At 47.0% G+C, this 68891-nt stretch overlaps 16 protein-coding genes across 16 annotated transcripts; 8 read left to right on the top strand and 8 right to left on the bottom strand.

Annotated features, from left to right (window-relative positions):
• Positions 1-58: 58 nt before the first annotated feature.
• Positions 59-1257, bottom strand: ipi1 (Pre-rRNA-processing protein; the record flags this gene model as incomplete). The annotated part of the gene is made up of 3 exons (XM_031145181.1): positions 59-966; positions 1087-1159; positions 1210-1257. 3 exons carry the CDS (start codon positions 1255-1257, stop codon positions 59-61), a joined length of 1029 nt encoding a protein of 342 aa, XP_031009792.1.
• Positions 1258-1589: 332 nt separating this feature from the next.
• Positions 1590-2092, top strand: Dynlrb2 (Dynein light chain roadblock-type 2; the record flags this gene model as incomplete). Its single annotated transcript, XM_031145180.1, has 3 exons — positions 1590-1604; positions 1639-1929; positions 1970-2092. 3 exons carry the CDS (start codon positions 1590-1592, stop codon positions 2090-2092), a joined length of 429 nt encoding a protein of 142 aa, XP_031009793.1.
• Positions 2093-3034: 942 nt separating this feature from the next.
• LHYA1_G000185 (uncharacterized protein) lies at positions 3035-6294 on the top strand (the record flags this gene model as incomplete). Its single annotated transcript, XM_031145179.1, has 5 exons — positions 3035-3181; positions 3305-5104; positions 5258-5288; positions 5375-5839; positions 5897-6294. The coding sequence occupies 5 exons, from the start codon at positions 3035-3037 to the stop codon at positions 6292-6294; spliced, it is 2841 nt and encodes a 946-aa protein (XP_031009790.1).
• Positions 6295-14879: 8585 nt separating this feature from the next.
• On the top strand, positions 14880-17549 carry pop1 (Ribonucleases P/MRP protein subunit pop1; the record flags this gene model as incomplete). The annotated part of the gene is made up of 1 exon (XM_031145178.1): positions 14880-17549. One exon carries the CDS (start codon positions 14880-14882, stop codon positions 17547-17549), a length of 2670 nt encoding a protein of 889 aa, XP_031009791.1.
• A 1278-nt stretch (positions 17550-18827) lies between these two features.
• rpr2 (Ribonuclease P protein subunit rpr2) lies at positions 18828-19376 on the bottom strand (the record flags this gene model as incomplete). The annotated part of the gene is made up of 1 exon (XM_031145177.1): positions 18828-19376. One exon carries the CDS (start codon positions 19374-19376, stop codon positions 18828-18830), a length of 549 nt encoding a protein of 182 aa, XP_031009788.1.
• A 501-nt stretch (positions 19377-19877) lies between these two features.
• On the top strand, positions 19878-20540 carry SUB2_1 (ATP-dependent RNA helicase; the record flags this gene model as incomplete). Its single annotated transcript, XM_031145176.1, has 2 exons — positions 19878-20121; positions 20206-20540. The coding sequence occupies 2 exons, from the start codon at positions 19878-19880 to the stop codon at positions 20538-20540; spliced, it is 579 nt and encodes a 192-aa protein (XP_031009789.1).
• Positions 20541-20789: 249 nt separating this feature from the next.
• Positions 20790-21874, top strand: SUB2_0 (ATP-dependent RNA helicase; the record flags this gene model as incomplete). The annotated part of the gene is made up of 4 exons (XM_031145175.1): positions 20790-21057; positions 21108-21468; positions 21520-21777; positions 21826-21874. 4 exons carry the CDS (start codon positions 20790-20792, stop codon positions 21872-21874), a joined length of 936 nt encoding a protein of 311 aa, XP_031009786.1.
• A 6611-nt stretch (positions 21875-28485) lies between these two features.
• Positions 28486-31132, top strand: mug72 (Meiotically up-regulated protein; the record flags this gene model as incomplete). Its single annotated transcript, XM_031145174.1, has 5 exons — positions 28486-28522; positions 28584-28833; positions 28897-28937; positions 28995-29427; positions 29488-31132. 5 exons carry the CDS (start codon positions 28486-28488, stop codon positions 31130-31132), a joined length of 2406 nt encoding a protein of 801 aa, XP_031009787.1.
• A 2707-nt stretch (positions 31133-33839) lies between these two features.
• Positions 33840-34795, bottom strand: saf1 (the record flags this gene model as incomplete). The annotated part of the gene is made up of 2 exons (XM_031145173.1): positions 33840-34669; positions 34723-34795. The coding sequence occupies 2 exons, from the start codon at positions 34793-34795 to the stop codon at positions 33840-33842; spliced, it is 903 nt and encodes a 300-aa protein (XP_031009732.1).
• Positions 34796-37924: 3129 nt separating this feature from the next.
• Positions 37925-39444, bottom strand: RRD1 (Serine/threonine-protein phosphatase 2A activator; the record flags this gene model as incomplete). The annotated part of the gene is made up of 3 exons (XM_031145172.1): positions 37925-38335; positions 38382-38733; positions 38786-39444. 3 exons carry the CDS (start codon positions 39442-39444, stop codon positions 37925-37927), a joined length of 1422 nt encoding a protein of 473 aa, XP_031009731.1.
• A 2896-nt stretch (positions 39445-42340) lies between these two features.
• On the bottom strand, positions 42341-44712 carry pgdA_0 (Peptidoglycan deacetylase; the record flags this gene model as incomplete). Its single annotated transcript, XM_031145171.1, has 3 exons — positions 42341-42645; positions 42693-44180; positions 44625-44712. 3 exons carry the CDS (start codon positions 44710-44712, stop codon positions 42341-42343), a joined length of 1881 nt encoding a protein of 626 aa, XP_031009736.1.
• A 389-nt stretch (positions 44713-45101) lies between these two features.
• dom34 lies at positions 45102-46298 on the bottom strand (the record flags this gene model as incomplete). The annotated part of the gene is made up of 1 exon (XM_031145170.1): positions 45102-46298. One exon carries the CDS (start codon positions 46296-46298, stop codon positions 45102-45104), a length of 1197 nt encoding a protein of 398 aa, XP_031009735.1.
• Positions 46299-47107: 809 nt separating this feature from the next.
• LHYA1_G000175 (putative oxidoreductase) lies at positions 47108-48560 on the top strand (the record flags this gene model as incomplete). Its single annotated transcript, XM_031145169.1, has 7 exons — positions 47108-47179; positions 47304-47314; positions 47360-47417; positions 47465-47579; positions 47907-47982; positions 48059-48137; positions 48303-48560. 7 exons carry the CDS (start codon positions 47108-47110, stop codon positions 48558-48560), a joined length of 669 nt encoding a protein of 222 aa, XP_031009734.1.
• Positions 48561-51820: 3260 nt separating this feature from the next.
• Positions 51821-60734, bottom strand: Nf1 (Neurofibromin; the record flags this gene model as incomplete). The annotated part of the gene is made up of 16 exons (XM_031145168.1): positions 51821-52100; positions 52153-53992; positions 54043-54719; positions 54770-54942; positions 54996-55082; positions 55136-55507; positions 55558-55845; positions 55898-56187; positions 56238-56397; positions 56444-57022; positions 57133-57675; positions 58069-58189; positions 58434-58777; positions 58824-59407; positions 59610-60603; positions 60681-60734. The coding sequence occupies 16 exons, from the start codon at positions 60732-60734 to the stop codon at positions 51821-51823; spliced, it is 7386 nt and encodes a 2461-aa protein (XP_031009733.1).
• Positions 60735-61662: 928 nt separating this feature from the next.
• Positions 61663-64801, bottom strand: rat1 (5'-3' exoribonuclease; the record flags this gene model as incomplete). Its single annotated transcript, XM_031145167.1, has 4 exons — positions 61663-62233; positions 62289-63414; positions 63485-64684; positions 64741-64801. 4 exons carry the CDS (start codon positions 64799-64801, stop codon positions 61663-61665), a joined length of 2958 nt encoding a protein of 985 aa, XP_031009738.1.
• A 529-nt stretch (positions 64802-65330) lies between these two features.
• On the top strand, positions 65331-68376 carry USO1 (Intracellular protein transport protein; the record flags this gene model as incomplete). Its single annotated transcript, XM_031145166.1, has 4 exons — positions 65331-65535; positions 65619-66394; positions 66446-67966; positions 68017-68376. The coding sequence occupies 4 exons, from the start codon at positions 65331-65333 to the stop codon at positions 68374-68376; spliced, it is 2862 nt and encodes a 953-aa protein (XP_031009737.1).
• Between the last annotated feature and the right edge of the window lie 515 nt (positions 68377-68891).

Raw genomic sequence — 68891 nt, 5'->3', positions numbered from 1 at the left:
CAAAATGACATAAATCTTAAAACCAAATTATTACTCCTTAACTCCTCTTTGAGGTATTTTATAGGGTATCATCAACGCCACCACTGTAATCTGCCATGCCTTCAACAAGAACCTTATTCAGAACAGCAGCAGCTCTCCCAGCCTCACCAGCCTCCTTCCTAGCATTCTCCATCCCCACTTGTACAGCAGCCTGAAACCTTTTTTGAAAAACTCTCTGTCGGTCTTCCCTATCAATATACATTTCTCCCTCCTCATCTCTTGAAGACCCAAACAAATTCAAATGCGCAAAAGCATTTGACCTAGTCGGAATCATATGCTTCTCCACATCAACCAGTGGGAACGAACTTACGCTTAGGCGCAAGGACGCTTCAGCTCCTGACTCTACTAATCCTGCTTTTAAGAACTGCGCCAGAACAAGAAGCTGTCTCGGAAATGCCTTCCCCGCTTTCCCAAAGGATGCTTTGCTTGCGGATGTCCATTTCGACGTCCCACTGGTCGTTGCCCAGCCCATCATTGTCATGAAGCTCTTTAGAGTCTTCACCCATCCACCGGGACATATGACAATGTCCTCTTTAGCGACTTCTAGGAGCCATTCTAAGATAGCGAGGGCGTCGACTCGTATCTCGGCGGCGAGGTGCGTCATGCCTGCTCGGGTATAGAGCAATGCTTGCTCGGCACGGTCGCCAACATCTGCTGCTGGCAACAGGCGTAAGAATTTGAGAAGCTGTGACCTTACCGAAGAAGAACCATCCAGGATTAGGGGGAGCAGTTTCGGGAGCAGGATAGCTGTGGGGAGCGGGATTGGGGCGTTGACTGGTTGAGATGAAAGTTGGGTAGTGAGATAGGAGAGAGCATCTCGTCTTTGAGAGTCTGACTTGGAGGAGGAAGCAAGTGAGAGGTAATGAGCGAACTGTGAAGAAGACGATGGCGCTACAGTTGTAAGAGACTGTTGGTTGACAACGATTGCTATAGATTGTAAGCTTCTGAGATCATGTGAGATGCGGTTTATGGCAAGGGGAAAATATATGCAAAAGTATAATTATAAAGAGCATTTATTCGCAAGAACACGAAATTTCCCATACTTACACCTGGCTTTAAAGCTGGTATCTGTGAAGTTATCTGCTTTGGGTTTTGTCTTGCCGACTTTTAATTTTGGTTTCTGTTGAAAGGTTAGGTCAGCGTCGGAAAATGGGATACAAATAGCCTCACCTGAAAGTCCTTCCGCTTGTCTTTTTTCTTGCGAGCACTGGAACCCATTGTCTCGCGATTTCGTAGACAAACTGATCTACAGCAGCGCAACAGGATGGAATACCTAGGTAGTAGGGCTGAAATATCTTTTCTCATGCCTATGCGGCGTTACCTTAGTAATACCCCGAAGTTTAGGCGAGTTATGGCCTGAGAACCTGACTTGGTGCCTTGAACTTCTTGTGCTGGGCTGGCTGGGCAGGTATTGCGGGGTTCACCTCCTCCTGAACTTTATACCGTAACGCGTCTCACGGCACAAAAATCAATTCCTGCGAGACTGATCGTTCACGGGCTTTAAGGCAATTTCTCGCAGACACAACTTACCGACCTGTGCCTTCGTGACAATGGAATCCCAGGCTGTAGGTTACTCTCACACCTATCAAGAATATCTAGCTAACTGGAATCAAGAGCAATGCGCCTCCGTCCAACGTCTCCGATACCATGGCGCGTTTATCTGGAAAGGCGGGCGTGAAGGCAACCATGATGCTTGATCGATCTCTCAATACGGTACTTCAGACTAGTGGATCCTTCTCATCCTTTCGCTCTCTCGATAACAGTCGAAATACTGCCTCTACATCTGCGGAGAATGGCGCTGTAAAGGAAGAAGGAGTGGAAGAGTTTGCAGCCATGATATGGAATTTCGTGAACTCAGCCGGCGGGCTTGTACATGATCTCGACGCAGAGGTATGATAGACAGGGCCGGAGTTGTAGGTATAGCTTTCAGGCTGACGGGCTTGAACAGGACGATGTGAAACTCCTCCGACTCCGAACGAAGAAACATGAACTGGTCATTGTGCCGGATGCAAAGTATATTTTCATTGTGGTACACGATACGCCTCCAGCATAAGAGGACGTGGTTTTTAGATGGCGTCTGGTTTTCTATTACGAAGTACAATTCTACGATACCCATGCATAGGTCAGGAGTTTGAGCGATGGCTATAGAACCCAATTAAAAAGTTATCTTGCAAGTTATATTGCCGGTCTGTTTCAAGATTCCTGTCTTGTTTCGCTGGACTGGTGGAATGCAAAGCCTGGACTGAAATTGATCTTGAAGGTGGCCAATGATTCAGCTGCCATGCTTCCTCCCGGACTCGTGGCAGATAAGGCATATAGTTGTAAACACTTCTTTTGTTTCCATCGTCTTACCAGGCGTATAGCGGGAGCATGGCCTTTAAATATGGCGTTCAATTATTCTACCGAATTGGTGAAACCTTTCGAACGAGGATCATAATTCCACCCTAAGGTAGGTAAGGTATCTCGGATAGATCTAAAAGAGCGGGTTCTTCCGCCAAGCATGTCCCTTCTACCTAGGCTAGCTGGCTAGGTACCTACACAGCCATCATCCTTCGCTGATAAGGAACTTACGGAGTACAAACTGAAATCCAATTCAAGGATTCTAATAATACCGTATCCGGCAACCGTGGACAAGGCAAGCCAACCCAACCCAACTTGCCAGATTGCCCAGGATAAAAGGTGAAGCCGAAGGGTCCGCAAAATGGGGGCAAGGGCAAGCAAGCAAATAATGCATTGTGGAAACGCCATAGGCAGATAGCTAGCTGTTCACCAAACCTGCTTTCCATACCAGCCCCGACACGGGTCAGCCAAGACTGCCATTACACCGTTCACTGCTGTTATACAAGCAAGCTATGGTGCCTTTTGTTTGTCAAGCTGCCAACAGGTCTGGGCTTATTCTCTGATGCTTGCTTTCTCCCCATTTCTTTATTCTGCGTTTGATCGAATTACCCCTCTGCGACCTCCATTTTCACATGTTTAAAGGTTGTACTGCGAGATGCCATCAATTTCCTTCCTGAAGAGCCCCAAAAGGGAGAGCCAATCGATTGCTAGAAATGGACCCGGCAGTCTCGACCATGACAGCACAGAGAAGGCACCAGGGAGGCACTCAAAACGTGGTTACTTCCGCAGCCTGATTAAGAAAGTAAGCGTCGCGACAGAATCCAAGTCACACAGATCGCGGGGCAGCCAGCATCTTTTGGTATGAGCGAAACAACTCTTCCTGTTATCATAAAAACCTCATTAGCTTTTGCTGACTAGAGTCCAGAAGAAACCCAATCCCAACGGGTCAGAGTTGCTGGCATCACCAGAGGCCCCTCCCATCTTAATGTCTACGAACAAGCCCTTGCCCCGCCGTCCCACAGCTGGCACATCGCAATCCGACTCCCCTCCCAACCCTACGAAGAAACTCGAAAGGATCATCTCTCCCATTGCCCTCGATGATCTCTACAAACTGTTCTCGGGTGCCCCTCAGTTCTTTGTCCGCTCCGAAGGTCACCATACAGGAGCTCCGCATCCGTCAGTTGCGTTTCCTTGGGATGTGAGCTTACAAATACGAGACTTGTGCGACCATGTCCACATCCGGGATGAGGCCTGGGGATGTGTTACGGCCTGGCGGCACATAACGTTACAGGCAAGCCAGAACCCGGATGCTGCAAAAGAACCCCATAAAAATCAAAGGGCATGTTTCGTTCCTCGATGTAGAGAACGGCCAAATATGCTCAGTATGCAGGGCATCGAGAGAGGAACAATCGGATACGAAGCTGCTTTGGAAATGGGAGTTGCGGATGCCTCGCAAGAAGAAGTATCAGATGAAACCCCAGAATCCATTTCGGAACGTAGAAGGAAGCTCCTCATTGACAAGGACGGCTTAAGACCACTTACAGATTCAATTCTCATAGATCGACTAATGAGTGTCAGCGATACTTACTACAAAGATTCTAACAAACACCGGCTTACGGTTGAGCTGTACAGTGAACTTTTTACCCAGTTTCTATACCCACCCACGAGAGTCACCGATTCTCAGGATCCTTACAGTCTCCAAGTGCAAATTGAGGCTCTCATTAATGTGTTAGCTGTTCCGCACGTATGGGTAAACTTTAGTTTGGTGGAATGGAGGATTCGACTCGGCCAGATTCTCTGGGGCTTCTCCCCTGGGCCGGATGTACTAGACGAGGTTACTGTCAATAATGAGCATACATACGAACCTGATACTGAAAAGTACTGGCTCCTGCTTCAAATATTATTGTCTTGCGAGCTCTTGCTCCGACTTGACGCTATATCCAAGAACATCGATGACGGCTTAGAAGAACCAAAGCCACCTGAAATTCTTCGCTTCGAGAAGGAGGCAAAAACGAGCGTGAAATGGTCGCTCATTCTAGCACGCCAGTGGCTTGAAAATATAAAGATCGTAAAGATGGATCAAGAGGTAGCAATCCCCACCAAAGCAGCCCCGGGGTGGCTTGCTACATTGACAGGCACTTACGATGAGACCACGCCATTTGAACGCATTGATGTCATCAAATTCCACGGACGGAATCAGACCCGCCAACTCTATGGGCTTCTTCATTTTGCCCGCATCTTGAAATGGCCCAATCTGGCAGCAATTACCGCCAAAGTATCATCGAACGGAATCAATATATCTGATAATTCTGAGACTACATCAGCAGCTGGAACACCTTTGTCATTGTCTACTCAACGCTCCTCGTCCTATTTTCCAAGACAAAGACCCGGTGCACATCGAAGACTTTCAACCCAAAAGATCAAATCTGCCATTATTCATCCTGCAGGTTGGCTTTCTAACTCTTACCTCAGTGGCTTAGTCTTGCCGGGCGAAGGATTAAGTCACTTCCTAATATCAACATTACTGGAGCACGACGAAGCGGCTGTAGACAAGCTTGGTGACGAAGCGAATTTATATGGTGGGTTCGTCTATGCTGGAAGAAGCTTTTGGTCGACGGCGTGTATTATCGGTCGTGTGCTAGCTGCTGGCAAGGGGGCATCAGAATGTATGGGTTGGGTATCGTCTGATGTTATCCCAGAAGGCAGCGATGGCGACCGTTGGGTGGTAGGCTTATTCTCATACAAAAAATAATGTTTTCCTCTATGGGGGCTGGGTAGCTGGGGGCTAGAAGCTCATATGCCGCCTCCCGAGACCACTCCCAGACTCCTCGATTCTCCTTACGCACTTGACTTTTACTATGCTAATTCGTTCGGACAGGACATCGAGGTTGACACTTCTTTGCAAGATGGTAAGTCATTCTATGTGGCCCCGAACATCTCTCATTTCTAAATAAAGGTTTCTTTTTCTTCAGAACGTTGGACTGACGTTCGGAAGACTTAGATAAGCAGACAAGAAAACCCCGCATCTGGTGCAAAAAAGAAATCGAGGCACACGGGAATTTAATTGGAGGAGCTGATGCATCGTCTGTTCTTCCAGGAGACTTCGTTTTCCCATCTGATGAATCGCTTCAACAACCCCTGGCTGTCAATCTTGAATGCCTTCATTTAATCCCAATAGTCGACTCTGTCCGGACATCAACAGATGAAACACCAACCCCAATGACTGGAAACACATATTCTCCCAGAATCGAAACATATTCAGCCATGATCAACTTCATCATTGAAGTTGATGGAGAGAAGAAAGATGTCAACCTGACTCTCATTCATGACGCCTGCTTTGTCACCGCACATCCGTGTATTCCTTCTACCAAAATAGATTTATTGAAATCTCCGACCACTCCATCACGTAATAATTCTTATGAGAGCTCAGCAGGATATCCGGAGTCTCCATCTTTGAGTGGTATGATTTTCCTTGCTTTTTGGTCTTGGGGCTTCAATTTGGCTAACCATGTTTTAGCTGGTCATCCTCTTCACAAGGCCTTCACTTACACTCGCATCCCGATCCTCGACATTCTGAATATGTCTTCATCACTTCCGTTCTCGTCACTTCTCTCACCCCCCCAATCACCAGATCCCGGTTACTCCAGTGCACATACAACCTCTAGCACAATACCCAAAGTTTTGGTCGTAGACTGTACTGATTCGACGACTATTAACTTCCCAACACGTTCGATTACTTCGCCAGAAATTCATCATGATCATAATCATGGCAGCGACTTGGAGATATTAGCTCGAGCTCTATGCGCAGAAAGGGGATGGAATGCGCTCATTAGCCGACGAGGACGAGGATGTGTTGCTTGTTCGGTGAGGGAGGCAGGTGCTCTTGGATTCAGGGTTGTGCTCAGGTTGGCGTAAGGAGAAACGAACGATGCATCCATTCACGGTTTTATTTTGAACGACGAGATACCCGCAATAGGCAAAGAACTATGGATTTTAAGACTCAAATATCAACTCTCGCTTGCTGAAAAGGAGTAAGATTACATAGAAAAAGGGGCGTGGCGTGCCTCCTAGAACAGCTAGTCCACACGTGATTCACGCTTTGACCTCGTCTAGTGTTTTCTTCAACCGCATCCCAACATCGGGCTCTTGGTGCCTTCCAGATTCTTGTGGACTTAAGGATCGAACATTTTATCCTCTACCATTCTAACATTGCTGATCTTCTAAATACAGGAACAGTTTTCAGATCCCAAAGGACGGCCACGACTAGCGGTCAAGCAAGCGTCAACATCATGAAATCCTCGATTCCGACCTATTCCTATACCGAACTCGCAGACGTAAACTTTTGCTACATCCTGCCATTGACGAAAGACGATAACCTTTTCCAATGCGACCTTCTAGAAGCAAGTTGGCTCTATAAAGTAGAGGCACCGCTTCCACCTTGACTCCCTTGACTCATCTTGCTTCCCAAAATTGCAACAAGAATAGCAGCGAATCTGTTGCAACTCATTAGCCTCCGAAGCAGATGATATCTCGAACGAAAGCCTACCCAACAACGCAAAGGAAGAGCTCATGTTCTGGAACGTCGACCCCCGCGGCTATCAGTAATATGAAGACGACACTGGACCCTGTCACTATTGAAGCCATGACCGGCCGATCTACGTCTATTAAGAACATTAAGAATACCGGAACAAAGACTACGGTGATTGCAAAAAATGCCAAGGCCGCTCTACCCAAGAATCCACGAGTCCTAGCTGAGGTATAGTCTACCAGGTCATCTGCTGTCTTACTGTTCCTGTTCGAATCTCGAGTCAATGCCTGGCCAAGTACGTAAGGTGTTAGTTCCGTAGCCCTTCAAAGTTCTCATCAACTTCAGAAGTAGAATCTGGACAGACATACATTGAACCAGCCGTACGGAGACCACGCACGCAGAGACTCGATCAAGTCTTCAAAGATATTTCCATACTGGACATTCCCACCGCGACCGACTTTCGCGAATGCCAGGTCTTCAAGTACTTTGATATAAGCATCCTGCCCTTTGCTTAATGGTTTTTTGGCGACAATCCAATTTTGGACACTGCGTTGGTCACGCAGTGACACGTCGGTAAGAGCTTGGATGGCAGTGTATTTTCTGACAAAATCATCTATTCCTTGTCAAAAAAACAATGCTCGTGAAACTTAGCTGGTTTCTCCTCTACTCACAGTATGCTGTTATCTTGATCTCAAGCTTATCTAGCACTTTGGCTTTCTCGGGATCGCTGTCAGAATCCTCGATGGAATGCAGCCTGTGGTTCAGACTCTCGTCTGCGTCATTTTTCAGGTCGAGCCTGTGTAACTCTTCTTGTAGTTCAAGGATCTCCATCATTTTTCGAAGAATAATTCGAAACGCGATAGGGCCGAATCTGCGGACCATGCGAAAGCTATCGACGCTATCGTGTAGCTTCGCGAGTCGCGGAATACCGCGAACAAAATCCTCTACTGTGGATGAGAGATTAATGGTTACTCTGATGTTTTGTTCTCTGCAAACACTTACTATTTTCATATTTGATATCGTCGTAGCCCCACTCCTTGTCTAGCCGAGCCTGGTCTTGCTTTGTGCTCCTAGAAAAGGGGTGTCGAAAAAATCTAGCGAGGCTATGGACTCTGTCTGAGATCGGCAAGCGAGCTGTTGCGTTTAACGTCAACCACCAGAATAGTAAGTGAACTCTTGAACTACCTCTTATTTCTTCCTGTTCAACAGTCGAGCTGGCATTTGGTGCGGCAGATGAATGACTCGAGCTTGCCACGGTTTCATCTCCAGGAATGTCAGATGAGCCATGATTTCGTGGATTCCTCCATCCAACCTGCATCTCTATGTCGTCCAAAAAAGTAGCTTGGTGTCTCTCAGAGCTGCCGAGACTATGGGCGTAGGCATCGCTTCGTCGCAGTGGGGACAGTGGGCCAATAGGGGCGCTTGATGGTCTTGGAATATCCATATTGATCGTGATGTCTCGCTGGAGGTCTTGTTGCATTTGCAGCGGACTCCATCGCAGCCTTTCCGTACAACACAACACACCACCCCCGATGATGACTAGGAAGTCGATGCCTGATATTGTCAAGGTGTCAAGGCTGAATGTCTGCCAACGCTGTACATGACCAACATTGGGGCAGCACACCTTCTTCGACACCCCTACCGGTAAGCGCCAATGAACGAAGAACTTTGTATTACTTGTTGATGCAACAACACTGTTCTGGAAGGCTGTGAATGATCAACGACGTCGAAATTTCCTTCGTTGGAAATGAAGGTCGATTGTATTCAATGGCCAAATATTTTAGCAGGGAACGGGCGCTGAGAAGAGTACAGAATGGCCGGGGCTCTGCACTCTCTTATATACCTGAGGATGCAGCACACTGCACGTCTCGTAGCTGCCGTCTGATTGCTCTGTTTCGCTGAGAATCAATCACGAGACCATAGCAACGGTGAAGTTCCGTTTGTGAAGGAGCGTGTATATATCAGTCTACCGGTATGTTCTTGTAGTCTTAGAGCCTATATAGTTTATAAACAACCTAGGAGCTACATTCCGTCTATTTTCATCAAGTAGTAAATGCCCACAAATGGAACTGAAGCTGTAGAATGTAACATCCAAATCGACAAATTGGCCAGCACGACCTACCACCATTCCAACCCCGCCTAGCTCATATTTGTCTCACGGTCATGTAGAAGGGATATAAATGTAGTTCCTCCAGAATTGTTAATGGTGTGGATATTATTTGTTGTGAATTCCAAATTTGAACATGTCGTTGCCTTTGGTGGCTGCGATGGCTGGGTTTGCTGTGCCGGTCTAGCAGGCCTTGATGGGGGATACTGATTCTAGATTAGTCTAGGAGATCAGACATGTTCATATCAATTACTCACATGTGGCGGTGGGCCTTGCGGACGGTTGATATGAGCGAGTATACTACAGTCCCCCTGCTTGTATTCCGGGCAAAAGGTCTTGGATCCTTCGGGAAATCGGAGATGGGACTGGTCCATGGCTGTAGATCTAGCTCGGCTTTGAGAGAGAGATAAGTGGGAGACACTGTAGATGGGCGGGTTGTTTCTGCAGCTCGTCAGTTATGAAGTCGAATTTCAACCTTGAGACAGCCATACCGTGGGGGATGCTATCGACCGGAGAGGTGAAATTTGAGACGGCCACACAGTTGGAAATACAATCTCCTACGAAGCTGCTAGGAGAGGTATCCTGACAGCAAAAACTTGATAATCGAGGTTGTGGTAAGCCAAATCGTGGAGAAATCGTCTGGCTTTTTCCTACGGCTGTGTTGAGTCCACATACTGTGCGAAACTTCAAACACCACTCGAGGGTGGCATTAGGGCAAGGATGGCAAGCGAAGAACAAGCTAGCCAAATAAAGCATCGATGCAAACACTTACTGGTCGAAACGGCTTTGTGCTTCGCATTAGACGCGATATCATGCCCGATGCGTCAAGAGGCCCTCTTCGAGACCGGTCCCCCCAAAGCATTGCTGCGCCGCACTTGAAAGCCAAATCTAATACAGGGCTTGAAGAGTCTTTAGTAAATGCTCTGGAGAACTCACTTCAAGTCGTATCTAAAAACAGAGCTATCGGCTTGATATGTGAAGAAATGACGCGTTGAATGACACAGTACATGCGGCTCCGGCCGGCAAAGCGGGTGGTCGTTGATTTGCAAACTGCAATTCCAGAAGCTGTCAAAAGCGGTGCTTCCATTTCTTCAAGTAAAGCCGGGCGCTGAGATCGGAGAAAGGGGATCAAGTATAAAGATATCGGCTTGTGGTATAATCTCGGATGGGGGAGGGCTCTGGGGTTGTTTCTGGCAATCCCACCTTACCACATCGCGCTCGGATCCCGCATCCCTGCCGCCTTGCCGCCCGACTTCTGTGGAAAAGATATAGTCCAAGACAAAATAGGGATCGTTCAACAGTATCTGCCGTGCTTAGCTCCAATATAGAGAGGCACAGCTGCAAGGAAGGGCATTAGAGACCTGTTTGCCGGGAATTGGGCTTCTTAACAAGTCAAGAATCCCATTTAAAGGCCGTAGAATCTTTCAGTGATACGCAAAACTCTTCAAAAGAAGAATCCCATTTTCCTCGAGATGCTCTCGCAAGTGCAATGCATCTCGTGTGATTCTTCCTTCTATCTCTAATGTTTTGCTGTTGGCGCTGTATGAATCAAGCGATGAAAGTAACCTGCATAGTTTCCCGGGAGGCCTAGCCTGTGATTGCTGGACTCAACCCCATCCAACACATCGTGTCTTCTCATGGGATTGACCAGTAAAGAGAACCCACCATCAATTACCATCCCAATACCTGTAAAGAAAATGCTATGGAACGAAAAGGAAATACATGAAAGCATAAAAACTTAGTGCGAGCTTTTGCTTTTGGAAACGATTTTTGGCAAGTGCAACCATCGAAAATAAAAACAGTCGGAGTCAATCATGTATGTGAAAACCAAGTGCTGCTTATGAAATTCAAAGCGCTCAACAAAGTAATACCAAAACCAATCGGTTTTGGATTCGAGCTGTATAAATGAATATGCAGAAGTTATGCCTTGCATAAAATGTCTGATTTGCGTTCCTAATTTGTACTCGTATTTAATTAGCACAAAATCCGTTGCCGCACCAGGACTTACCTGCTAAGGAAACATGAGCATTGTAGCCGGTGACCTGCAAGTTTACTTTCTTTGCTTGGAGGAAATGGGATAAATACATAACATCGTGAGTTGGGTTTGGGCGCACCTTCCTTTTCGCTAGGGACAACTATAGTAGTTGGCAGAAAATGACTGGCTGCATGTTAGTTTTTGTTGTAGACTAGTACCGGTCGCTGAACTGAACTCGCAAGAGCGAACGGCCGTAGTATTTATGTGCGCCTGGCCCTAGTTATAGCTACCTACCTTGGGTAGTCACAAGATCAATTCAAAGGGGGGCTGTTAACTAGCTTCTACATCAATGTCACCGCGGCGTTCGCGCCCCTTTAAGAATATGCGAGGATTCCATCCGATGTATTATCGTGCGGCACCATCAAATCGCAATGACTGGATGGTCTGTAATGGCGTCTTGTTTCCACCAATCTTTGCAGTAATCGAGCAACCACTACGATGTGATCCAACATGCGTTGGGAACGTTTTATGCAGTTTCCAATGTGCTACCAGGCTCTCCTAGGCATATTCCTAAGCATCGTAGACGAAGGAGGTCTGACCATGTAACCCTTACAGGATCAAGGTTCGGTGCCATTTTGCACTGCACAATGAATAAGTCTCCTATCATGCTCCCATGATTTTCATGGGGGAGATAGATCAAAGGTTTGGCTGTCCAGCTTTGATCTCTTTCCTTTGTGTTTATAAGATGTTCCGATTTCATTTATATTTGTTGTTGGTCCCTTGCAATCAATCACCAAGGAAAGATCAATCACTTCTCGGGCACCATTCTTGTTCCTTTTCCGGATGCTAATAGTTCTTGAGCTGCAAGCTCCGGTGTTTGCGGGCAAATATAACAAAACATCAGGCACATCAGTGAAGGCAACATCAAGACCTCAAGTGCGACATAGCATGTGCCTTTTACCTGCCTGTATGATATTTGGTCTGGCGGATGGAACTTTTAGTTGGCGGCACTGAGCGTCAGTGCTGGAAATAGGACTCGATAAAAGCCCTTCTGAATTATCGTTACCTTCCTACCTAGGTTGTTGGCTAATATTATTCCTGACAGTTCCTCCAGCCAACTCCTTTCTCTGATGAATTCAGCGAAAGATGGGCTGACCTGCCACCCTCGTTGAAGCGGACTTGGATTATTAAGGGCCATCTCCTTTGATCCTCAGATCTCGAACCCGAATTACCTACTCTACAGTCCACGATCGACTAGAAACCCACAGCCGTGCTCATAACCCTTCCCTGATTTGCATCCTTACGACAATACAATTGTCGTGGATGTGTCGCAAATAACATACGACAAGAGCCAGTGCTTTCTGCAACGAATCTAGAAGGTTTTGAGCCGTGACTGAGAGCAGCAGAGTCTCACTCCGTGGTGGAAATGGTTACATATTCGCATCAAGTTAGCCGGGGTGCCAAAGAGAGGTCATGGCTAGTTCGCACTGGCCTGATCTCGGCTGGCCTTGTAGCCTCTATGGAGTGCAAAGACGCGACGGCATATCAATGCTGCGACAGACTCAGCGGTAATGCCAGATAGCAACAGACTGCGGTTCAACTCCACCCTTTTCTACCTATTGTTTCCATCTGGTCTTACAATCTTTCAAAGTGGAAGCTGTTACGACGAGGCAGATACGGTAGAACCATCTTCAATACGTCCCTTGTTGCTACCTCTGTCACATTTATCGATATTCCTCCAGGCCAAACATCTTACTTCGTTGACCGTGGCTTTTCTCTATTTTGTTCCATTAGTCAAGAAACACTACATATCCCCTTCAGGGGCAACAGATCTGTCTCCAATAGCTGAGGACATCATTCAATAGTAACTTCGTCGAAACCCTAGAGGCATAAAGGACGAAGTTGATAGAGTTTCTTTGAAAGAAATATCATGTTCTTTTGGCACAGCCATGTTACACAAAATGAATTGGAGGAAACCTTTGGTTCCTTGAAGGACAATGATGTACAAGACTTTGCCCAACATGCTATATGCTGTAGCCTGACGCGAATTCTGGTGTGAACATCCTTAAGAATAGCAAATCTGTTAAATACTACCACCCCTCCACGAGGCTGGTGATGTACTTACCGCCCCCTTTTCTCCTCGCTTGTTACAATTGCCCAATCGGGAATGCAAGGGATTTGAACAGCTTTTAAGTTCCAATAGCCTAAGCTGCTTCTAATTTTACACATTTTGGCAACAGTTTCTATGACTTGTATCCATAGCTATCTAATGCTCTCAGAATGCAAACTGAAACCCTTTCGGCATCCCGCCCCAAGGGAGTCATGGACCGTGGAAAGACTTGGATCCGGACTCCAATAATATGATCGCTCGTGACACACCGTGTCTGTAAGTCTATAACATACCTAGGTAGAATGAACATAGCGTCGCAGAGACCGCTCACAAACATGTTGATTTCGCCCACGTTGTTCTTCCCCTCAGTGTCTAAATCGTCGTCCTTGGTGGTACGAATAACCTTGAGCCATCACTAATATCAACAGCCATGCCATTCTTGGCCCAAAATAGACGGCAAGTAATCGAAATCCTAGCCAAAGTTTCGCAATGCTCATGAGCATTGACATAGGGACTTCTGTGCCCATCTTTCCACCACATTCTGGACGTTCGACGCGTTGGGAAACCCTGCAATGCAGGGCAGGGTGTCGAGGGCTTCTGCATCTTGAGCCTCAGGATTCCCTGCAACATACAAAATCCGAAAGAATCATCATTTCGGTAGCGTAGATCGACTAGGTTCCAACAAGTTTCTTCCGCTCGATTTTTCGACATTTTGTCCCCCATCTATCTTTCCCGCCTCTGTTGCTTCATCAAACTACGATTCTTCGTTGCGAATTATAGTCTAGTGACTTGATGAGAACTGGCGAATCAACAAGCTGCAAGGTCCCATTTTGTAGTCGCAGTTTTATCGATTTCAACGCGCTGAATTCGCTCAGCTCGAAGTCATTTTCCTTAGCAGCTGGGCCATGCAACATCTCTGAACAGCTTCTTTTTCTCAGCCCGTTTCGGAGTTGCGGCCTAATAGCTTTATCATAACGAAGAAGTAGTTGAGACTTGCAGGTATCATCTGCAACATTAACCAGTCAGTTCATGAATATGCGGAGTCCTCCAAATCAGTCAGCTTGATAGGTGTGCGCGATGGGATGAGACTTGTCAAAACTCGCAAGCCATCTCCATTTCATACAAATGTTGCCTTCTAGAAAACTTCCCGAGTTCACTTGGACCGAGCGAAAGGAGTCTTTGTTCAATATTTGAGGTTCAGAAAGAAAATGTGCCAAAGCAAGGAATAAACAGTAATTTGAGCAATACAATACATTCTACAGATTCTAGGACAGTGCAGCCAGGCCAAATCTAACTACTTGGCTAATGTGCTGTCTGTTCTCGAAGTTTACCTCCGAAGTCCGAACAGCTTCATTATTTATTGGACGCTTGAGTAATCGTCCATCTTGGAATTGCACGTGATTCGGTTTAAGAGCTGGTCTCTAGATATGCACACTTCCAACTATACGGATCCAGATAGATGATCTAAGCTCATTATTATTGTGGTGGGTTTGAAAAAAGGTAGAAAGAGTAATGAGAACGTCAGAAAGTTAACGGGTGTTCAAATGAATACTTAAATAAGAGCTATCAATATTGCCTTTGGGAACAGGGTGATTCTTCTTGTATACTAAGACAGAAAAGAGGGCATTCATGGGTGGGGCGGGGCGGGGATAGACATGTGGGAAGCGAGAGCGGTCGAGTGCGGCACAATTTAATATTTCTCGATGCACACCTGCTCAACTCGTACCTAACTTAATTTATTAATCCCACCATCAACCTGCAATAGCTATGAAAGTCCGAAATGCCTCCTCCAAAGAAGGGCTTTACAGGATCTTTCGATATGTCCAAAACCCCCAAGCGGAAAGCTCCTCCCCAGTCCTCATCCAACAGCCAGGACACGAATAGAGGACGCGCCGTCAAACGCGTCAAGATGATTGATTCGCGATCAATCCTGACTCAAAAGTCAGACGCAGCCCTCAAAAACGGAGAGATGGATTTACAGTCCTTCCTGAAATCACGCGAATTTGAGATCAAAGCCCTTGAAGATGGCATGCAGAGATCCAAGGCCTCCTCCACCCAACGAGCTTTTCAGCAAGTCCCTAGGGACATGCGGAGACGAACAGCGAGTCACAATGTCAAGAAAGTCCCGAAGCGATTGCGGAACAGGGCTGCGAGGGAGATGAGAGAGGACAACACGCCAACTGTCCATTCTAGTAAGAAGAAGCCGGGAAGCTCGAGGGGTCGAATTCGTGCAGAAACTGCAAAGCGTCTAGGGATCTTGGCCGTAAAGAAGCGCGCCCAGAGGAATATAGGCCAAGGCAAAGGTGTAGAAACAAGGGTGCCACGTCCAAAAATACGAAAAGACCTTCTGAACGACCCTCCGAAACAGATGTCGAAATTCAGGAAACGGCAGATTCATAAGTCGTGGCTACCAACTCACATGTGGCATGCAAAGAGGGCGAGGATGACAGAACCCAAGAAACCATTGTGGAGGTTTGCAGTTCCAATCACATCTACGGAAAAGTCATACAGACCCACACATCGTGCTGGGGGTGCTAGGGGCGCAGTCGTCTGGGATATGAGTTACATGAGCACCATTGGACTTGAAGGCCCCGTCGAAAGCCTCAAAAAGGTTCTAAAAGGGGTAGGAGTCTTAGATTTGGGACTTTGGGATGGCAAGGGAGAAAAGTGGATGGCAGGGAAGAGAAGTTGGACCGGCTGGCTCTCCCGTGAGACCAAAGGGGAGCGTACGCAAATTGGACCATCTACTGTCATATGGTGTAGCTTGGAACAAGATCCTATACATGAAGCAGACCATATGTCAAAGAAGAGACCACTACGACGAGTTTTTGTGAGGGTACACCCCGCTGCATTTCTGGAAACATGGGGTGAACTGCTCCGACTGTCTAAAATACAACGTCCCACTGTTCACATTGAGGATCTTCGATTTGAGATTGGAAGCATCAATGTCACTGGACCTGGATCAACAGAAGCACTGCTTGGGATCCTGCATCCGTACTGTCAGCCTGACGGCGCGGAAGAGAACCACGCCCAGGCGTTCTCATCTCTAGCTGGAGTAACCAACCCGGGCTCTTTGCCAGCTAGTTCTATATTAGCATTTTCTATCTCAGATCCTAGACTTCACTATCCACCGAGGCCCGCGAAAGTCCCCAAATCTGATAACGAGGAAGCTAATTTTGCCCTTCTTGAAAAGCTGTCCGCGTGGCCATTGGATGAGTCTAGCCCTTCTCATGCCCTCTTTGATCGCAATGCCCGCTTCAAGGCAACCAGACTCCCGGCGCAGAAGTCCATAAATCGACGTAAGAGCCAGGCGAAACCTGGAGAATATCCCTCCATGGTTGCCACTGATCCACATATACCTATCATACTTTTCACCTCACGATCAACATCATCAGCTGCCGCGCAAGGAACGTGGACTCTGCTCGCGCCTTGGAAATGCATTCTACCAATCTGGTACGGACTGGTACATTATCCATTGTCATCTGGTGGTAATCCACGGTTTGGAGGACTCGATGAGCTTCGGCAGATCCATTTCGAGCAAGGTGTTCCTTGGTTCCCGGCTGATTATCCAGGCACGGATTCCGGGTTCTTATGGGAAATGGACGAGAGGGAGAGGAGGAAAGCAGAATGGGATCGAAGGCCGAGAGGCAAGAGAATCGAGTGGGATTCTCTTGATCTCGGCGCTGGGAGGAAAGGCGAGATTGGAAGAGGCTGGGCGTGTGATTTTGAGAGACTTCTTGCCTTAACTCCATTGCTTGAGGGTGGTAACACTGCAAGCTCTGCTCAGGGCACAGAAAGCTTGGACACGGCTCAGCCAGAGAGGAGTGTCACTGAGTCGCCAATTAAGCATCTCAACAGCAAAACGTTCACGCATCTCCTCTCATCCTCTAATTATGAACTACCACACCCATCAACCGTGGCTACCGTTCGAATCAGGCTCATCACTCGTGGTGTCGCAACTCCCTGCGCCCGTATCTACCGCCTCCCTCAAGCAGCAGCTTCTTTGGAATCATCTACGACTAGCAGCTCAACTCCAACGACCCGTGAAGAATGGATGGCTCTACTTCCCGCGGCCTCTAGTTCTAAATCACTTCCCAACCCGAAATCCAAAGCTGCGAAAAGTCTTGGACGAATACCGCTGGATGCTCCTGTGCCTCAGCGTATTCGACTGCTAGCACAATCCCTTCTGCAAAACCCACCTCTCTCATACCCAGCCGACAAAGACGATGGGCATCCTTTGGTGCCGGGCGAAGAAGATCTGATTGGATTTGTTGTGACCGGGGAGTTTAATCTTGCGGAAGGGAAAGGTGTCGCTGTCGGTACATTAGCTGTGGCTAAAGTTTTTGAAGGCTTACGGAGAGATCGGAAGGTGTCCAAAGAAGGACGATTGTGTATAGTGAGGAACGCTGGCGAGAAGATTGGAAGATTGGCTCGGTGGGAAGCTGTCTAAGTTTTCAGTAGAATTGCAGACATGGAAAGAGAAGATACCCCTGTTTTATTACTACATTCATCCATCATGCCCCCATTGTTCTCTGTCAAAATGAAGTAAAATAGGCTCAAAGTGCTGTAAATATTGCGGTAATTCTATCGAGTCAAATGCTGGGTCTTTTAATTTGTGAAATGCTATTGCTGGATCATTTCCTTTTCTGGAAGGAACGATGTGATCTTCGACTTCATCAAAGGTACTAGGTAGTCAGGTACTATTCTTAATTGAGTGCAGGCTGAACAGGCACATTGTCTCCTGTCTAATGGTCCGCAACATTCTTGGCTGGGCGCCAATGCCTTGAATGTCCCCATTAAGATTCTCTATTGTCCTTCATCGGGTTTCCTAATTCCTCTTCGACCAATTTCCAAAATCAGACATTCGTTGCGAGTGACACATATTTATAGAAGCACACCATTTTAAGGCCCCTATTCCAGTTCGTTACAATTGATATGTTTTTCTAATGCAATGGTAGCTCCAAGTATATACCCCTATCTGGCCTACTGTTTTTTACTTTTATATATATATAAAGGTTCCTCATTTCATTTTCAACATAGCGAAGACACCTAACTCTCCTAATGTGCCAACTGTCAAATACACAACTATTATATGCATCCCAGCCACTGTGAAAAAACATACGTAGCTCCTCCTTTGGTCCAACGCGTGGCTGGGTTTTCAGCCAACAAATATACAATTTGAAGCCCTAAAAAGCTTATAGTTCTTATTCAACCTTCATGCTAAATATCGAGCCAATGACCGGAAGAGCTCTCGTAACTTTTGGAGGAATATGACCCCTTTCCGCAAGGGTTTCTGAAGGGCCAAACAAGGAAAGATTAGAGCAATGATGGGTCAGGGGGAACGACGACACTTGAAGACGCTAGAGGTGTACGTGCAAGAAGAATCTTCACTTATTATTTGGATTATGAAGTGGCTGTCATTGAAGTGGCTGTCCCGATAATTAACTACAACAACCGGCTGTGATTGCTCTCTAGCCCTCCTGGCCATGTGCTTCTTTTGCTCATCCCGATGAGCGAACTTGTTTCCTGTTCCACCGTGCTTCTGTAAAAAGTTTCTTCGTCCTACGATCATCTTAGTGCTGGAGCATGTAAAGATGAGATTCAAGGTCGAATACCATCAGAGGTCTAACAATAAGGTCTCTCGATCTTTCATGTTAGCCCAAGCAGTCATGGATTGGACTGCCTGAGATAGCTTGGGGTTTCCAACATTCCAGTTATGTCCAATCGTTCAGCCGTCACGATTGCCTTCAGGTTGGATTTCGGTTGGTGAAGTACGTTTGGGACGCCTCTTCTGCCTTTTTGCTGCCACAGGGAATCTCTTTTCCAATCCACATGTATAACATCTCCGCACCAACACATCTGCCCAGGGTTTCTTACCCTCTTTGCTTTTGTTCTCAACTTCATTTGTGCAAGTAGACGCATCTGTCAGCAAGGTATCGCACTTCTTGCATATCGCATGTTTCATAGTGGGTGAAATGCGCATCTGACCCTTGAGTGTAACTGATCGGAGGTCAGAGATCATGCGGCGGGCTGCGGGACGGTAAGCTGCTTCGGAGGTTGTCGTCGAGCTGCTATGTTGCGCCCCATTGGTCTCTATTGATTTCGGGTGGTTGCTAGGTGTCTTGCTTGTGTTGTTCTCGTATTGTGTAGGTCCTGACTCGGAATGCGGTTGCTGTGCTGCCAAATATGATGCGGCTTGATATAGATATGAGACCCGGCTGTGTAGTATTTTATTCGGAATATTGCCAGTCCCTTTCGCTGCCTTTGCTTTGACCATGATGATTCGGGTGATAGGTAATAGTGACAGCTGTTGTACGTCGTTGTGAGGAGGTCGGTTCTTTTTATGGAATTACTACAGTTACATACCATATACAAGTGCCTAGGTAGGTAGGTAGGAAGTAAGTAAATTGACTTTTTGGTGGGGTGGGCGATCGTGATCGGAGAATATTTTGACCGATCGCCGACCATTGCTGAGTCAGTCTTCGCCTGTCAGCGCTAGCGCTTAGGTACGGTAGCCTAGCCTTCCCTTCCCTTCTCGCGACAACTCCACATTCTCTTCTCTCCAGCCTCAACTTCAAGCCTCGATCCTCTCTTGAATCGCAGCCCTCGACTGACCATCACCCAGATCTCTATCAACTTGTCGCTCGCCCGCTCACCTGAACTTCTTCTCTCTACCTTTTTTTTGTGCCTTTTCGACCTTCAATACACCGCCTGTCGATCTTCCACGGGAGCACATCAACACAACAACGTACACAAACTTCGCCTTCCATCAACCACCATGTCTGCCGAAGAAGATCTCATCGATTACTCCGATGAGGAGCTACAAACCACCGATGCTGCGCCTGCAGCTGGTGCCGATGCAAATGGAGGTGCCAAGAAGGGCGATTTGACAGTTTCTGGAGGCAACGCCGACAAGAAGGGCAGTTACGTCGGCATCCACTCGACCGGATTTCGCGATTTCCTATTGAAGCCGGAGCTTCTGCGTGCCATTACCGATTGCGGTTTCGAACATCCATCGGAGGGTCAGTCATAACATTTCCCCAAGCTCCATATCCTTCCACAGCGCGTCCGTCCATCTCGCAAGCAAAAGCAAAAACAAGAAGAAGGAAATATGAGAATAAATACGCTGGTCCTTCAACCCTCCAAAGAAGTCGCGGCCGATCCTGGAATGTCTCTGTGGCCAGGTTGCAAACCTAAGCAGGTTATACAAAGGGAGATCTCTACGCGCGCAAGCGAGAATCTCGAGAGGGTGGTGCAATCCGGGCGAAGCGGAAACATGCACGAGAAAGGTGGCGCCAAGAGACTTTCCAGGATTTGGCTCGTAATCGACAACTTCGAAATTGTTGCAATCCATGCTCGGTCGACGATATACGCCTTTAAAGGCAAATGTCGCACCTATGTTTCGATGCATACTTTCCTTGGGATCGATGTTGTGTTGTAATGCTTTCTGGATATTATTACGCGATGGACGGACGTTGCGAACTCCTGCCTATATTTACACACTTGGAGAATATTTTGATCTAACATCGGCTCGGTTTACTCTACAGTCCAGCAAGTTTGTATCCCTCAAGCTATCCTCGGTACCGATGTTCTCTGCCAGGCCAAATCTGGTCTTGGTAAGACGGCCGTCTTCGTCCTCACCACTCTTCAACAAGTTGAGCCTGTCGCTGGCGAGACATCCGTATTGGTCATGTGTCACACCCGTGAACTTGCATACCAGATCAAGAATGAGTATGCTCGTTTCAGCAAGTATATGCCAGATGTGAAGACCGCCGTCTTTTATGGAGGAACCCCAATCCAGAAGGATGCCGAGATCCTGAAGAACAAGGATACCCACCCTCACATCATCGTCGCTACACCTGGTCGATTAAACGCTCTCGTAAGAGATAAGTTCTTGCGACTCGGGAGCTGCAAGGTGTTCGTTCTCGACGAGTGTGACAAGATGCTGGACCAAATCGGTATGATATGGTTTTCCTTTGATGTGCCCAATATGCTAAGACGTTTCTAGACATGCGCCGCGATGTCCAGGAAATTTTCCGAGCTACGCCCACTCAGAAGCAGGTCATGATGTTCAGTGCAACCCTTTCACAAGAAGTTCGACCAATTTGCAAGAAGTTCATGCAGAACCCTCTTGAGATCTACGTCGATGACGAGACTAAGCTCACCCTTCATGGTCTTGCTCAATACTACATTAAGCTTGATGAGAAGGAGAAGAACCGCAAGTTGAACGAGTTGCTTGATGAGCTTCAATTCAACCAGGTCATCATCTTCGTGAAGAGTACTGTACGCGCAACTGAACTCGATAAGCTGTTGCGTGAATGCAACTTCCCATCCATCGCTGTCCACTCCGGTGTAAGCCAGGAGGAGCGGTACGTATATCAATTTTATCTGCTGCTCTTCACATACTGACAGAGAAATAGTATCAAGAGATACAAGGAATTCAAGGAATTCAACAAGCGTATCTGCGTTGCCACCGACGTCTTTGGTCGTGGTATCGATATCGAGCGTATCAACTTGGCCATCAACTACGACCTCCCCTCTGATGCTGATTCATACCTCCATCGTGTCGGTCGTGCCGGTCGTTTCGGTACCAAGGGTGTTTCCATCTCCTTTGTCAGCTCCGAGGCCGACCAGGAGGTATTGAAGGCAATTGAGAAGCGTTTCGAGGCTTCGGTTCCGTAAGTCTCCTGCCACCCATCTTCTTTCACCACATTAACAGCTTCAAGCGAATACCCCGCCGACGGCATCGATTCTAGCACCTACATGGCTAATTAGATTCGACAATCCGTCTTTTTTTTGAGCTCTTGTGAAAGGGGTTCTCGGGATCATCAAAAAATATTGCACTCTCACCTTCGTATCTGCGTTATTTTTGCGGTCAGGCGGCATGGCTTGTTCGAGTTATTTCGGTTTCTCTTCGCACAAGATGGATTCTCTGCTGCTGCTGCTTGCTTGTGCGAATGGGCATCGATGGATAGATAGTGGAGGAACTGAAGGTGGGCTGTCTATCTCTTGCTATTTCGTTCTTTCTGGACTTGAATTGCGAGTGATTGTGTAGGGCCCAGGTTTTTTTAGACGTAGGATGACAATACATGAAAGTAAAGCAACGCAGCGGAATAGAAAAGTCTTTTCGGTCCTTTATGCTCTCGAGTGTTTCGACTATGAAATTGATAATGATTTGAACCCACTTACATCTGTCTATGCCACCGAGAAGTCCTCGAGGTTCCGAGTAGTACTCCATTAGACTCCCACAGGCTATTTGAGAGTGGATACTACCCACCTCCCACAGCTAGTATTCCGTGCCGCGGAGAAGGGGATATAGAAGAAACGCGTAGCACAACTCTTCCTGATTCCAGAAGTCGGTCCAGACCCAGATGGTCCAACATTCATGCGAAAGAGTTTGAGACTTGGTAGCGGGAGGGAGTAGGTGTCTAAATGCTTTTGAAGGAGCAAGTGCCATGATAGTGTAAGCCCGGAGTATTTTAATGCCAGCACCTCTCTTGCCTCTCCATTCCGCTCTCAACTCTCATGTTCCTTCTTCCTTGATTAGCTTTTTCCAAAGACGTTACTATAAAGTCGCAGATGAGACGGTCGAGTAATATCTCTCTCTCTGTTTTCTGGCTGATTCTTCAGCCTTTGAATGGAAGGGCCGTGTAATAAGGAACGCCTCCTCGGGGATCGGGAGACGGTATATGACATGTACAAAGGAACGCATCGTGTCGTGCGTAAGAGGAATACAAGTGAAGGGGGGATTAAGCCAAGGACGTGTTTGTTGGTTTTTCATCCAGTCTTGCGTTGCGTGATGAAGAGAAGATGGAAATGGAAATGAAAGCTGGTACGAGAGGCGGCGCGTACCTCATTTTACGGTTGTCAGGCAAGAGTCTTTTCCTCTAAACTTTTGATCTCCAAACGAATGCTGGGTAGCAGCAACGTTTGGGAACGAGGAAGGATTCCTGCCTGTCATCTCACCCACGGGCATTTTGACGAGAACTAAACTCTTGGGAAACGAGATGAGATGAGATGGATTTGGTCGGGGGGAGGCTCCTGTGATGGTTCGCAAATGTATGGGTTGGAGTTCCTGAAGCTTCCTCGATAGCTATTGGTGTTTGCTAGGTGTTCAGCAAATTTGCATCTGCGCTTTTGGGCCCCCATTTCATTGGTCTGAGGGAAGGAGTGTGGTTCGAGATGATATGTAGAGGAGATGTGCAGGATATGAGGCGCGGCATAAGATATGCGTGGTGTTTGGGAACGAATGAGGTTATGGGGCGGGGGCTAGATGGAGATGCAGGGGTGGGGTGGAGCTGGAGATGGTTGATGGTTTGCTGAATGTTGTACCGAAGGCGTTTCGTGTTGGGTGGGCAAGGGCACAAATGGAAATGACTTGATGGGATTTTAGGTTTACCGTGTCTAGGATTAAAAGGGGTTGGGCTCGAGGCTCGGGCCAAGAAGACGAGTCCCATGCGTAATAAGGTACATCTCCCTAGAGGTGTATTCGAACCGTTTCTTGGTCAATGGGGTGTTTCTCAATCGGACGGAAGTAAAGCCACTATGTGAGTAAGCTGTGGGATGGCAATCATAGTTTATCATTCTCAGGCCCTAAGGGAGACGGATATGCTGTCGAACATCAAGTTGGCTATAAAATCATGGTATCATAGAAGCCATCGGATGGTTCATCTGCAAGATGCGCCAAGTCGGCAGTCAGGAGAAAACGATGAGGTGGACAGATCAGAGGATGGGAACTGTAGGTAACGACGGGCGCTGATAGAGTGGCTCGGAGATTTCATTCGTTCCGGGATGCTTGCCTGGCCTGGTATTGGTCTACTAGACCTATTCAGTATTACACAGTAGTGTATCAACCAACTAAGACATATGAGGCGGCACGAAACCTCTTTCTCATTCTCGTTTAGGAGTACGAAGTACCCTGAATAGGGGAGGAAGGCGAAGTGTCAAATAGACGTCGAGACGGATGTGCAGAAGCGCTGATCAATTTTCCATAATTGCACTTGCAAGAGAGCATCAGCGTATAGAGGATCGCAATAACGAGGCTTTATTTGGTCTAAGCAGGGTATATGGAATTAGGAGTAGAATGAGACGCTGCGACTGCACAGCCATGTATGGTGGCAAATCGGGACGATATGTTGATCGGGAATTTACTATTTCATACATACTTACAAGTAGGAAATAAAAAATAGTACCGATGCAGATGTAATTCACGTATGAGCAGCTAGTGGGTTCGAGTATTGGATGAGAGCAAAGCTGGAGTAAGTCTCCATGAAAGAAGAATGATTGCTATTGCATGCAGGAGAGAGATGGGAAAGAGAACAGTATAGAATTTGTTGTCCTTTAACTCCTATAGTGTTTTACGGCCTTCCCCGCAAAACAACTGTCATTATGGACCATTAGGCTCTTTAATTTGCTTCCCTATGCTAGACCTCAAAAAGTGCCACTTACCTTACTCTTATTGACTTTTAAGGTTCCTGCTACCTGGCATATTAGAAATGTCTGCCACCTTTTTCTGCCCACCAGGACGCATCTCCTTTGTGTCAAGACGGCCGTAAAACACTGTAGGGTTATGGAGATGCTTGAAGTACTATGGTACTGGAAATGTACTGCTTGGTTACTAGCCGCTTCATACAATATCGAACTGCGCTTATAGAGTTACAAAGTATAAGCCATGAAAATAAGGTTATTTCCTCAGCTCGCAATCCCGAAGTAGCACAAGCTTCATTAACTAGCCCCATCACACTCTTTTGGTTGAACTAATGCAGCAACTGACTGACACCTGTCACCCTTTACTGGACAACAGAAAGGTGTTCGCCACAGGGACGGCAGAGAAGTGCTTCATTGATGAATAAGGATAAAGATAGCTGTTCAATGCATGCTCTAGAGTCTAGCCTCCATGGCATTGTGGTTTAGCGCTTTAGCAGTCAGACTTTTAAAGTTAAAGTGTCGATCTGAATGATTTTCTGCTCGTCCTCGTCACTTGGTGATCCGCTGGCTTGGCTGGTCAATCAGCCCCTGAATGTGGCTTGCCATCTCGGTTGACAAGATGGCATTCGGAGTATGAATTTTGAAATTGCCTATTATTTTGGCGCGCATTGATATGAAGTGGTTTTTCGTCTAGTGACTCTGGGCAGGGCAACCGGAATACTGGTAGGGGATTTCAACACGTGCTTGAGCTTGAGCTTGGACTTGCACTGACTACACTGCGCTGTGTGCCGTTGTATGTTTGGCTTCGTCCTGTGTTTTCCCCTCTACGGCTTCTTCGGTGATTTGCCAACAGGGGGGAGAAAGGAAGGGGTACCAGGGAGACGGAGGGTAGCCTAGATACCGTAGCGAAAGCACACTGTCAATTTGTTTTGCATTTTGGAGCCCGGGGATGGGATGGCTAGAGGGAGCGCTCATGTCGTTGTACAGCACCTACTCGTAGTGTTACAAATGTAGCACTGCTTGAGGTTGCAGTACTTCATCCATCCTGTATCTCGCGCTTCGCAGCTTTTTTAAAAAGCATTTCGAATAGCATGGCTAGAATTCTTACAGTTTTGATTTGATGTCAGCGTCGCGGTCTCAGATGCCCTAGAATTCCACAAGCTGAAAATAGATTAACTTTGGCCCTTGCCGAAATGCGCATATTTTACCTCATAAAAATCAATATCAGATGCATTAAGAACTATGGGGTATCATCCACTTTTATTCGAGAAATTTTCAGGAACGCGTCAACCGGAATCTTCAGAAGTTCAGATAAAGCTTCGTATTGATTTGTAATATAGCTGTCTATTTCTATGCATAGAGAAATCAATTGTTTCATCTGATTAGGGATTACGGAGTACCTCCGTATATATGGCACTGTAAATTTATTTATTATTTATCTTTTAAATCTGTCATAGCGGTGAGAATTTATTTAGAGCCTGGCTGCAGTCGTGGGCGACTCGTGGCGTGTCTGCTGTTTTTCTCTTCCGGCCCTCCCGGCGCCGTCTTCTTCAAATATTAAATACCGGTTTGTAAAATCAGACAAGCTTTCGATAAGGACCCTGACCTTGAACTATTTGATCTCGCACGGGCACTGTGGAGCAAAAGTCACGTCAGAGTGGTGCTGCTCCGCAGGTCAGTCTAGACGTATGCCCTATGAAGAGGCTGCCGCCGTATTTTACCAGAGCTGTGTTTTATAAATTGGATTACAGTACTAAGGTATCTCTGCAATTGAATGAGAACAGTGTAAATAGCCTGGGTAGCTAGCTACCCTTGTAAATAGAGTATTATCAACCAAGAAGCATAGTCTAGTACCTTCTTTATAACTTTTCATGGTTATTAGAAGCGCGTCTGTAGGGAAAGATGTAACTCTTCATGCTATTATTATAAGTATCCGCGTTGAAACGCCAGAGTGGAAAATTGGTGACTAAGAAAATAGTTATAAAGTGCTTATTACTCTGGAGTATCTATCAGAAGGATCGGAACGCATGGACCAAGGGTTGATTTGACGTTGGACCTTCTCCTGTTCGTCGTAATCTTGGAAATCTTGCATAGCCTGTTTATGTTCCTTGCAAGCTTTACCTACTCGTCTCGTACCTTATCTATATCCTCGATTACTGACGAGTCAGCGTCGCCCCTATACGCCGACACGCTGTACAGATGTAGCTGTGGATTGATATAAACCTCCCCCTTTTCCAGTCTCTTACGGCTCCTACGGAGTAGAGTGTAAGAGCTGCCTAGAGCAAAAGGAATAACAAGTGAGGTGTCTCTCCATACAGTCGAGCTTCATGTGCAGTACGGTACTCTATTTCATACCTTCAACAAAACTTTACAAGCTTCCTCCTGTATAGGATTACTATTAAAAGACTCGCACAGCATAGCTGCAGTAGTGGAATGCAACCCGAGGTCCTTCTCCTTAATTGCCGCTGAGTGTAGAGAGCAAGTAGAAGCAAAGACAAGCAAATTATACTAGGTACTATACTCCCCATATAAATTAATACGCCATGAACAACACGACAAACAGCTGTACTGCGTGCTGATGCATGTCAAGATTTGGTCCAGTAGCTGATGACACGCAGCTCAGCAGATGGCTCTGCCGCCATCGTACAGCTGCATCTCTGCAATGCTGACTGACCCTAACTTTTGATTGTTGACCCTGTGGAGGATTCAGGGGCACTTCTTCATCACTTAGAAGTTGGCATTTCTAGATTGAGGGGGGCGTAGCATTAACAACACTATTTGTCTTGAGGTTTGACTGATATCTCTGTTATCGAGAGCTAGGAAATACCGAGATACCTTACGGAATAGTTGGCCGTTGGTCGTTACTGCCGTTGTCCCATGAAAAAGAAAGGCGTATAATTTTATATATAAGGGGTATCGAAGATAGATAGATACAGAATACTTGGTAGGGGGTTATCGTAGGCCAAGCCTGCCCACCACGAAAATTGCGTGGACGAGTCGTCAACAGCTTACGGTGCACAAGTGCTATGGGATGGGGATGGGGAGACCCTTGGAAAAAGATGAAATAATTTACGGTATTCTAGGAGATATATACAGTCAGTAAGGTAAGGTAAGGTACCGTACCATACCATACTACAGCCCAGCCCAGCAATTTCACAGGCCATCTGCAACGCGCATGCACCCCCAACGGCCATAGCCTCCTTCTCCTTCTCCTTCGCACCTTCGTCTCCTACCCACCTACTTTTTTCCACGTTCAACCTTACATGCCGGTTGCCTGCCTACCTGCCTCTGCAATTCTTCCTCAAGGCACCCCCAAATATATCAACATCGCTAGCTGGGTTTTCGATTAGAGTAGACTACTCGTATAGTATCAGACAACGGCACTCAGGAGACTGGACTGGACTGGACTGGACTGGATTGGACTGGAGCTATCACAAGCCTCTTTCCTGCTTCGAGCTCGATCGGCCAAATACTTTCTTGGAACTCTCCCTGCACCCTATCAGCCTATCAGCCAATCCGACATCCTCGTTCCACCGCCGCACACGAAAAAGGGAAAGCCAGAAAGACAGACTCCACCAATACACCCGCTGGCACGCCTCCTGCTACGACCACGTCCGCGTCCAAACCTCGCGCCCACATCCTCAGCCATCCGCCATCATACACACTCGTTTGTCAAATCAAGCTCCCAAGTCCCTTCTGTAGCTTGGGATCGGCCGGCTCTCTTGCGGCGTCACGCTCGTTATAGCACCCTTCTCAAATCTCCCGTTTGATTGCATCAGTCCTCGCGCGATAGAAACGTCTCTAGCTCCATCGCTGACGACTTTTTTTGTCGGCGTGAGGCGACCCCGTTTGCGTACCTGAAGCTCTAGTCGGCCGCTGCCTGGTGCTGTATGGTAGAGCCCGAGCACGCTCTTGCTGTGACCTGATTTTACGCCTCGGTCTTAGGCTCTTAGATTAACATGGCTCCGTCTCCACCACGGTTGCGGATTCTTTCAGGTTGGTCTATTCAATAGCCGTCCCTCCCCTCCTCCTTCTACATCTCCACTTGTCCTACTAGCACACTCGTTATTTTCTACATTTGTGTTTGTGTTTACGTTGTCACTTGTTTGGCCCTTTTTTGCGACCGGCCTCCCTCCAATCCCTAATGTCGAGATGAAGGATAATTCTCTAATCAATGTGTGCGTAGTTGGTGGTAATGCGGTATCAGCTTTCCTCTCATGGCGGCTCCAAGCCACCAATGCATGCGATGTGACACTGGTCTGGAAATCTGGATTCGATGCAGTTTACCAATACGGGATATCATTCAAGTATGTCCTAGACCTGGCCCTACCAAAACATTGATGGCAGACAACTAATTGACCTCTTTCCAGGTCGACTTCATTTGGCAACGAACGATTCAAGCCCCGGCATGGTACGGCTATCTACACTCCTCGCTACAAGAAACCCCATTGCTAACATATTTCAACAGTTGTGCGAGCCCCAGAAGAAGCGGCACATGGCAAAGAGGGTGCCTTTGATTATGTTCTCCTCTGCGTGAAAGCTCTTCCAGATGTCTACGACCTTGCGTCCGTCATCGAATCAGTCGTTACACCGCAACATACATGCATTCTCGTCAACACCACGCATACACTAGGTGTTGAGGCACAGCTGGAAGCTCGATTCCCTAGCAATGTCGTCTTGTCCCTCGTTTCCGGCGCAGAGATCACACAATTGGGGGCAAGTGAGTTCGAGCACAAGGGCTCTACTGAAATCTGGGTCGGCCCGGCAAACGTGAATCCTGATATGCCTGGAACCATCCAAAATGATATGGCAGATGCGTTGGCCATGACTCTCAGCAGTGGGCAAGTAGACTGTCACGTCTCTTCTAATATACGGCAGCAACAGTATGAGCGTATGATCGGGTAAGCACGGCGCAAATACAGAGTACCCTGGTGAACATTCGCTAATTAACCCTGGTTTAGCCCAATCGCATTTCACCCCTTGAGTGTGATATTCGAAACTCCATCACATACTGCATTACTCGAAAAGGTAGCGGTGAAGCCTTTGGTCTCCGAGATATTCGACGAACTCCTCAGTATCGCTCAAGCACAAGAATGCTCGTTTCCATCTGATTTCAAAGAAAAAGTCATGGGGGAAATGCTGCGACCCCTGGAGTCGAACAGCATTATGTACCAGGATTTTGCCGCCAAACGGCCAATGGAAGTTGAAACTTATCTTGGGTCACCTATCAAGCTTGCACAGAGTGTTGGTGTACGGGTCCCACGCATTGAGACTCTATACGCCATCCTCCATAATTTGAACATCGTTAACCAACAGAGGAAAGATGTCGTGGTGGCTTCTCCAACAGTAGGAAATCCACCTCCTCAAAGATTATCTTCTATGCCACCGCCGCCTAGGCCTATGATGAACGGAGTCAATGGCAATGGAGCGCCTAGGGGGAGAGGCAGAGCACCATCAATGGGAGGTCCTCCACCAGGGATGCGTAGAGGACCCCCGCCAATGAATGGCGGTCCACCTAATGGTTATGGAAGACCGGTGACGGGCAACGGATATCCCGCACCCAGAAATCAGTCAAGAAGAGGTTCTCTGGACGGCGACCTCGAAGAATTCAGTCACTTAGTTCTGTATGATGATATTCCAGAGTCCGGAGAATCCAATTATGGGGGTGATGGTACCGACATGGGGATGCGAGAAAGAGAATTGATGTTGAAGCAACGAGAGCTTGCGTTGAGGGAGCAGGAGATGCGGATGAGGAACCGCGGTGGCCCTGGGCCACGCAGAGGCCCACCCACACCTTCTATACGCAATGGGGGTTTTGATGATGATGATGAGGACGACTACTTTGACCCCGCAGATGGACCTCCAGTTCCAGTGATTGATCCCGATAATTTCGATATGATGAGCGTAACGTCTCGAAGGAACCGCAAGGCTCCAATCCAAAACGCAAGCCAATTTCGCAAGAACCCGGAATTTGGTGAAGGTCCCCCACGACGAGGAGGCAATGGCTTTATGCGCCCTGGGGGTCCAAGAAACCGCTCCAGCGCCAGATTAACAAGCCAATTACCAGGTTTGCATGACAACTTGATGGATGATCCTCTAATGGGTTACTCGTCAAATCGATATGGCATTGTGGACCGACAACAAATGGGAATTGAATCGAGGACTAACTCATTAACTACTGCACGTCTGGATGAACTACAATATAATGGTGGGCCACCGAATGGTCAGCCTGGACCATATCCACGTAGAGCCAGTCAGTCACCTGGCAACCCGTACAGCCCTCAGATGAGCAGAGGGGGAAGACCATCGCCACCTAATGGATATGGACCTTCTATGAATGGTCGACCTTCACCTCCGGGTGGAGTACGGCAACCCGTGCCGCGCCATCCGCCAGGTCAAGGAAATTCAGTTGCGCCGCAACAAGTTGAGCAATATGCTGGGGTGAGCGCCCTCCATCCACCCAAAGGTCCTGTGAACGTTCGAAGTCTGACGGGTAGTGCGAGCGCTAGCGCGGGGAGTGGTGATAGCGCAAATATAGATTCCGAGCCTTCCGCTCACAGCAGCCAGAGCAGTCTGGGGCCACGACCTCCAATGGGCGTACGGTAATTCGAAAAGGAGTTTTTAAGGAGTCAATAGTCGTCATATTCGAAGCGGCATCATATTATGCTTGGGGTTGCTTGCGGATATCAAGCCTCCAGCTCATACCTAATACTGTCCGTAACGGAAGGTCCTCTTATTGATCACGGCCTAAACGTCTTTCAACTTGCATATACACTTCGACTTTTTACTTCACTTTAATGGACTTTAATTTGGGGCTGGAGAAACGAGATGGCCAGCATCCACGAAAGTGGGAAATAATGATGAGTACCGGGAATTAGACTTTGAAGGAAACACATAATTTGTGTGGTTTTCATCTCGCGGACGACGAAGTACATACGCACGGTGCGGCAACAACGCGCCCGTTTTTATTTTTCTCCTTCCGGTAATATTGCATTTGGGGTTGGCGTTCTCGATGTCCTGCATATAATTCTACTTGTTCCCCTAGAAGTGCATCTGACGGCGGTGCTCTTTATAGAGCCCGGCGGTGGTGGTGGGTGATATGGCTGGCTAGAATGGGTCTTCAGTATACGAAAGATGGAGGCCTTGGATTTGCCATCTCGGAGAGGAGACAGTTCGGGCTCTGTGTATCAATCAATCAAAACGGGGAATGAGAAGCAGTACCATGAGCGTAGGGAGTGGTGGAATGATATATTCGGATGATGACTTGGTGGTGACTTTCGTTTGGTAGGTTAGAAGGTTGTACAGAGGGCAGGGGCGCGCGAACGAGTCCTGTGCAGATGGGAACGCAGTCATTTTCAGCAACAATACGACTGTTCCAAGCCTTCTTATATCAAAAATGTGTTTTGCCTTTTCGTGACCTGGAAGATATCTTGTCTTCTCCTGTTTAGAACACCTGGTACTGCCTTTTTGGACTGCAGTTGGGCTCCCAAGCGGCCCATCTGTATTGCAAGTAAGTCTGTTCCTAGGTAGGCTTCACTCGACGCATGCTAACCAAGCCGCAGTAAGCTTTCTTCCACACAAGATATCCGCCTCGGGCGTATTGAATTCCTTGTGAACTGTTGCAAAAGAGTCTTAATTGTTCTACACGTAATTGTCTCTATTCCTTCTCGTGGATCGACCTGGTATAAGCTGTCTTTATCTTATTTTTCAGCTCCTCAAAATCAACAGGTCGAACTTTTAGGCTAATTAGTCAAAATTGATACTATTTAGGCTTGTTTAGCGTGTTTTTCTTTTTCTACTTTATTACTCTTTTCGCTAATCCATTCTACACTCTATTCATCCTGCTTGACATTCCTTACACATTGGTCAAATAGCTGGTTTACTTACGATGTCCTACGAGTTAATCAATAAACCCGTTCATTAACCAATTCGGCGATTTAGTTGGCCAATGACAGAATTGGTAAGTAAATCGGAACAGATCAAATATTCAGTCGGCACAAAAATACTTAGGTATCAACTAGGGTCTGAGCCATTATATTGTTCATTTTAGCCTTCGAGAAGTAAATGTCGAGATCTCGAGAGCTTGTTATGAGATATTTACTTGTTTGTCACTCCGAATAATGCCTCCGCACTAATATCTGGAAATTCTGCAGGCATATCCACAGGCGTACGAGGAAGCTATCGAAGCATATGAGCGGAGTAATATCACAATCAAGCCAAAAAACTTTGCAGCTTTCAAGAAGATGCGAATGAAGGAGATCATAAGGACTAAGCATATGAAGGTTAAATGGATAGATCCGGACCGCGATCCGTGTCCTGGCAATCGCGATGCCATTTACGTGCCAGATTTCGGCGGGTGTTCGGCTACGCTGCTCAACTTTTTGGAAAGTATCATCGCTGATTGTACGTTAAATCCCGTCGCGTTCGAGCTGGATCCTTGTGTCAAGATGAAGGACTTGGGAGGGCTGGTATGGCTGGAAATGCTTCCGGATGTTCGAAGAGATTCGGGATAAAGCTTCTTGCAATCCAACCGAGCCGTGTGACTATGGCGTATATGGCAGACAGTCGAAGGAGGCTGATCAAGTGGATCAATCAGGGCTTGGGCGTCACCGGAAGACTCGAGAGGGTTGGGTTTGCAGGGTGTCCGGAAATTTGGTTTTGGGAAGAAAATAACGGTGCTCTTGTGGAACGGTGTTAATTCCATTCAATTTTCCCCCTTGGAGGTCAATACCTTACAAGCCAAATAGTGTCCAGACGTCAGGGTAATTCGACTCGAAAGTGAAAGAAGAAAGGAGCCATGATGTTCATAGCACTTCAACCACCAGACCACTCTCCCCGTATGTCTATATTCCATGGTAGACAATTCATGCCAATAATAAGCAGCTACTATATAACTTGTGACCTCGATTATTAGCTGGACGTGGTAGGAAAATTGGAGTCGATTTAGCCTTGGGGTTAATCCGGCTTAGGCGACTAGTTTTGGGAGCATGAGAATAGAGATCTTTTGCATATGAAAATTGGTGGAGATTTTTCATCCGTAGCCTAAATGCTATCAAGCACTAGCAGAATTACTGACAATGGCTTGAGATGGGATGGCTATAGACACTAATCATAAAATAAGCATATCTTGCCCCAAGTATCATACATAGGATTCAAGAAAAATTACAAGTTTAACCTCGTTTCGACAAAGCTCGGAATCTAAGAGCAGGGGCTCTTAGGTAACAATTCAAATATCCAGCAATAGACGCTGTCCAATCACTTGGTTCTGGAGAGCCATCAAGGGTTGATTTTAGTTATTTAAGATCTGATACCTTCAACCATCCTCGTCTTCAACCTCCTCCATCATAACTTCTCGCGATTGTGGCGGCAACGACCGTCCTTCGCTGGCTCTCTCAATTTCAGCACTCCCATTTCTTCCCCCTAAGCCTCGAGCTTTCATATATCCCGCCTTTTCCAGCCTGTCAGCTTCCTCCGGCTCGACCAAGCCACCAACCCCCTTAGACTTATCCAATTTCGCCCTCACAGCAGCTGGAACAAAGCTCACAGCCTCCTTCCTCAAATCCCTCACTATAGGCTTAGCTTCATAGGTAGTCTTTGCCTCCATCACAGGCGTGTTCACAATACTCGTCCGTTCTCTATTTGGAACTCGCGCATTGTCGCCCAATGGCGTATTATTGGCATTCGTGCCCCTTGCCCTCGCTCCCTCATCATTATTGTTATGACCCATCTTTTCCCTCCGCTTCCGATACCACTTATCCAACACCTCCTTCGGAATCGGTGGGGGCGTATCCCTCGGCATAGGAATAGCCTTCACATCTTCAGGCACTTCCTCTTCACTACTCTCCCCCTCATCCCTCCTCCGCTTTCCCAGCACACCACCACCTCTACCGCCAAACCCTCCTCGCCCTTCCCTATCACCTCTGGGACCAGAGCTAAACTTCGGCGCCGCATCACCCAAGGTCTCGCGCGCTCGCTTCACAGCTTTGATGTCTTTCTCCAGGCCTTCCAGTACACTCTTTTCGTGCGAGGTGAGTTTTCCCCCACTGGTCTCGATGGCGTGGAGTTCATCGAGTTGTTTTTGAAGGCGATCGGGGTTGCGCCGGGCAAGCTTCTCGTTGCGTCGGCCTTGGGCTTCTGTTTTGCCTGTAGGGAGTATTTGTTACTAGCTGCAGGGACGGAAGAGGAGGGTAGCGTACCTTTTTTTATTGCTTTTGCCTTGTCGGCTTTACGCTGAGCTTGCGCAGGATTGACGCTTTTTTCTTTAGGCATGACTGAGTATGTAAAAAGAGAAGGAGGTTGTATTTGTGGTCAAGATGAAGAGGTGGGTGGTTGTGGTTTAGAAATTCTGCCGCTATTTTGCAGGGATCTGGTTCACCGCCCAGCGCAGCTCTTCACTCCTCCAGCCCCACCATTCGATTGGCACCCAAAATGCAACTTCTTGTCAACAGCAAAACAAGGAGTAGAGGCCTAATGCAGCAGCGTTGGTTTGAATATCCGGTTCCAAAACCAGATTTTGTCAACTCAAAGCTATCAATGCTACTACTAATACTGGAGCTTTCCTAAACCGTAAAATTCTACTTTCTAAATTGTTGCTAGGCATAGGCTATTGGCACAAAATAATGAGTTCGGCCCAAAACATATACTAAAAGCCTGAAATACTTCGATTTAGTAGTATTTGTGCTTGGTCTTCGGGCTCATAGCACCATGTCTTGATCTTACGGTAGATCTTCCCTAGTCATGGAGACATCTGGCGTGACGTTGATTTCAAGCTGGACTTCAAGAGCGGATAATGCGTGGAAAGTGCAGTCAAACACTATGGTAGGAACTTATGATATAGGCATGTACTAGAGGAAATTAACCAATCAATTGGCCAATACTGTTTTAATAGCTGTCTTATGTAGATATTATAATAATATGTATCCATTATCAACATACCGGAAGAGGTGAGATTGTTCAGGGGGAAATAGCCGAGCGAGCTCCTTGTCCTAGCATCCAAATGGAAGTGCAAAATCACAGTTGGAAGATGATAACAGGTGTTCTTATAGCCCGGATAAATGCCAACTAATAAGACGCAACAATCGTATGAGGTGGATGAAACCACACTGCCTGCAACGCTAGCAAACATTACTAGACGCCAGAATCTGTTCGCTCGAAATCCACGAGGGAATTAGAAAACTATCTAAGAACCCACACTGCTTCATCATGGAGATGGTTCATCAGGGAACAAAGCAGTTGCAGATATGATGGTAGTTGTTAATGTTGGAGCTGCGCAGGTACAATGACGAATTGGAAAGATACGGCACGTGGTAAATTCTCAAATGGGCCTCGGAAGATGCTCCGAGTCTTATCTCGAGTAGTAGTGGGCCTGCATGCTCCTGCAGATTAAGGTTGTAGTCTTTCCATGTCATTTCGGATAACGTTATTTCGCCTTTCGCCTTTTTGAAAAGTTGGTGAACACGTACCCTGCTTTCCAGATATGGAACAATTATTGCGCATAGCTAATTGGGATCACAGATAACAGGAGGCGAGAAGGTTCAGAAGATATGATCAATTGAGGCTCAGTTAGACTGACGGGTATATCGGGGTATCAGGTCATCATAACTAGCCATCAAACAGATCCAGGGTATTAGCAGAAACATAGGCCACCATTCAACATACTACTCCATTCCGATGCCATTAACTCTTCCCCACATCGACTTCCCCCATAAAAACAGATCAGTCCGTACTCTCAAAGTCCATAAACTCTGAATTGGAGTTATTTATGCAGCTGCCACGGGAGCAGGAGTTGCGGCTGGAGCTTCTTCCTTCTTTTCGACGGCAGGCTCAGGCGCAGCAGGGGTTGGGGCTACAAATAGTTAGCAAAGGCTCTTTGTTATTTGCAAGCTTAGTTTGCTGCAATCTATGTTTTCTCATCACAACTGCGCAACACATTATAGCAACAGAACTAACTCAAGTCGAGTCCTGAGCGGGGCATAATTTGGTAGGTGAAGAGGGAAAAGGTAGTAGCATACCTGGAGTCTCAGCGGCTGGAGCTTCGGTATTTGGGGCTTCAACAGCCGCTTCAACAACTGGTTCAGTTGCGGCAACAGGCTCGGCGGGCTTGGCTTCGGCCGCAGCTAGAGAGGATAATCGTTAGCCCACGGTAAGATAAGCACGGAGTCACACGACCACTCCGAATGTTCCGAATGTTCCGACTTACCAGCTGGAGCCGGCTCTGTTGAAGCAGGAGCTGGGGCAGGAGTCTCTGTAGCTGTAGCGGCAGGAGTCTCTGCGGGCGTTGGCTTGGCTTCCTCAGGCTTCTTTTCCGTGGTCTTCTTGTCCTTCTTCTTGAACAAACTCTTTAGTTTGTTCTTCAGATTTTCGAGAGCCTTTGGTGCTGTCAATGAAACAAAACGTTAGCAATATTACTTGAACGTCTGCGAACACATGGACGGCATATCGAGGAAGTGTTGTGCAACAAGACTTCCGGGAGACATGTGCCCAGTAGTGTTCCGAGGCGCGTTGGACCGGCCGTCCGATAAGAGCACTACTGGAGGAGAAGGCGATTTGGGTTGACTTACGGACGCCGGGCATGATTGCGATTTAAAGTATTGGGTTGTAAAAGGCTGGTTAGACTTTACTGATATGGGCTGAAGCAAAGTGCAGTTGTTGTGTTGTGAGAAGTGGAGGAACGGGGAATGGGGAAAGTCGATCAGGGAGATGAAGCATAGTTGGACGAAAATACTAGGCCCCGTGGGGTTAGCGTAATACAGGGTCAATGATAAAGGCCAATTGGAAATAATTCCGAGAAAGAAACATAAATGAAACCCTTTAAATAAACTCAGCTTATACTTCGTATGTTCCTAATCACTTGTGAATCTAGGGGATCCATGAATCTAGCTAGTCTACTGGTGATTCTAAGCTAGGATTCACGAGTGAACTGGATTCATACATAACCTAGTTCATTTATAAATCGCGGTGATTTACCTATGGATCCCTCTAGATTCACGAATGAACCGGAACAAATATTAAATCAGCCATTTCTGGAAATCCGTATTGATTTATCTAGAAATCTGATTGCTTTTAGCGAACCGATATGCCATTAGTCTCTTGAATTTACAATCCACATACCGGTGCAGAATCGAGGAACCTTTCAAAATATTATGCGACAAAATAGTCATAAAGAGTTTGCTATATAACCTGTACTATTTGTATCCATAACCAAAGGTTTCTATGGTTTTTTTTTTTTAAAGCATCGCTCAAGTGGACCGCTAATGCATCTTGACGGCACCTAACTAACCCAACCCCACCCACACGCCAGTACCCGCTCCGGGAACGCCGCCGCAATGCTAGCAAGTACATATATCATTATTCTACAAATCCTAATCACCTAAGGCTCTGTGGAAGCTATCTTTGGTTCTACCAAGGCACCTTTGTCGGCCCATCTAGTGCTGCTGGTGGGGGCGGCATTCCACCAGTTCTTTCACCTCTCACGGGTAACTGCCCGGAACCACTGGTTGCCCATGGCGCTCTGGTTGGAGGAAGTCCAGTCTGGGATGGCGCTTGTTGTTTTTGTGCCCAAGGAGCTGGCGTCGGGCCTTCTCCACCTCTTTTTGAATCTGCCCACGGCGCTCTCGTTGTTTGTGATGGTCGCGACGTTGTAGCATTCATTGAAGGCGGATGATTTGTTGGCTGGCTTGCGGTATGCACGGAAGCAGAGACTGCCGGGGCATTGGGATCTTGTTCCCAGCTGAATAGATATCCAAAAGGGAAGTGCTGAACCACTGGGAATTTTGATAGGACTTCTGCATTGTACATCTTGATCATGCCCTAATACAATTAGAACATCGTTAATTTTAAACATTTGAAGACTTACCTTGTTTATTTTGCCCCAACCTGACCGCACACCAGAGATATCAAAAAGAATAGGACTATGCTCCCAGAATGGGCCAGTCTTGACGTCGTTGATGAAACCGACAGCTGAAAAATACATGTTGTGCTGCCTCTCTCGGTCAACAACGTTCTTCTTGGCGATATCTCCTGGGTTTGGAGCGCTCGGCAAAGCGCCTTCAACCGGCATTGCATCGCCCTCACTGATGGCAGGACAGTACTGTGCTGAGCCTAAGATGTATGGCAAGAAAGAATGATCATCAAGGCCCCAGACCCCGTGAGATCCGGCAGGTTCAAGGGTATATGTAAGAATTAGACGCCGAACAACTCGCAAGTAACTGGATTCAACATTAGATCTATAGTTTCACATATGGGTCTAGTAATACATACGGCTCAATAACACCCAGCACCAGACTTCTTTCGAATTCCCCATCTTGTGACTTTTCAGTTGAGAAGCCGCCAAGCTTCCAAATGCAACCTAAAAATGCAAGGAAACTGAGTTCATGTCCTGTACCATAGTCAAGCCTTTGTGCACTACCAAACCCGCCTAGCAGATAAGGAGTAAGCTCTTCCAGAACGGATGTTCCATCTGGGGTGGCACTAACGTCCAGCACAGCTCGTGGAAGATGTGCCTCGAGCAGTTCTTGCACTCGCGATTCAAGAATTTCATACCATTTTCTGAAGCTGACATTGCCAAACCTTCTTGGACCCGTGTCTGGAGGGGCTTCCTCAATGATGGAATCTATTTTCTGCAGAAGTTCTCGAAGCTGTTGGACAGGCTCAGACAGAACATCTATTTCATCAAGCTGCCAGGTTCGAGTGCCGCCTGGATCAGAAGATTTTCTCGGGCACATAGCAATATTCAGCTGCATTATGAAAACGCCGATATCACTGTATGCCCGTGATGTAAGGAAGGCAGGCACATCGTGACCCTCGTTGATTTTCTTTGCCGGCTTCAAGAATGTATGTGGTTGTGATGTATCTAAGAGGGACAAGCTTGTAGAAGCAGCTTGAACCTGGAGAAGATGATTCCGCACTCGAGACTCCATGGTAGATATGGTGGAAACGGAATGTGATGTTGAAGACATCGGTACCGTATCAAGCTTTTTGGATGCGGCGTCGGGTCGCTTGATCCCTGTCGCGCCTGGGCTGAGTGTTTTGTGGGGTTTGTTGTTTTGGGTGGGGCGGGGATTCTCAGACAACTTGAATCACAACACAAAACTCCCAATCTGCCGTAATCTGGACAGGAAACCAACTGCGACTGCAAGCACGAGCGAGACGTCTCTTGTCGAGACGCCCCTTGCTCACATGGAATTGATCTAGAGGAGGGGCTACAGACAATCTCCAAATCGCTCGTTATAACGCCACCATGACACTCTTGCCTGCCAAAGCTCAGTCAGAGGAAGAAGACGGTGGTAGTTATTACAGTATCTGCTGTTGTTGTTCATATGAGCTAACGTTTGTCCACAGAGAATGATGGGGATGAAGAGACCGCAGGGATGTTAAATACAGCAACAAGGAAGGCCAAAGCTGCAGCAGAGCAGCTTGGGCGGTGGGTGGGTGTTTCTCGTACAGCACCCGTAAGGGCAGCACCCGTCTCGAGCATCGAGAACGTCGAGGACGAGGACGATGAGGATGCCAGCAACAACGGGGATGATCCACCAAGGCTTGGAGAATCCATGACCCTAGATGACCAAGAAGATAGAGCTGTGAGCTATCCTACTGTTTCTGCATCCATAGAGGAAGCAGCCACTTCATTCCCTCGAGCGTCTACACCGAGCCCTCTTTCCCGCGTCACATTTGGCCCCAACAATCCTGCGAAACGTAAACGCGTTTCCTCAAAGCCTGACGTCTACGAAGTGCCCTCAACGGACGATGAGGCTGAAGTGACAGTGAAAGGTCCGATCAAGAAATTGGCTAAACGATCTCATCCCAATTCAAAGGCTAAAGAGCCCATAGTAGCGTTCAAAAAGAGCAACGATCAGTGTCTGCCAACATCCAGTCGTCAAACACGAGCTGCAAAGGCTAAAGAGGAGATAGCACTAGCTATACAACCACCAGAAAATGCCACGTTGAACGAAGACACAGGTTCTAAAGTCAAACGTGGACGTGGACGACCTCGGAAAGAACGGCCTCTCACACGGGACAATGAAGAAGAACCAGCAGCAGCTGTAGCAGAAGTCAGCGCTCATCAATTTTCTGCAAACATTATAGCGGGCGAGGTGGGAAGCATTTCGGGTATTCTTCTAGACCCGAGCCCGGTCAAGGTATCTGCACCTCCTGCGACTACAGACACCCCTGCAAGCGACGACGACGAACTGCCAGACGTGGCCAATATTGGGCAGGTACAACATACGGTTCAGAAACCCTCGGAAGCTGTCGAAGAAGAAATCAATACGCCGAGAGCTCCTCGGAGTGAGAACGTTTTTCTGGATTTCGAGTTGCTGAATCGAATACTCGAAACGGCAAAGCACGTTGGGCATAGATTTCAAAAAAATACCCAAGATTGGGAACCGGTGAGGACAGGGGTGAAGCTAAAAACAGGTCCTGGGAAGGAGATTGATCAAGCCCTTCAACACCTGATTACGCACTACAAGAAGCTAAAAGGTTATATAACTACGAAGAGCCTCGATGACATACAGAGGACGAACGTCAAGATCACGAGCCTGGTGCATTCAATTAAGGAGAAAAAAAGTCGAATTCTAAGCAAAAGTCTTGGAAATCCTGCTTTAGGTATCGAGTATCTCGACGCCGATTCGACGCAACCACTCCTCATTGACCTTTACTTCAACATACTACCTAAGCTGCTGAAGTGTATCAAACTTGCAGCACTGGTTTATGATGAGAATGGCAATATCAACACGCCTCATCTCAACGAAATTGCAGATCTTATTGAAGTGCATTATCGTTTGGCAACGGCTGCGATCGGCCAACCTGTAAGTAACCAGCCAAGACAAAGTCAACTCTCTCTAGAGACGAAAAGTGCCAGCTTTCAAATCAAACGACCTACTCAAGTGACTCTTTCTTTAATGAGAGATCTACGTCAGAAAATCAGGGGCGAATTAAACTCCCGTGCAGCGGATGAGAAGGCTGTGGAATCCCTCAAGCTGGCTGAAGAACACGAGAAAAAACTACAAAGGCAGGAGCAGATTGACAATCAGGAGAGACGCCGGCGGCGGAAAGAAATCTACAGAAAGCAACGTGAAGATATTGCCAGGCAGCAGGAGGATCCAATTTGGGGCCCAATCCTTATGGAACAAATGGCCCGCGACCAAGACGCTCAAGAAGCAAAACAAGCGCTCGAGAAGCTTAAGAACCCTAGAGTGAAAAAAACCAGGGTCACCGAGCCTCGGCTGCGGGACGAAGAGAATACGCAAGACGCTTCCTTCGAGGATGATCAATGCGAGCAGCGAGTTTCTGATTTTCCTAGCCACAACCTTTTACAAAAAGACTCACCCCCATGGTCTGACGAGATGATGACTACCTTTCTCAACTACCTGAGAACTCATGACGGTATAGTCCTATTTATCTAAGTTCGTGGACAGGGAATTCTAACATTTCATAGAAGATGGCAGGTATGAGCGGCTCGCCGAACTTTTCCAGTGCAGCATGGAGGAGATCTTTTCGTACGCCAAAGATTTCCAGGAGGCTATGGATCATGAACATGAGAAGGGGCAGCTTGATGGGATAGATGATGAGTGGACCTTCACTGTCTGGCTTGAGCGTTACGCGGGTTGAAATCGCAGGTGGAAGGCGAATGAGCTTACTGGTGGGAGCTCTGGCACTATGATTGGAGTTTGGCTTTGGCGTTTATGCTTTACATCTTTTACGATACCCCAAGTCCGGAAAAGGCGTTTTCGAAATCATGTCTTCATGCTATAGCATTGGCAGCACTACATCTAGAACTAGAATCGATGGATGCATGCTAATACTAAAGACACTATCTCATATTTTCTGTCGTGCTCTCCATTCCATTGCCACATCCTCGTACTTACAGAACTCAACTTCGTCTCCTCTCTCCTTCAACCATGCTATCATCTGATCAATCATGCCGATGATATGAGCCATACCCGAAGTATCGGGATGCAACACGAGGGGGAATATGAAACCCCCCTTTCCAGCTGCACGTTCTTCGTCGTCGAATTCGTTGTATAGAAAGTTGAAGCGCGATTTCCACATTTCCATTATACTACCTGCGCTAACATAGCCGTGCGAGTTAGGCGCAGCGGGGAGAAATTGCATTGGTGTCACTAGGGGCTGTCAGCACGAATTTCGGGAGGGGGCAAGGGAGAAGTACTATCTTCCATATACCAGTTACAAGGCAGCTCGACGAGTGTCTTATCTTTTGGTGGTGCAGGAGCAGGAAGTGGTCTCATCCACGTGGAGGCCGATAATTGAGGCGAAAAGTCTATGCTAGGTATTGGTGGTGCTTGGGGAAGGAAATATGGCTCCGAGTCATGGTGAGTCAAAGAAGTGTCTGTCTTCCAGTCAGCGGTCGTTCGCTTGAATCTCCTCGTCTCTAGAAAAGATGATTTACCGTACAGAAATCCGTGTTCCTCTAGCACTTCTATAGTATGCTCTCGAATCTGATACAAGGGAGCTCTCCACCCCCTAGGCTTCTTCCCCGTTAACGCAGTCGCCAACTCAACACACTTCTGAATCACTTCCTTCTCCTGCTGCTCAGTCATTTGTGCACCGCCTTCATGGGCATATCCATGGCACCCAATTTCAGCACCGCTCTCCAGAACCATTTTCGTCTGTGCAGGAAAAGTTTCCATCGAGTGGCCGGGTATGAACCATGTTACTGCTGAAGATATTCCATGTTTCTTAAACAGCTTCAAAAGTCGCGGAACGCCAACCTGCCCGGCGAAGAACCCGGATGAGTAATCTGCCATGTTATTGCTTGTAGAAGCCCCGGTACCAAGAAATCCAGAGACAGCATCAAAGTCGACGCTTAGGAGAATCTTGATCCTGCGTTTCGGTGGCGCCGAAATTGTCAATTGTCTCAAGGATGCTGGGACAATTAATTGAGCTTTGTCAGTTGCTGTTTCTTTCGATCCTACCCCGACTTCCTCTTGTTTCCAAACAAGCCTTCCCTCCATTCCCCCATCGACACTCAAACACTCACCCGAGATATGTCCCGCGGCTCGGTGGCTCGCTAAGAAAGCCATAGCCTTCGCAACATCCTCCGGTTTAGCAATCTTTCTCAAAGGAACTGTAGCTTGAGCTTCCGCCCACATCTCCTTCGGATCATCCAGCCTTCCCTCGATCAGTGGCGTATCCACCCACCCAGGAGCAACAGCGTTAATCCTCGCTCTACTGTTCAGCCTCACAATCTCATTCTTCACTGTCCGAACAAGGGCATATTGCAGACCTGCTTTTCCTGACGCATATTCAGCATGTCCTGCTTGGCCGAATTTCCCGCATTCTGAGCCCGTAACGACGATGGAGAGATTTTGTAGTTCTTTTCCGGAAGCGGATTGGGCCTCTTCGGCACTGAGGAGGAAGTGCTTGATTGTTAGGAAGGTGCCGCGAATGTTGGTGGCGTAGGTTTTCTCCCACAGATCTAAGGGGAGGTGCCAGATTGGGTAGGAGTTTGATTCGTCGGTTATGCCGGCGTTGGCTATGAGTATGTTGATGGGGCCGTGATGGGCTTTGGCTTGTTGAATGCTAGAGCTGATAGAGTCTTCAGAAGAGATATCTCCTGTGATTGTGAGGAGGTTTGCGGTTGGAGTGAAATTGGTTATTGGACGGAGATCATGGGCTGTTACTTTGCACCCTTGGTCTGAAACAAATTAGAACTGAAGTCATGCTCCTTGGTATGACTAATGTTGACTATGGGGATATGACATAAATGGGAGCAATTCGCTCTCGCTCCTGACATTTTAACTCCTACAGTGTTTTACGGCCGTCTCCATAAAAAGAAAGAAACCTTTGCGATGAATACAAAAAGCGGCACCAATTTGTAATGTGCCTCTTGGCGTGGAACATTAAAAGGCAATGTTATTAGGTGCCGCGTTTTTCTATCCAGCATAAGGAGCATAGGGCTTCTTGTGGAGACGGCCGTAAGACACTATAGGATTTAAGACTTCGTTCACTGAACTTCCAGTGGTTTTGGGACGACCTTAACTTTGGAGGAACTCGTATTCGAACAACATATCCTCTTCCAATTGATTTGCACCAAACGAGACCACCTTCCGCCAAATATATGCCCCAGTAAAAGACATACCAAGAAATTCCTTCACAACCTGACTACCAATTCCCCCAGCAGCGCCGGTACAGAAGACGTGGAGCCCCTCAAGACCCAGGAATGACATTATTGCAAGCAAAACCTGGAGGGAAAGCTGCAGAAATGAAAGCGGACAAGGTTCGGATTATGAGACCCTTTTATTACGAAGTGTTTATACAAAACTCCCACCCTTATCTTTCGTGGCCCTATCAATAATCTGCTCGCCCTCTATTGAACCGGGGGGGAAATATCCCCTGTCTTAATTACTACCGATACTTCTTTCCCCGTAGAATTCCTCCCTCCGGGGTTTTAGCGCGGACTCTCACTTCCCCTTTTTAATAAGACTTCAACGTATATCGAGGTACTAATTTGGGCATTCTAGCGAGTAAGAGCTTCATGCTACTAACAGCACACTTCACGGGTTTTCGATTCACAATAAAGAGAAATATTCGCAAATATGGAGTAGCCGAATACATATTATATTATGGGCTCCCCGTTTGTTCCATCAGGGGTATCTTCTTCCTCTGTCTCTTCATCCTCATCCAAATCCATCAATGGAAATGTCAGAATCGCTGCAATTCCACCCAATCCTTCTAACCTCTTCCCACTTTCATGGTCACTACTCAATATCTTCGCTTCACCTCCACCCTCTCTGACCGTATCCACCAGGGACACCCATCGTTTCCTTGTCCCGATTTCTTGACTTCGGAATAGTGAGTTGTTGATGAGCAGTACTCCACTTGGTCCAACGGCGCCTTTCTCAACAGCTTTCTCCACCTCCGTCGGTCCATACCAAGCTCTCCCATCGTCTTTTCGCAGCAATGTCATGAATTCGTCCATGCAGCTGGTCTCCTTTGCGTACTTGGTATCCTTTAATTTCGACAGCACCGCCTGGCTCTTGAGGACCTCATTCAAGCTGTGCAAATGCCCCGAACTCGAATGAACCACCACGAAATTGCTCTTGTTCGACAAAACCGCCTTATTCCCTGTCCTCGTCGCCTCATCGATAATGTATTTTTGGAATCCCGCCGCCGTGAAGCCCGGACTAGCAAGTAACAACGGTCTCGGCTGAGTAATATCCACATGCCTTAACAGCGTCTCCAGTGTAACCTGAAAGAACCTATCCATCCCCTTATCATGATCCCCTGATCTCCCAGCTCTCTTCTTCGGAACCCCAGTCTCGACTCGCTGCTTCAAGATCGTTTGATGCTCCGTAATGAGACATATATTCGCCAGGCCTTCCTGCATCACAACTGCAGGCACCGTCCCCTCTTTATCCTGCTTAACAGCCTCTCTCACAACATCCAGCGCCACCGAGTCCCAGCCGTCGCTCTTCTCGAGGGTAAACTGCCGTTGTAGCTCGAGATCGAGGGTATGAAACGCGCCATTCTTCACAAACTGATGATCCCCCGACACACGTCCGCTGACGTGTAGTTGTCCGGCTTGTGCGTCGAATTCAACGCCTGTTACGCGGATCAAGAGGACCGTTCGCACTCGTTGAGAGGAGGTGCTGCCCGTTGCGCTTTCTTTTACGATGCGGCGGATGGCGGAGGCGTATAAGAGGTCGTTTGGGGCGATGAGGTTATAGGCGTGCCACATGTCTTCTGACTCTTCGGGGAGGAGGGTGACGGTGCCAGAGCCGTCGCGCTCGATGTTTTGCTTTAGGAGACGCATTTTGTGGTGCGACGTGGACGTGTGCTTCTTATCCACTCTTATCTGGTAAAATGTGCTGCTCGATGTGGAAGAAATATATCGGTGGATATCTGTAAGATTTGTAGGTTATTTGGTTGCGTGAATCATTATCGAATGTTGGAATCATGGTGGGGTGGTTAATGCCTAAAATGGAAAACCTTGCAGACGGCGCCAAATCAGTAGGCAAGAAATAAAGGATTGTTCTCTTACTGAACAGGAGATTCAAGAGATATAATGCCTATTCAGTTGAAATACATGTCTTTTATGAAGACTTTATAGCAACCATAGATTTCCTTAATTTCATGTTCGAGATAGATGACGTCAAACGCGGGGTAACCCTCCTTTATTTCAAAGCTTATATATTAGATATCTGGAATGCATGTTGATACAAAGTACGAGTATTACTTTCTATACACAAGCCTTTGTGGAATTCAACAACTGAATACACCACCAGGCTAAAGGATTGCGCGGCATGAGATCGGCGTTAGCATGGAGAGTAAGGCTGATTCAAAAGCACCTCCCAAGCAAACAATCGGCGCTTACAACTAATTTGTAAGATACCATCTCGTTTATTTGTCACTTGTTGCACCTCATTTTACTCTGGCGAGATGTGTACAAAGTACCTACCTACCTACCTAGCCTAGGTACAGTAGGTGGATTGCGAATCGATACCCCACCTTCCTCTTCCCACTTTATAAAACCATCGGCTTCCCTCGCGGGTTTCTATATATTCTATATTTATTAACTCATTCAGAGCACACAGAGCCAACACCCAATTATTTAGGAGAACAATGGCGCCATTGACCATCAACTCGGTGATTCGCATGGACTCAGGCTTTGATATTCCAGCCCTAGGCTATGGTGTAAGTTATCTGAACCTTCCTAGACAGAACACATCACTTCCAGTTATTACCATCGTGCTTTGAGCCTTGGACCTTATATATTAGTGCCGCTTTTTCTGTCATGCCGACTGCTAATATTATATAGGTCTATCAAACGTATGAGAAACCCGGCTCCTGTAGCCCCTTTACTGACTTCTGAAGCCCGGAAAAAGAATGCGAGGACGTCGTCTTGCAATCGTTCAAGGCAGGCTACCGCCATGTACGACCATAATCAGACACTGAGTCCTTTTGATTGACACTGTCCAGGTCGACTCCGCAATTTCCTACAAGAATGAAGCCGCATGCGGAAGTGCTATTCTAAAGTCGGGAATCCCTCGCAAGGATATATTCTTCACCTCCAAGATCCCAACAAGGACTTTGAGTTACGATAATACCAAGTCTCATGTTGCCAACACTTTGAAGGTGACTGGCTTGGACTACATTGACCTGATGCTCATTCATGCTCCTTATGTAAGTTAACTGCCCGGATGTATTATCCTATTGCGGGTGTCTCAGGAGTGATTTTTTACTCCTCGTGGGAGATTGTCAACTCTACTATTCGAGGCAATACTGACTCCGAGATGGTGATTGTAGGGTGGTTCAGAAGGCCGAAAGGGCTCTTGGAAGGCACTCGTCGAGGCCACTGAGGAGGGAAAGATTCGTAGCCTGGGAATCAGTAATTACGGTGTTCATCACCTCGATGAATTAGAGACTCATATCAAAGAGCTCGAGGAAGAGCGAGGCGAGGGCAAAGGTGGTGTCATCAGCGTTGGGCAATGGGAACTGTAAGTTGCCATTGAAATTACCCAGAATCTCTGCGACCTGACTCAAGGTTCTGAATGCTGACATCTTCTGTCATAGGCACCCTTGGCTTCAACGTCCTGACATCGTCGGATGGTGTCAGAAGCGCGGTGTGATCCTCGAGGCCTATTCACCCTTGGTAGGCTACTTGTGATCCTTGTTATTTCTTATTTCGGCAATAATTCAAGTATTCTCAAGCTTGTCCTTGGAGCTGGGTCCAAGAAAACCCCACGGGGCTCGAGACATTTTTTGCACGCTCCTCAAATCACCCCAAGTATGTAAACTAACCCACCATTCTTCGTAGGTGCGTGGTGAGAGACTTGAGGACAAGCTGATTCAACCTTTGGCTAAGAAGTATGGCAAGACAGCCGCTCAGGTTTTGGTGAGATGGAGCTTGCAGAGAGGCTTTGTGCCGCTTCCAAAGAGTGTCACGCCCAGTAGGATATTAGAGAATGCGGACGTGTTCGATTTTGAGTTGACGGCGGAGGACATGAAGAGTCTAGAGACCGATGAGTACTCGCCGTGCTGCTGGGATCCTACAAAGGCAACTCTTCAAGACTAAGGGAGGTATGATGAAGGCGGTAGAAGTCCTTGAGCCTGGAGGGATTAGCCAAAGCTGCAGGAACGCACCTTCCAATTTAGAATATGAAGTTCATGGCAACATGGATGCTTTCGAAAATCTTTGAAGTGAAATCACCAAATTCGTTCATTATCAGACTTTTAGAGTGACTTTTGATTTCTGACTTTCAGAACCATGGACGGCGACGGCTGTGTAAATATTTACCCCGCGTCGCCAACACGTCAATTGGACCAATGAGAGGCCAACAAGCGACAACGACATTTCCTCCACCACCTACATCTCCAATACCATCTCCCACCCCCCACTCCCACACCCCCTACGCCAATCCTGCGACTTCAGTCTCGCCCAGGTGAAGCCATGGCGGGACGGCAGCGCACCTTTGAGCTGGTGCCGACGACTTTAGCCAATCCCACTGGGCCGAAACCACCCATGACAAGCAAGGCTGCCAAAAAGGCTTACCAGAAATCAAACCGAGGAGGAATACGAATGACTCGAGCAGAACAACGACGGGCCGATGCGGCGGAGCTAGCGCAACAGAAAAAAGAGTATGAAAAGGAAAAGAATTCTGCGAAAGCCAAGGCTGCTCGAGAGAAGAAGACTGCGCAGGCCCAGGCAGAAAAAGAGACCAGGAGGAAGATGGGACTTCCCGAACCCAGCAAATACGTGCGTTCCAGCCAGCAAAGAATATCGAGATTCGTAAGGAGCGGGAGTAAGAGGAACTGGGAGGAGCTTGATGATATCACCGAAGACTCGGATGGAACCATAGATGGTGTACTGGGTGGTGTATCTCCTGCGAAACGGATAGCTGTCGACCATGATTCCGATGATGAGTTTGGAGAGTTTCCTGCTCTATCAGAAACCGGTATTCTCGAAAGGCTTGACAGCTCTTCAGTCTCAATAAAAGAGGAAAATGTTCCCCCGAAACCACCATCTGTAAACAGACCTAGGCCATTGGCTCCCAACTTTCGAAAACCCTCCTTGTTAAGATCAGTCACATCAGAGAATAATACTAGAGCTACAATGGCTACGAAGAAGGGTGAGGATATCTCAAAACTTGCGCCCTTGAAAAAGGAGCTATCGGACATCGATTTTGGAGAATTCCCCTCATTATCACAATGTGATAGCCTGGAACGAGACCTTGACTCTGCGACTCCATCTATCAAAGCAGATCCAGCTATTTTGAAAGCCCATACCCCGAATCTTGAAACTCGGCGCCAACTGCCGACCGGAAACACGTCGCAAGCCATGCCTGTATTGGCGTCAAGTGAGGAATTTCCTGGTGTCACTTCTCAGGAGCTTGCAGATATGGCACCTACCTCCCAGCTAATATCAGAAGTAGCGGATGCAAGATTCAACTCTGTCCAAAAGCATTCAACACCCGTGCTTTCACTTTTAAAGCCTACACCAGGCAGGCTAGTTAGGAATCAAAGATCAACCAACCAGCCAAATTATAAAAAGACATTGGAAAAACAGGGGGAACAAACGCCATTCGGAGTAGCGTCTTTACATAGGCCACCGTTGAAAGAACGTCCGGTCAATATGCCACCACTTTCAATCCCCTTGAAGGTTAAAAAGGCCATATCATTTGCACCTTCCCCCGACAAAAAACGACCGACAATTCAACCCGCGGCCAGGAAATATCCTACAACACCTGCCAATATCCCGCCATCAGCGACGCAAGCTTTTTTGGAGGATAACATCGATAGCTTCTGCCCAAGTCCGAGTCAACAATTACGCGAAATCCTCGAAGATGCTGACGATATACCCTCGAACACGCAAGTTTCCAGGGAAATAAGTCCCAGAAAACCAGCTCCTGATGATGCGTTTGCCGGCATGTTCTCCACGCAAGATATTAGCCTTTCGGCAGAGGATTTGGAGGAACTTACAACGCCTAGTCGAGCTCTTCCAAAATGGGAAGAGACGACATTAGCTCCGTCTCCCAAACCCTTGCGAGAGAAACCACGATTTTTTCGGGAAAAGGAGGACGATTTGCTACATGCTGCGCTTCACGAAAGCAAGACCCTCGCAGCAGCTGCCCATATGGTACAGAAGGAGAAACCTTTAAGGGCGGCAAAGAGGACTTTGTCGCGTGTCAAGTCAAATGCGTCGGATTATGGTGATGACTTTGCTGGATGCTCCCAGGAATTACTCGCATTTCCTTGAGATGCTCGGCAAGCCTATCCTACATCTAATCTTGAGGATGCAAATATGCCGTGGGGGCAGCATCCTACTACGACTTACGACTGCACGACGCACCTAAGCTGATCTCGTGGTCGCACGTTCGTTCATTGATCCAATTTATTCGAAAATATCAAATTGGGGTTAACGTTCAGTCATCCGAGGCGTCGAATAGCTTGAATTCATTGGAGTAGAGGCACTCAAATACTGGGTCGGATTGAAAAACAAGTCCGTGTATATATCTGTTGGGTGAGGGACTTGAGACACCTTTTTATGGTTGGCGTATGGGTTTACAGGCATGGATAGGATGGAAATATAAGATACCCAGATTTTTTTAGGATGGAAGGAATGATGACATAGCCTTTATGTAGATGTAGATTGACGAGCCTTAATTGACTTATCTGACACTCTACTCCTTCCCATTTCACTACTTGCCTTAGGCTGAGTGTTTCTGGTCGTCCTTTCCTTGTGCTCAACAGAAGAAAACCAACAAACACCAACTGCCCCTTGAAAAGCGCATCTACCTCCGTAATTCGACTCGATATTCCTTGCCATCTCGGAGTGTGCTTCAAGCTATGAATACTGGGAAATACTCGCCGTTTGGTTCTTCCTGAGACAGCTCCCCTACGAGTATTAGAACGTTTGCTATACATGATTACACCAATGGGAGCATGGAAATCGCAGATTGTACCTGCCATCGGAGTTTAGCATCACGAGGAAATACAACACAACATGCAACAATCACTACTATAGCAGAACGAAGCAAGCGCGATGCAACCAATAATAACCAAACTATATTCGCTTTTCAAGATAAGATGTCGCTTTTGTAGAAAAACAACGTCTATGAAAAGGGTATCAATATATTCAAAAGGAAACCAAAAAAAAAAAAAAAAAAAACATCGCCCGCTTTTGTTGTCGTAATTCATCAGTTCAGATGGTTATCATACATCGTCAAACATAATAATATGTAGTATCCGGATGACAAAACCATACTGGTCTGGTCGTCTGCCTCTTCAAGAACTTTTACGCGACAATAAGCTGTGATGAAAATGTTAGTCCGGATCCTAGAGAGCTTCGGTGCAAGAGCTTACCTCAATGAGCTTGTCTGTGAGAGCAGTGCATTGTCTTTCGTGCTCGTTCTGACTATGAAATGTAGAGGAGCGCCATAGGCCGCCGAAACCGATGCCATCAAGGACGTCTTCCAGCATTTCTGCAGTATCCATTGCGTCCGAAAACCTGGGGCTGGATGTCATTGTGCGCATTAATTGATGCGCAGATTCAAGAGTGACCGGATTCTGGCATGACATGAGTACTTCGTCTAAAATGCGAATGACCGGCGCACATCTACAATCTCAGCATTGGTTCTTTTTGGGGGCACATCGAGGATATGACTTACAGATGAAGCACTATATTAGGTCGCTTAACAGCGACCCTATTGATCCACAACAAGCCACGATTCTGGATCGAATCTTCGAGGTATCGGAAGTCTACGATTGAAATTACCAGGTTGAGTAGAAGTTCCTTATCCTTGATCGATACGGACTCGATCATACGGTAAACTTCTTCAGGCGTCACTTTCTCCCCTAGATGTGCCCAGCCAGAAACCCAGACATTATTCTTGACCTCATGAGGAGTCATGGCTCTACCGACAAGAATCGCTAAATAAGGCACGCAGGTGAGGTCCCGAGGAAATCTTATTCCAGATAGGGAATTGGCATTTGTGATTTCAAGGAAAGTGGTGAAGACGCGAATAGCCGTAGCTCTTGTGGTCGTATCGGTGAGACCTTTGACTAAACATGCCAGAACGGCGAAGTGGAAGTTTTCAAAGTTGAAGTGAATTCCGTAGATCTCGTCAAGTTGTAAAGCCGCATCTTCGAGAGGCAAGCGGCCCTGCAATAGTGTTGTAACCATTTGGCCATCTTTGAAATCACCGGACTTTGCAAGATTGCTCACAACTGCCTCCAGAAATAAAGCAGTACTGTTGAAAAGCGGAAGCGGAACGAGTCTAACAAGCGATAGCGCAAGCCAGAAGAGTTGCATGCCGTATCGAGAAGCTGGGGGTAATTTGTCCATCAATTTGGTTAAGGACGTGACAATTGCAATGAGCATCTCACTGTCGCCCTCGTCCATGAAACGAGTCATGCTGTTCCTGAGAGCAACAAGAACTTGGTAGAGAAGATCATCATCCACATCTTCTCGGGCTAAGCACCCCATGACTGTGAAGGCACGAGGTTGGATTGCGGGATTACTTTGGAAAGCAGTGCTAGCGACCAAACTCATCCACCTGGAGCGCCATGCATTGGACATGTCGACAGTAGTTGCGGCAATAGTACTGACTTCTGATAGTAGAATGGCCAGAGATTCTGTAGCATTTAATGCTGGAATGCCGGAGTCTTGAGAAGACGAGATTGAGGCGCCTTCTCGAATAGATAGGTTGAATAACGAATCATTTCGCGGTTCCGAGAGTGACAAGAGTAGAACTTTCAGCCTCGCATGTTTATTTTCTTCGAGAGGAAACGTCGTGCAGATAGCATGAATAGTATTAACAAGCAGTCGATGGACCATGAGCCTGACATTTGTTGAGCCAGTGTTGGCGAGCATAGTAACGAGATGAAAGAGTTCTGGCAAGTATAGCTGAGACTGAATTCCGCTATCAAATGAAGCCGAGAGGCACAGTCGAAGCAGCACACAAATCTCGTTCCATACAGTGTTATCCGGCAGGTGCCTGCTCGGACGTAGAGAAGTCCTATTGAGCGCCTTCCGGAGACGTGAAAGCAGCTTGCCTCGAATGGTAATCGTCCCCAAGGAAGCGACGACGGAGCCTAAAATTTCGGTTCGCTCGTCATCAAGGCCGAATGCGAGAGCGGCTTTGGAAACCTCTTCCAGGAATATGTCGGTATAGATCTCGTCGCGACAGATGGCCGGCCAAACACTTTGCTCGAGGGTTGTGCTGAGAACAATATCGGATATGGCGACGTCGATAAGCTTTCTGAAAATTGCGGCAACTTTCTCCCTGGCTTTGTCACTATCATCATCTGTTGGAATCAAACTCGTGCGAAGGCCTGGCAACCACGGAGCCATGTATGCAAGACTTAATGGGCGTTGTGAATACGGAAAGCTTTCCCATCCTACAAAAAACTCGTTGAGGAAATCCGCTGTGAGCTGTGGCTCAGACTGTGCAAGTTGCTGACTTATGTCGACGATGAAACGGGAGGGGTGCAAAGGAACACAAAGTTCTAGCCAAGTTAGCTTTCAGTACCAAAATTACAGAAAATAGTTTACACACCCTTTGCACCTAGAAACTTTGAATCGGTCGCAAATTTGAATGCCCGGCAAAGTGCACAAAGTAGGTTGTAAGAAGCTAGCCGAAGGACTTGATCGGAGCTCGCCATGTTGGTCAAGGCGATATTCAGAAGAGTTCCAGGCACATCTTGTGGTCGAAGAAGCCTTTCGAAAGACTTGAGCGTCCTCAATTCTTTGCCATATTTGGCTTTTGCCCCACGAATTGCTTGAAGAATATCTATTTTCCTTGGACTCGTGAAGTACATCACGATCTTGCCATTTTCCGTACGTAGACCAAAAGCCGTATCATCTTCGGTCTGTATCGAGGTCGGAGCTTCGTCTACTTCAGAAAGACGAAAGATGTCATTGACGGTGGCGCTCATCCTCAAGCCAGGAACAACCTCCTGTTTCTTAGTAGACGTTACCTGGATGAATTGGCTCCCTACTTTAATCACTACTTCAACCTTACCCTTTGTTTTGGACAGCCTGGTAATGGGCTGAAAGACAAATCTGGTGTCTGTCACAACGCTGATTGTTTCTTTTGGCAGGTGCAATTGACTGAGATGGAAGTGGGCTTGTAAGTCTTGAAGGCTCCCAATCATATAATAATCTACTTTCGTCGGGTGGAAAGCACTAATCTCGCTCTTTGCTGCTAGTCGTAAGATGCGACGAAAACATTTACTGATAATTAAATTAGCATCCGAATTCCCATCCAGCCTAAGTAAATTTACCGGAATGCACTGTTCATATTGTACACGAACACTTTCTGTAGCTGCCTCGATAGCTCGGAAGGCGTCAAGAGGTCTAGCTTTCGAAATAATGCATCTTGAGGTTCGTTCTGACCGTTGTAACATGTTGCATCTATAAGTATACCAAAAGGCCGGTGCCACATGCGGCTCGCAATCTATGATAATCAAGAAATGCTCAGGTTTAGTCAAGGCTTAAGGAGTAACGTACTTTCAGATAGCCGAATAAAAGGAGCTCGTAGTCCACAGCTTCGGTATCAATATTTCGAAGTATAATACATATCATCGGGAGACCATCCTATATCGGAATTAGGAAAACACAAGCAAGAACAAATGCCCATTTGAACTTACCTTACTTTCCCCGCCATCGTATATAGACCTGGTGGAAGCCAGCGATTCTGTATTCCTGCCGGCGTTTCGGAGCATGAAGTGTTGGAAGCGAGAGTATGACGGCGGACTATTTTGTGAGGTTGCAGGCCTGTTCCATGAGACATCCATGGGAGGAGGGCCCAAGTTTGAAATAAGTTTCCGAAGCGAATCCAGTATAGGAATCTGGCCTGTGCCAACGTCCAAAGTTGTAATAAATGCCCCCTTCCTCTCGTGAAAGACTATCTTCTGGCGCACATGATCCCAATGATCGTACAAGAATCTATGAAGCGCAACACAAGAACCAAAATCAAAAGACTCCGAGTCAATGGCAGGATCTACAACGTCTGGAGGTACCTGATTTGGTTAGATATTATATCTGATTGAAAGGACTGGTGGTAACGAACAGATATCTCTCGTAGAAATGTGGTGACACGGTATATGTTCTGCGTTAAGAAATCATTTAGAGGGAACATATACGGCTCTTTTGCTCCGAACAAAACGTTGTTGGCCAAATTCTGTACAACTTTAGCTATGAGCAAGAGCCCACGCCGCATCTCTTTGGAAGGCGGCGAGCTTATCAAGCCCTCTACATCGGGAGCAACGATGGCTGGACAGAAGAATCGTAGGAATATGAAGGCTCCCACTGCGGTGAACTTTGCTTCTGGAAACCTCTTCATGACCGCACTGGATATCTGGGACATGTGTTAGTACGTTGTGAGTTATTGTTGTCCATTCATAACTTACAATGCTACATATTCTCCTGAACGATACTGGAATATGCACTGCGGAATTGCAGATGTCGTCAATAAAGACCTTAGTAACAACACGAAGCTGAAGCGCGTTCTTTTGCAGCTCCTCAACAGAAGCTGTTCGAGCAGGATCGAGTTCCAGGTCGAGATCCTTAGATGTATGAACAAGCCGTTCAAGTACCTTCTGTAGTGTTGCTTTAAGGTAGGCTGCGCCTTTCCACTTGGCATAGACAGACAGCATTTTCGTCGCCACACAGTTTCTCCGGAGAAGTTCGGCTTCACTTTCTAGAAACTTGTTAGTCAAATGATGTATGGTATTAATCGGCGAGCTGTACCGGTTTCATCAACCTCATGCTCAATGAGTGCCTCGAGTAAAACAAAACCGAGGCCCCTCGAGTCGAATATATTGAGCAAAGAGATTGTCATTTCATCGACTTCGGTACTGGGGCATGCATCGCAAAGAGCAATCGTCAAATCCATATCATTAATGAGCAACTGAAATTATTAGTGGATGCTGAGAACTTGCTTCAGTGGTACTCACCTCAAGAAGCTCGTCATACTTCTCATTCACGGCTACATCGGACAAGTTGTTGAACTCGGCACCTTGTATTAGGATATTGCAGAGGACCTTGACAAAAGCTGTCCTAATGTCAAGATCTTCATGGTAGCCAATGCCCAGGGAATGTTTCAGGCCAACATCGATGTTCGCACTCAAAAGGTTAGAAAGAGCAGTGATGGCAAGTTCGGGAGTGGTCATGGATTCGTCGTTGGCAGTGGTTATCGATCGTACTCCATTCCGTCCAAGATCTGTGGACTCATAGTTCAACAAGGAGAGAAAACGATTAAAGTACGTGTGGAACATTTGTGACTTTAGGTCGCTTGTATCCGCATCAGTTTGACCCTCAGCCGGTTGTAAAGGGAGTCGATAAGTCAAATCTGCTAAAGCTTTAAGACACGCTCGGTCGAGATCTTTTTGAAGGCGGAGAATTTCATCCGCTCTAGCCCCAGCGGCATGAATAGCATCATTTGGCGTACCAGGGCGAGCTATCCAGCTAAAAACTATTTCCAGTAATTGATTCCGGATACGCACATCGTGCCTTAAATTTAGAAGCTCCTTCTTCTGTGTGACTGTCTCGCACAGTTGACATATTTTGATCTTGACCCGTATGATGCTCGCATTTTCCATCAGCTCATCCAAGAATTTGCGAAATTGAGCGTGAGTGCGCCAACATCAATAGACAAAGATGCCCCAGCATCAGCAGGCCCGCCTAGTTTGTCCACAGTGCTTTTAAGCAAAGCAGAGGCCTGCTCAGCAAATATGACGCGTGACTCGATAGAGAGCGACGTGTTGGTTCGTGGGCTGTCAAACAATACTTCAAGCTCCGTTTCCAGAGTCTCAAACAAGGGCAAGTACAGTGCCGACGCCAATTCGGTGGAAAGTGTTTCCCTTGTTGCTTCTCGTATCCTTACATTGTTGCTGGCGAGTAGTTGAACACTTTGTTTCAAATATATCGTCAAGAGTGTATCATCGGAGTTTTCCGGCGAAACTTTGTCAATCCATCGTAAACCAGCTAGCTGGGAGTCCTCTGGTGCCGGAGTCCGGTCTGAGACGCATGTTCCTCCAACAGATGCAAGGAATCCGGAATAGTTACGCCACTCTACAAGAGTCTTCTCTTCAGTGGGCTCCGCGGAGCTGGAAAATATTTGTTTTGATAATTTCAACCAGGCATCAAAGACGATCTCCCATGCGGCGATAATGGTAGGTGAGGGATACTGCAGTTGTCTTAAGAAACCCCGGGCTCGTTTTTGAAAAGCAACTAAGCCAGTAAAACGAAAATTCCGCGACGATATCTCTAAGCATACCTCAAAATTTCGCAAAGTAGGTGTCAGTGTTTTGGCCGAGGCTGATTCTTTTACAAGCTGCGCCTCTTCACAAAATAGACTAATGCATCTAGTGACTAGCTGGCAAGTTGAAAGATCCGTCGAACACATAGATACCAACAATAAAGTTCCTATTTTTGAACAAGCCGTTACCCTGAAAGGGTAGTCTTCGTCTAAGTCAGTCAATTCCTGAAAGCGATGTTAGCTCTTAATTCCTACTTTATGACTTTGTGATTCATGATTGGAGCCGAGGTAAAACAAGCAAAGTAGGAGTTGACGACAGACCTTGAAGTCTTTTAGAAGTACTAGCCGCGACTCTAGATAATCATGAATAAATTTGAGTGAAGAGTGTTTATCATCGCAATCGTTAAGGAGCTTTTCGCAAAGGGCTATGAGAAGAGTAGATCTAGGAAACTTGTTAGCTGAAGACTCCTATATACGGCAAGATTTTCAAGAAAATAATGTCATCTTCAGCCACCCAATATTGGCATGGCAGAACAAGAAGATTCGGGCTCCACACATGAGACAAGAGACTGCAAGGGGGTTAAAAGACTATGGGAAACAACCAACCCTTATTGTAATGCAATAAAGGTTTGAGTTTAAAATATTGCCACACAACGCATTACTTCGAATCAACATTTGGGACTTACGTTGACTTCCAGAAGGTATGCCTATAAGCTTGAATATCAAAATTCTCACTTTGATATTCAATGGGACGAGCGCCACTTATGAGAAGCTTGCGAGCAACCGTGCATGCCATTTTTCTGATACGATCGTCGTCTGAGACTAGGTAAAAGACGAAACTGTCTAATATATCTTCGACGAAACGATACCAGGCAGGAGAACCAGGGTGAGTACCGGCGCGGAGAGTACGAGGCGATGCTTCCAAAAATGTTAAAATGCTAAAGATAATATCTGAAGTCGCGTTTCCATGTGGTTTTAGGAGGGTGTATTGCTCAACGGGATAAGAGTCTCGGGGTCTTGCAGATGGACGCTTGAACACATTAGCATAATAGCTTGACCGTTACTAGACAACATACTATTAGATTTACTCGAATGAAGTCTGCGACCTGCTCAAACAAGGGTTGGTATTCCCGGGCATTTGGTTGCCTTGCGAAATGAGTACAGGCAGCCATCGCGGAGAGTTTGAAATTGTGAGGTGCGTTGGAAGCAAGACAAAGAGGTGCAAGACTTTCGACACAATGCTCGAAATTGATATGCGTTAGACTGACGAAGGTAGCAGTCATGAGAGTGTTGTCAATGTATGGTGAGTCTATATCGGCAGTAGTTCTCCTGAATACGGCCTCTCGAACTTCTTCCTGGATATCAAAAGCGTAGCTTAGAATGGCTGCATCGCTATCTGGATCGAAATGTCGCGCAGCTCTCAAGACGATAGTCATACAAAAGATAGGTGTCTCGTTCCTGTTTCTTAGGGCTTTCCTGAGCATTTCGAGGAAGGACACTTTCTTCGATATACTACTACTCTTCACATCTCGCATGTTGCTTGCAACTTCAAACACATCAGGGAGTAATAAAATGAGCGATGTTTGAAAAGGATAAAGGAGGGCCTTTCTTTTCCCCCCATCGAACATCGTGTTTGTCATGTCGAAAAGTGTTTCCGCTCCTGTACTGGGTCAGCATATAAACTCATTATCTTCCGAGGATGACAGTAGTAACGCGGGACAAGTAGTCCACAGGAGTGTTGTTAAGGTTTGAAGGAAAATATTGCTGGGGGCAAATCATGAACAACTGTGAGCCCATCAACGGCGTACTTTTCCCACGTGTATATTAAATCATCGTAGAATCCAATGAGAAGTTATGCATACCCCCATCTAGTCTTTTATGCATAGAATGAAGATCTATGAATTCATCAGGGTTTCTCTCCAGCCACCTGGTGATCAGCAATGGTACCACGATCGCCACTGTTGCTTGGAAACATTTGCGCAAGTGCAAGAAAGTGCCGCATAACTCTTGAATAACAATACCTAACTTGTGACTGTCAACCCAGAACGTGGAGATGAATTTAAATGTGATTAGTGCACTCCTGTCATCCTCAGGCGCAAAGGCGGTTTGCACCGCACTCCCAGCAGTTGGGCGAGCCGCATGCAGTAGGCTATGTTTGAGATACTCGAGGACTCGGGGCCAATTAGAGAACGATACGTATTCTATAATCCTTCTGATATGCGCATCAATAGCATCAGTCTTGTCAAGAAGTAGCTCGGAAGCTTCAGTGTCACCAAGATGCCCGTTTGTAGAAGTAGCATTGTCCTGTCCGGGATATATTTCTGTTTCCAAGCGGAAGTCTTCGTCCAAGATGTTACTTGTTGGAAGCACATAATCTTCGGGGATAGGCTTTGAGAACACCTTCACAACATCTAACAATCTTTTGACTGTACCATCCGGTAAAGGCCCCGGTGGGTTGTTCCGAGCCAATAGGGCATTTCGGGTTGCCCTTCTTCTTTGGCCGTGCCATCTTGACGAGCTAGAATGCTTGAAGCCCTCCTCTGAATCCGATGGCTCCGAGTCAGAGCTCTGGCTATCATCTCCATTAGATGCGCCTGGACTTGGATTCACACCATCCCAGTGCGTTGCGCACGACTCTGCTAGAAGATCAAGAATATATAACTCGGAATGGAGGACGTGGATCGGGTGGGTGTGTATTCCTTTGTACGACTTGGAGAGGTTCTCTAGTAGGTGCACGAGGGTATTTACTACATCTCCAATGCAAGAAACACTGACACCGACAAGAGTTGACCGGGTAAGGACAACAATCTCATCTTGTGCAAAATCGCCCGAAGTGGATCCGGTTCGGTGTGGCAGCTGTGGGAGGAAAGGTACAATCAGCAGAGAACAAACACGGGCTATAAGTGTTCAGCGCGGATTGAATGATAATATACCCTCGTTGTTAGCCGGTCTACAAGTGTAACCACTAGATTCAAGTCCCCATTCATGACTGGAAACTGGACCTGCCCGTTATGCCAACCCAAGCAACAGATCCAGGCATGTGCCTTTGGCTACAAACATGTATATTCCCTATCGACTGAGGATAGCGTAATTGCGTTGGTTCGGCTTGGACCTCGAACATAGCCCGGGGTAACTAGGGGTAGGACTGTTGTAGTACTTGGGGCGAAGAGCAGATGGAGTGGATGGTATGGTATAGAAACGGTGGAGGTGGTATCGTGGTTGCGACAACGTCTTGACTTTTAAGATGGGAGGTTGAAGTGCGCAGAGCCCCACGTATTGTACGACCTACCGTTACATGCATTGACGATCCCTGCAAGAAACTCATCCCATGCATACCTACCATGCTTTCCTTCACCACGTGAACAACAAGCAACTTAGTCAATTCACGCAAAATCTCTGGATTGGATAGTGCGAAATATACTTGCGTTTATTAATTAATTAATAATAGTATAGCACATAGCAATGCTATTAACTCCTATATTGTTTTACGGCCTTCCCTATACAAGGACCGCTAATTACAAAATCCTAGACTGTTTATAAATTCCTTATATTAGACAGAAAAGGCTCCACTGGTTTACAATGTGCCGTGAGACAGCTAGGAAAATTGATGATAACGAGTGCCGCTTTTTCAGTCTCCCGCGATGCTTCTTGAAGTCGCAACTTTTTGTGGCGAAGACGTAAGACGTTATAGGAGTAAAGCTTATCTCTGAGTTCCGTCACGGTTGACAAGGTCGACGAAACACACGACTGTTCATCGTCTTGCAATTTTTCAATATTTTTCATTTTTGTGGGGATTTTGAGACTATTCTACATGACGCGAAAACAAAGTGTACAGAGATTGAGCTATAAAAGCATATACGAAAGGCTAACTGTTTCGATTTTGGATAGGCTTGAGCTTACTGGAAAGCATGTAATTCAATGTCGTCCGCGCCATGAATCATTCCGGTGAGAATCTCCCCCTCGATACGAATCACCTCCTCGATATGATCCTCCTCTGCCTCGATAGACGGTAGTGCCGCCGCCCCTACCACCACCTCTCCACGAATCGCTCTCATTAGGTCTTGAATAACCGGGCGGTCCATGGTCAGCTCCTCGTCCACCACGGCCACCATATCCATAAGGCTGACCATACGATCCATAGTTTCCGGGAGGTGGTGGTGGAGGTCCCCCAAACCTAGCAGCTACCCCTGGAGGAGGAGGTTGCCATCCAGTGCCAGGTGGCGGTGGAGGCTGGTAATTGTTGTTGCCATTGTAGCTGTTTCGAGAGTCGTGTGACTGTTGATGATTGGGAGCAGCAAAATTGAAGGAATTGCGGCCCCGCCCATTTCCATTAAGGGGGGCACCACCGTGGTTACGACCTGATCTAGCCGCACGCCCTTTAGTCTGTTCAATGTCGCCTTGATTCAACGCAGCAGGGGGGAATTCCACTCCACGTAACAGCATTGACTTATGGAGGAACTTGGACTTTGGCATCTCATAATGAACACTAGAGAAATACGTCAGAACCAACGGGGAATTATTTTGGGAACAGGGATACATACCTGATAGATCGATCAGCGTCCAGACTTGGCATCGCGTCGGTGTTCAATTGAAATACCAATGAGCCGTGGGGAAGATAAGACTCGTTCTTTTCGACCTTTCCTGTTAGACCCTCAGTGACTTTTGGGTTCAATTTGAATTCTGAGGCTTCCTGCTTCTTGGAATAAAAGTTATCGGCGATATCGGCGTAGAGTGCTTCGTGAGCTTCCGCAAAAAGGAGTGCATCTTTGCCGACAGTATTTCGTGCTGCCATTTCCGCAGGCATCAACGGATACTTTTTTGCCATGGCGTTCAATAGTCGGTTCGAGTCAATGAATGGCAACAGAGCAACACCTTGCCAAGCGAACTTCTTACCGTTAAGATCAACCACAAAATCTTCAGGATAGAAGTCAATGATTTCACTCTCAGGTTCAGTCATTAGGTCATGGAACAGCTCTGGGATAGCCTGTCTCGAAGCCGCAGGCAGAACACTCATGAGTTGTTCGAATGGTCTGAATATGTTGCCTTTTTCAAAGTTGATTTTCATGTCTTTGATGTCGACAAAGTCTGCAGCGAATGGCGCATAATGATAAGGGTAATACCAGTCCCAGGAAGGGCAGCCCTGAAAGTAGTAAAGTAAGACCCATGCGAGTCCTTCCACATACGATCTAGCGACTTTATGTCGAAACTCGAAGTCGCTTGGCTCAACACCAAACTTTTGCTCGTAGTATCGGTCAGCATACCCCTCATCCCATAAGCGGACGGAATCAGGAGGAGGTTCATCACTAGGTGTCTGAGGCGTCTCAGGTTGTGGTGTATTTCGGCCCGGTGTACTGCTATCATCGTCCTCTAGCAAATCGGCCTTTCGCTTTCCCAAAGCTGATCCTGGCGACTCCTCTAAACCTCCATTAGACGAATCCGCAACATCGCCTTCGTTTGATGAACCACTAATTTGGCCTTTCAAAGCTGCCGCAGCGCTCTTGTTGGCTAGATTTGCCTTGTAAATTGCTCCTCGATTAACAACCATATCGTGAGTCATGGCCTTTGCATCTTTGGCTACCTCACCATGACCCGGAGCAAACAGTGGAAGACCAACAGGAGCTTGATCCTTAAAAGGCCGCCCGTTCTGTCCACTGTTAGATGGCGAGTCTTGGAAACTACCACGGCCGCCACGACCGCCTCGCCCCCCCCCGACCACCACGTTCCTGCTCAAGCTTACGTCGCTTTTGGCCAGCCGCTCTCCTATCTTCCGTCTCTTTTCTTCTGCGAAATATGGCATCTTCTTGTTTGCCCAATCCCGCAAGAATGAATTGAGCTCTTTCAAGATCGACATGACCGTCTTTGGTAAGATACCCACCCATATGTGGAATATTGTCACGCCAAATTGCAATCAGTGTGTCAATTCCATTTTCTCGAATCTCAAGACTAGGGAGATGAGGCAAGAAATCATTTCCAACAAAGAAACACATGAAAACCCAATCATCTAGAGCTCTTTCTAGGTCAAATCTGAAAGGTTGGTCTGGGACATACATTTCGGCTGCCAAATATTCTCGAAGAACAGAGACGTGGAGCCAGATGAAGGGTTTGAGCGGAGGAGCGCTATCCTTCTCATCATGCTCTCCATCCTTTACCTTGGCTTGACCAGTACACTCTCTGGCTTCGTGACCAGCCTGGCCACACATGCGGCAGGTGCGAGGTTTTGAGTCTTGCGCGAAGACATCTTCTCGAAGAACGCGGAAATGAGGCTCATGAGTTGCTAAACCCAACATGATCAAGTCGGCATCTAAGCCATAGATGACGTGTCTTGTGTTGGGATTGTGTTCTGGGGAGGATCTTTGAGATCGAATGAATTCCATAATCTTATGTTCACCTTCTCCTGGGACGGTTGAGTCGGAAATGATAACTTTCACCTTTGCCCATGCGGGGTCGCTGTTGAGTTTGTAGGCAATCCAATATCTCAAGCTAGCAGCTAAGGTATCCATAAAAGGGGTACCGGGTGTGATTTCGTTGCTGTCGAAAGCCTTCTTGATCTCTTCCTCTTCGATGCGGCCGCCTTGCGACTTTAACATCTTGGCGAGCTCAGCTTTGTCTTGTGCTTTTTCCTGGGCCTCTTGCGCAGAACGGAAGCGTCGAGAGCGCTGCTGATTCATCTTGGCGCGCGGAGCAACACCATCAATAGCAATCATCAACAACTTCCTCGGACGAACCATATTGACAACTCGATCCGTGTATTTGAAAATGGCTAACATCATTTCTTCTTCGTCTTTGGGGGCAGGTCCATCTTCCGGATGCGAACATGGATGAACAATGCCATTCATGTCAAGGTATAGGTTATCGAACTCTTCTCCATTGGGATTTGGTCCTCTGATGTCGACAGGAATCTGCTGCCCGTCGATTTCGCGCGGTTGTTCTTCAATAACTGGAGCGCGACGTCAGTAATGACCAGAAAAGAACGAGGAAAATTGCAAAACTTACCTCCGGAGACGATCTTCGGATACTTCTGGCTTAGCCAGCGGAAGAGAGCTGGAACACCCATATTGGCTGTCGATAAGATTGAGCGCTGCGAGAATCTGAGGTCGTGTACAGCGTAGCCTGGTAGGGCAGGGGCCAAGTTTTTGGGGAGAGTGGACTGCAGGAATGCGGACGCGTTGTCATCAAGCGTTAGGGTTCTCCTACACCTGCGATTGTGAGGTTAGATATTTTTGCTCCTTTGTGGTGACAAGGGAGGCGGTTCGTTGTTGAAGATTTAAAAGAAAGGGTTCTCGTTACTGTTCTTGTACCCTGCATTTCCATTGTCCGCAACATTATAGGTTTGCGCCTAGCTAGGTATCGACATTGCTTTTGGCCTAGTGTGTCGGGGTTCGGCCGTACCTTTCTCCGAAAGTCTGGGGCCAGAAAGTCAGTCAAGGTCAAGTCAATAGGACAATTTGGCTTTCAGGTTAGTTCAATTCATCAGTTGGAATAGCATCCCGAAACGCAAACATGAAGCATCCACATTCGCTCTGGACTCGAACCTCATGATATTCGATGGCAAATACCTGGGCTTTTAGGGTACACGTGAAGCAATGTTCAATATCGCAAGCGCTCCAGCGAGACAGAGCGTTGGGGAGACCATATCCACGCTGAGCTCGCGCTTGGCCAGCTCCACGCTCCTCGAAGATAGGCGTGCAGCTATACTCGGGCTTCGTAGTTTTGCGAAAGATTACCCTGCGAGTGTGGCCAGTGATTCCCTGCGGGAGTTGATTGCTAGCCTCAGCAAAGATGGAGAAGGTTGGTACTTTGTGATATTTTTTGGAAACACATCTTCAAGGGCTTCTCTAAAGAATCTTTCATGCTGATTGTCCTCTAAATAGATGTCGACACTGTCAAAGTGGTTCTAGAAACGCTGATAATGCTCTTCAACCCCAATGAGAATAGCCCCGAGGCCTCGGAAGAAATTACTTTATGGATAGCGGACGAGTTTACACAACGTCAAGAAAACATCACTCTCCTGCTAGACTTCCTAGACACGAACGATTTCTACGCTCGACTCTACTCTCTACAACTTCTCTCTGCCATTTTGGCATCTCGGGCTGAGCGAACAGAGGAATGTATTTTTACTGCACCTTTGGGAATTTCGCGACTCGTTTCGGTACTAGATGAGAGAAGGGAGGCTATTCGGAATGAAGCATTATCATTGTTGACATACTTGACACCAAACTCTTCCGAACTACAAAAAGTGGTTGCTTTCGAGAATGTTTTTGACCGAATATTCAACATTATCAAATTGGAAGGCTCTCTTTCACATGGGGACAGAATAGTAGAGGATTGTTTAATTCTTCTAGCCAACCTCCTTAGACTGAATGTGTCTAACCAGTCTTTTTTCCGTGAAACTGGCTGTGTTCCAAAGCTCTCCAAGCTACTAAATGATGCCCTTGGTGGGGAAGGAGCCGAGGAAGAGGTTGCTGAGTGGGCGAAAGTTCAGAGGAATCGGAACATATACGCGCTCTTAGCCGTCTTAAGATTATTTCTTATCACTGGTGGTATTGGTACTCAAGCAAACCAAGGCTCCTTCTGGCAGCATGGAGTCTTAGCTCTCGTCCTTCAATTGGCATTCAGTCGTCAAACTGAAATACAAATCAAAGCAGAGGTACGCGCTTTCTCTAAATGAAACTGGAGTTAATTATTGATACCATCACAGGCTTTAATCACATGTGCAGACTTGATACGGGGTAGCCCTAGTCTTCAAGAGGCTTTTGCACAGTTACAGGTAACTTCTGTATTAGATGAGCCTTCTACCGAAGGCAATGTGCAACAGAATGGGATTCCCAAAGTTTACGTGATTGATGGTTTACTTGATCTCACCTTGAGCGTTCCTACCCTAGCAGTCTTCGACGTCAGATTAGCGGCTTGCGAATGCATCAAAGCATACTTCTTCAATCATCCTGCGATAAGGAAGCATTTCCTACGACGAGCTATTGATGGTCATACGTCTGGGGCAGACGAAACCGCCAATGTTTTAACTACTCTTCTGCAACCGCTGGATAGTCATGTTTCTGGAGATCCATATCGATATTGGCTAGCAGCTGTTATACTATTCCATCTTCTCTACGAAGATGGGAATGCGAAAGCTCTAGCTATGAGCGTCGCTGAAGGCGATGCTTCAGAGGGCGAAGAAGTGGTAACATGCATCCAGTCAATAACAGCCAATTTAGTTATTGGGATTCAGAAAAACGTCGACGAGCGAATAATCGTTGCGTACCTCATGCTGCTATGCGGATGGCTATTTGAGGATCCTGATGGTGTTAACGACTTCTTGGGCGAAGGTAGCAATATTCAAAGTCTAGTCCAAGCTGTTTTACACACTACATCCGCGAATGGAATGCTCGTTCAAGGGCTGTGCGCTATGCTTCTGGGGATTGTGTACGAATTCTCTACTAAGGACTCTCCTGTTCCTAGGGCTACCATACATCCAATCCTGGCCTCTCGCATGGGACGAGATCAGTATATTGATCGATTTATGAAGTTGCGCCAACATCCGTTTTTACGTGATTATGAAGTTCTTCCACAAAAGCTTATTTCCGCACCCCAGGGTGGTCTTCCAGAAGTTTTCTTCGACAAGACATTCGTCGAATTCGTCAAGGACAATTTCAGCCGACTATTACGTGCAATTGACCGAGATCCTGGGATGGAAGTCCCAGTCATTGCGAATGGAGTACAAAAAGGTATTTCTCGGGAGATGGTGGACTCACTGCGATCACAATTAGAGGAGAAGACGAAAACACTTCAGAAAGCAGAAGACGAATTAATTTCTGTCGGCAGGCAGTTAGGTCAAGAACAAGCGGACCATCGCCGGGTGAAAGAGACATCCACGATCGAACTGGCGAGAATCCAGCACGTGAATGAGGCACTTCAAAAGCACCATGAAGAAGACATAGAGTATATTATTACATCTCGTTTTGATTCAGATCCAATGCTAATATTAGTCAGTAAATTACGAACAGAGCAGTCTCGAGCGACTCAAGACCTCCAGAGGCAACTTGAAATCATGCAGAAAGCCTCCGAGGCCGAAAAGACGCGAATCTCTCAAGACCACCAAAGACAGCTCGACCACGTCCAAAAAACAGCTGAGGCAAATGCCGAACGTATTCGAAAAAGGACAGAAGCCGAAATCTCAGATTTGCAGAAGCACGTCAGCAAGTTGGAGGCAGACCTTGAGAAGGTATGAAGTCACCCCCTTGTCTGAGATCAGCATTCATTAACATATCACAGGCAAATAAAAACCACCTCCAAGACCTCCAAACTGCACACAATGAATACTCGGCGAACAAAGCCGAACAAATTGGCCGCTTAGAACGTGCGGAGGAAAAGGCTAACGAGGCCGAGGAACGAGCCCAGACCTCGATTGAAAAAGCCGCCAAGGCCGAAGACGCCCTAGTCGAGAAGGAAAAGGAGAAGGCGGCTATTCAGGGCGAACTTGATGATCTTCTAATGGTATTTGGCGATCTGGAAGATAAGGTCAATAGCTATAAAGAGCGGCTCAAGGAGTTAGGAGAAAATGTATCTGACGGCGAAGACGATGACGACGACGACGAAGATGGAGATGGAGACGAGACAGATGATGTCGACTGAGGATGATACCTTTGATCCTTGTTACATATTGTGATATAGCATTTCAGCAAGCGACAAGACGAGTTCTAAAAGCGGTTACATACATACATGGGTCTTAAATATCTTGGTTCCTAAAATGGCACTACGTAACAATTCGCACAACCTCCACATTCCATTATTCCAGGAATTCATTTTGAACTTCATGCACAAAAACCGCAGTGTCAGGATATTTGAGGTTTCAACGCACCACACGGGTAACATAGAGATCTATGATGACGGATCAGCAAGTTGAGTTGAGTTCCACTACCCAGGTGTTTACTGGGGAGGCGAAACAGGAACCTCTCTTTGAATGGTGCTGAGATCTACGCAACCTATCGAATAGATGTGATAACGAACATGATGAAGGTCCTTGAGCTCCTAGTGGCAGGTTCTCGGAAGTGTTACAGTCTCCTTTCAAAAATATACTCGGTTATTCTATCTTGCAAATCCATTTTTCCGTTCCCGTTCTGCCGTTATCATTAATATTATGAGGACGC

The sequence above is a fragment of the Lachnellula hyalina genome (assembly GCF_007821495.1).
Source record: "Lachnellula hyalina strain CBS 185.66 chromosome Unknown contig00002, whole genome shotgun sequence".
In the NCBI taxonomy this organism is placed as follows: Eukaryota; Fungi; Ascomycota; class Leotiomycetes; order Helotiales; family Lachnaceae; genus Lachnellula; species Lachnellula hyalina.
This window is presented reverse-complemented; position numbering and strand designations above follow the sequence as displayed.